Below are 72,089 nucleotides of genomic sequence, written 5' to 3'. Positions count from 1 at the left end.
TCTCATTCTCCACCAGAAAAGAGGTAGACGGCTGTAGACGAACATACCTATGACCACAACCAAAAGAGCAAAAACCTCTGCGCCGGAGAAGAGCATGAAGCTCCGCCACACAACCCCCAGAGCCAAATGCCAACAGAAAAAGAGCCTTAGCAGAACAATCCTGAACCGAAGGGGTCACAACAAACCAAGGAGAACGAGACTGCTTGCGAAACGGTGCAGAAGTAACATCAATACCGAAAGCAAGCTGCAGCGGCTCCGCCAGAGCCGCACGATATGAGGCGACAGTATTAGGCATAAGATGATGGTCCTGGAACAACCAAGAGAGAAAGGACAACACCACCCGAACTGAAAGCGAAGAGCAATGACGAAGGGACAAAAAGAACCGGAAGGACCACCAGGAAACTTCTTACTACCACTGAGAGGAAGCCCGCAGGTGGGAAACCAGCAAGGAAGCCACCTGATCACCATAGAGATGGTGATAAACACAAGTAAAAAATACCAAACACGAAGACTCGCGGAGAAGAGCGAATCAGTCTCATACAGGACCGGGCCGATCTCCTGAAAGAGGCGGAGCCACAAAAACCTCCAGGTTTGGACACCGGGCAAGCAACGCCTGAAACCACGGCTGGGCCGACCACCATGGGGCCAAGAGGACTACTCGCCCCTGGTAAATCTCCAAGTGAGCCAGGGCCTGGAGCAACAGCTGAACCGAGGGAAAGAGGTACTGGAACCCCCACCTCGACCAGTTCTGCCGAAAAGCATCGATCCCGACTGCAAGGTAGTCGGGGAAGAGCGCCACATATACTGAAAGACGCCTCGACCACACCGACGCGAAAAGGTCCACCTCCTGGCACCCGAACGTCTGGTAGAGCCAACTGAATGATTCAGCGTCGACCGTCCATTCCGCAGATAGGGGAACAAACCAGGGCAGGCCATCCGCCAGGACGTTGGACACCCCCGGACGTGAACCGCCAGGAGAGCCAAACCCTGAGAACTCCGCAGACAAGTTACCCGAAGCAACCAACCCCAAAGAGTCAAGGACCACATCGAATTTCCTCGGTTCAGGCAATGAACCACCGGGGAGCAGTTCGAATGGAGCCAGATCGTCGATCTGCGGGCAACCCAAACCTTCTAAAGCGCAAACCACGCCGCCACAAACTCCCGCACCGTGCTGTGGATCCAACGGAAGGACGAAACCCCCCTCCCCAACCGGCCTGGTGAGCACTGGTCACAAAGCCCCAGCTGAGAGACGACGTGTCAGTGAACACATCGAGCAAGGGCTCGGGAAGGCGCCAAGGCACAGAACCCCGAAAAACCCAAAGAGGAAGCCGGCGACGCAGCAGCCGACACAAGACCCCTGGGGGACGAACCCAGCGATCGCGAGAGAGGCAGAAGAGACATCCCCGAAGGAACCAGAACAGCCGACGAAACCAAACCCGACCCTGCGGGTAGACCAACATCGCACAGTTCAGGCTCCTGCACAGACCCTCGAGCAAATGCCTGGTGACCCGGGAGCCTCCCAGAAACAAGAACAGGCAGGACCGCATCTGAAGGAGAGACGACGGGGGAAGAGACAAGGAAGCGGTCCGATAGTCCCACACAGGACCCAGCCTGGGAGAGAACCTGATGGGACTTCCTCCAGTTCACCAGGAACCCAAACCCGGTGAGCTGGGAAAGCACCAAATCCCTGGCGAGCAGACACACGGACCGACTGGGAGCCCAAACCAGCCAGTCGTCGAGGTAAGCCAACACCCGAACACCTAACAGACGCAGACAGGCCACAACGACCCGGTATGGCGCGTGAACACGCGAGATGCCAGATTCAACCCGAATGGAAGACAACGAAAGCGGTAACTCTGACACCCCGCACCAAACCAAGCCAGTCCTGGAACACCAGATGAATAGGGACATGCCAATACGCGTCCTTGAGGTCCAGGGACACCATCCAAGCGCCCGGCTCCAACAGAAGCCGGACCTGGGACAGAGTGGTCATCCGAAACGAGAGGCAAGAAGCCCAAGGGTTCAGACGGGTCAAGTCCAGAATGAACTGCAGGTCCGCACAGTCCCGTTTCGGAACTGGGAACAGGCAGGAAACCCACCTGAAATACATCGTTGTTTCGACCACGCCCAAGCGCACCCACTCCAAGATGACCTGACCGAGCACAGGAGAGAAAGCCTGCCCCATCAGCCCCGAACTCCCCAAAGGAGGAGGAGCCACCCAATGCCACCGCAGGCCGAGAGAAACGACCCAAAAAGTCCACAAATCGTGAGACCAGGCGTGAGCGAACAGAGCAAGCCTCCCCCCCATCGCCCCATTAATGGGGCAAACCGCGAAAGGGTCGCTGCCCCTTACAAGAACCCGACCTGCGTGCAGAGCGAATACCACGCTGACCAGGCACAGGCGGGACCGCAGGCGGGACCGCAGGCGGCACCGGCACCGAACCCGACACCTGTGCTTGGGATCATAAAGGAAGATAACCCTGTTACCTTCAGTCTTGGTGGCCTGGTGTTTGGTTAATGTTCCTGGGTTTCATCATTACTTTGATGTCTTTACTCTCAGCCAGCTGTCTCGCCTCTGCCATAGTACCTGCCACTGCTACTCCTCCCTAGTGAATCCCTTGCTTCTTCTCCATGGTTAGCATCTGGGAGCCACACGAGACTCCTCCAGAAACTCGGTGTTGAATGTAATGAAATGCCTCCTTTTGGATCAGCCACAGTGGTTCTCTCTCTCCCTTCCAGGTCATCGGTTGGTGGTTGGGGCTTTTACATCTGTTCCAGAACTGACTGAGTGGGTTGGGCCTCTGGGCTTCACTGGTGGTAGTGGTTTGGTGCTAACAAATTCAAGCTACAGTAATTTCGAGTGACAATTGCTTGCTAACAACAAAGTGTACAGAGTTCATTTAAAAAATTTTGATTCGTCTGTTCTTTTGAAACCAGCAGTAGTCCGTATTGGTGCATTAATATTTTGGATGCTTTTCCGGTGGGGTGGCAGAGTGCCATGCACTCATTGCTTCTATGAAGGAAAGACAGGTTCTGGCTCTGGTCCTCAAAAGGCCAAACAGAACTCCGTGCCTGAGGTAACCTAGTACCATAGTTCGAGCAATCTCGGCAAAATAGCTTCAGGGAGCCAGAAGGGTTCATCCAGAAAGAGGCAATTCATTACATTCAAGTTTGTATTTTTTTTACCCAGATTTTTTAGTTTTACATTTGTATTTGTATGGTGTTCAATAACTTATTAATTAGTTTTATAACTTTTATGTCTTGATAACAAGGAAACTGCACATTTACTTGGTTTTCTTGAACTTACTTTAACAGCAACATGAAACTGAGACCGTTTGTTAAATTCTTCAATGTGGCTGATGTGGATCCTCTCGGTACATGCAAGAAGAATCTCCCCCAAACAGACACCCAAGCTATTGCGTAGAGTTGGGCAGCCGTTACACAACAGGGTCACTAATATGCAAGGAATAGAGATGTACTTGTATAGTATTTTTAGTTAATGGCTTCGATATTGAACTTAAAACTAAGGCATTGATTATAGATGAAATGCTCTTTTCTGAGCGTGTCAATCAGTTGCTCACCTTAGGCAATATCTCACTTCTCACAGGACACTAGACTCCAACTTAAGAGTGTGACTTTCCAATGCAATTAGAAAGTAAGGGAAATCCTGGGGAATTCTTAATCTAGCCCAGAATGACCATGAGCAGATACATCATGCATTTAAAAATCTAATCAAAGCAATACAGTGGAACCTTGGTTTTCGAATGCCCGATTTAAATTTATTTGGTTCTCGAGGTCAATTTCTTAGAAAAATTTGACTCGATACTCGAAGTTTGCTTCGGTGCTCGAGTTTGTCGATACACGTATGGGCTGACTGAGCACATGGAGGGCTTCAGTTTACCAGTGTCCCACCTAGTGACGAGCGCCCTTGAATTCTTTGTGAAGAATTTAATTGTTTTTGTGCTTTTTTTATTTTTTGAGGTCTCACTACAGACAAGTGTTAAAATGTAGGGAAACACAAGTGTCTATAGACAGATTCTTAGTAAGACAAGCAAGAAGTGAGCCACAACCAGGTCCAAGTGGTATGCCCGCAGAACGTAAGAGAGAGTACCCCAGAAATGTCATCACTGCTGTTATAATGGAAGGGGGACTTCCCTTCCAAACACTAACACCTTTCCTCCTCCCGCCTTCCTCACTGTCTGCCATACACCAACAGTAGTCTTCAATAAAGACAAGGTACCTATGAGTATTATTCTGTATAAAATTTATTTTTTAGTTAATATTTTTATGGGTGTGGTACGGATTAATTCAATTTACATTATTTCTTATGAGAAAATTTGTTTCGGTTTTCAAATCGTCTCTGGGAACCAATTACATTCGAAAACTGACGTACGATTGTGCTGTACACGTATTTTAAATCAAACAAACAACTACTACTACCAAACAGCCAATAACTTGCTGCTTGCCGATGTCACCCAACACCAGACAGCAGTACTTGTAGTGAAAACAGTATACCAGCTAACTTGTCTTACTTTTATCTCAATCACCCGAAAAAGTAAAGGTACTGTACAAAAAAGGCTGGAAGGCTCCCCAGTTTTATAGCTCAGGGAGATAATTCAATGGCCCTTCCAAAAAACCAGGGTTGAATGTAATGAAACGCCATTTTCTGGGCGAGTCCCGGAGGCTCCCCGGAGCTTACTACGCTGATATGCTAATGTCAGACTTTGGCATCAGTCATGTGTATGGAGTTCTTATGGGCCTACCGGGGACCACGAGCCAGAACCTGGCCCCCCCTCTAGAGAGAGGCAAGGGGAGCAATGTACTATAGAAACCCCCCTGTGTGACTGGAAGCATTCTATGACTGCCATCGACCGGGTTAGGCACCCAGAAAGGTAGGCGTTCCAAAACAAACCCCTATTCAGGTGAAAATTGCAACCAAAAGCCGAACGAGTAGATAAAACTCCCAAAACAAAAACGAGCAAACTAGTATGACGTCACCCGTCGTCGCACCGCTGTCTGCACAGCTCCCCCCTTCCCGGGAGGGGGAAGGGGTAGCCCCAGACCCACCGCGTCGACGATCCACACCCTAGTTCTGAGGTTGGATGTCAAAACACGCGAAAAAAACGCCGACTGGGAGGGAGGGATGTCGGGAAGCCTCCAGGACTCACCCAGAAAATGGCGTTTCATTACATTCAACGCTGGTTTTCTAGGTGGAGCCTCTATGGCTCCCTGAAGCTAACTACCCACAGAGGAAAAGAATAGGGACTTACCCGGGAGGTGGTTGCTGCTCACTCCTCAACCCGAAGTCGAGACAACTGGCTGCATCTGCCGAACCAAAGCAACACAGGCCCAACTGGGCCCAGGAACGTTTACAAGGTAAAGAGCAACCAGGACCCTGTTCGACCGCCAAAATCCCTGTGCCCGAATGTCGGCCCAGGAGATATTGCCAAAGACGGCGGCAAGAGCCGTGAACTTGCGGACGTCATGGGCACGGGGATAGACCGTAGGCTGGCTAGCCTTAATAACCCTGCGGGCAAACTGGGAGACCCCGCACCTTCGAACCGGGAAGAAGGGAAACCGGATCAACCCAAAGCGTATCCATGGACACAGAAGCCGTGGGGCGCAAATAACAGCGGAGAGCTGCAACCGGACACAAAACATGATGCACCCCCGGCCTAACCAACCAAGCATCAACAACCCAAGGACCCCTCCGGAAAGCAGCAGTCTCATTCTTTGCCAGAAAAGAAGGAGAAGGCTGCAGACGAACAAACCGATCACCCTGACAGAAGAAGAGCATGAAGCTTACCTACCCGACCCCCAGAGGCCAATGCCAACAGGAAAAGAGCCTTTGAAAAACAATTTGAAACCGAAGGGGCCACAACAAAACGAGAAGAAAGAAAAGAGAGCACTCTGTCTAATGACCAGGATGGCTCAGGCGGTGCATGAGCAGGCCGGAGGTGAAACAACGCCCGAGACAGCTTGCGAAACAGCACAGACGTGACATCAATACCGAAAGCAAGCTGAAGCGGCTCCGCCAGCTCGCACTCAGGTAAACCCAGGCAGGGTACTGCTAACCGGCGCCCATAACTACCAAACAAACTGTCTAAAGCTTAACCCCCAGGGATGTGTACACTCACTGGGAGCAAGTAGGGGGCACCACCAAGTATTAGGGTGAGGCCAAATACCAGTGGCAAAAAGGGCAGAACCCTCCACCAAGGCAAAAACAAAAACAAAACCCCACAAGGGGACAACGTACCCCAAGGAACAGAGGTGACAGGTGATGCTGTGATAGGTGACAACAAGCTGTGCAGCACCCTGCACCCCTTACCACTGCGAAAACTGCCTCTTACCCTAAGGTAAACTAGGGAGACAAAACACCCAAGTACCCAAAGGGTGGCTGAAAAACCGAGCAGTTAAATGGACACACGGAGACAGACCCCGAGGAACTTGTGGAAGGTAACCCCAAGCTCCAAGGGCAGTACTTACAAGGCACCTAGGGAAGGGAACCTTAGGCGCATGCAGCCTGAATACTAAGGAATAACTCCTGGCTCTCGCACCCCTGGAGTACAGTCACCACACACAAGGCACAGCGCCACAAAAAGACTGGAGCCAGAGCACACAACCGACCCAATAGCATCAGTCTCAAAAACTGGGGTGTGGATCACCGGCGCGGTGGGTCTGGGGCTACCCCTTCCCCCTCCCGGGGAGGGGGGAGCTGCGCAGACAGTGGTGCGACGACGGGTGATGTCATACTAGTTTGCTCGTTTTTATTTGTGGAGTTCTATCTACTCGTTCGGCTTTTGGTTGCAATTTTCACCAGAATAGGGGGTTTGTTTTGGGATGCCTACCTTTCTGGGTGCCTAACCCAGTCGATGGCAGACATAGATTGCTTCCAATCACACGGGGGTTTCTATAGGCCATTGCTTCCCTTGCCTCTCTAAAAGGGGGGCCAGGTTCTGGCTCGTGGTCCCCGGTAGGCCCATAAGAACTCCATACACATGACTGATGCCAAAGTCTGACATTAGCATATCAGCCTAGTACGCTCCTGGGAGCCGTAGGGGTTTCCCCCAGAAAATCATAAGGTATCCATATTGGGATTTGTTATTACCTAAGTTAATCTGGAAATTAATTTCTGCTTGTCAATAAGTTAAAATTATAAACTCTTTCTGAACAACAAAAACTGAAAACAACATTTTTAAGTTACCAGTTATTAAAGCTTTGGGTACATCTTCCAGCAATAAACTTCTGATCCTGGTGACCACTTCTGCTACCAACAATCTCTTGGCATCTGGCAACAGCGTCTCTATTTCCTGTAAAGTACTTTTTATTTGCTTTTATGAAGATATATTGCAACACATTAATTTAAGGTAACCAGACGGCATATTTCTCACTCTTATAGGGAGGGGAAGTACCAAGAAAAATAATGAGAAATACAGTAAAGAAAGTTAGATATTAAATAGTAATTTATTTTAAATTTTATTTGTGCATTTACAGTATTATATAACTCACAATCCTGCATATAGCATCACAATCACACAAGTACCACCACACTTCAGCACTCTTACACAGCAGCAACCCACCACTTCACACAACCAGGTGTTAAATGCTCCTTAAGGATTTGTATACATTACAGGTATATGAGTATATTTGTATACGTTACAGGTACAGATCGCCATGAGATGCGATCTCATGGCGATCTAACCATCTGTAGCTTAAGTTCTTCACCGATGCAGTGGGCTATGGCAGAGTTCATTGCCAACTTCCCCATGCTGGCTAGGGATTGTGGCCTTCTTGCCTGTGGCTTGTGTATATCAAGTGGGAGTTTATGGCAGTTAGGATGGTGCTTCAGCACCATCCTAACTGCATGGCTCTTCAATCCAGCTTCACTCGAATTGTACTTTATTGGGCCAATCTCTCCCTTGCCTCACAAGGCACGGGAGAGATAGAATAGCCATATTTCTGGCCTATTAGGGTTAAATTTTAAATGCAGTCCACATTCCTAGGGTGTCTTGTACACATTCTCTCCCATTACCATCTAATTTCAATGGAACTGAATTTGCAAGATGTTTGATCATCCTTAGGTGGATCTCTTCGTTCAGGTTTGGAATCATCAGTTGCCTCTATGCCGCACCCTTTCTCGATTGCATTGCACTTTTAGTAATTGCTTTTCACTTTGACTGGAATCAGTACCTCTCTTTATGCCAATTGTTGTGTTTTTGTACCAGTTGCAATGACTTTTCTATTGTGTTTCCTTGTGCAGCTTCGTCTCAAGTACTACTTTTAGCCTTTTTTCAACATTGATAACCTTGCATTAATTAGAAGCCTACTTGGCCTCTGGATTGGGTTTGTCGTCACTTCAGTTTCTTGTGGCCCTCTAGCCTGGGGATTCCTTTTTCAAGGCAACTTTCTTGTTGGGCCTGGCTTGTGGTTCCAGCCAGGTGTGCATCATGCCTTTTGTCCTCTTACAGAGGGCACTACTGTACTTGCATGCTACTCATACTTCCCAAGCTATGGCTGTTTTTCCCAATTGCATTTCTTCGGTGTCTTGTCCTACCTCAAGTTATCTAAAGGGTGGTTCAGTTCAACTAGCCCTTGTATACCCACATACACATGATATGCACAAGTATGCTTTTACAATGTTCATTGCCAATATTTCTAAAGCTAATAATTGTGCTCATGGATTCTGTCAGTCTAACCGGGTGTCGACAGTTCATTGCCCATTAGATGTTTCCTGTCCTCGCAGGAAATGTGTGGCTCTTGTGAGTACAGTATTTCTAATTGAAGAGTTCCTCTTTCCCTGAGCCCTAGGTTTCCAGTTTTCTCACCCCACATATTGGAAGTATGCACCAGGGAGCTACTGAGAACCAGCCCAGAAATCAAGTGCTGAATATAATGAGATGCCCTTTTCTAAGCAACCTCGTTCCTATTACTCTCCACACCCACCTTTCTTTGCTTTTCTTCCCCATGGTAATTGGATGCATCTTGGTGGTAGCATGTGAGTGAGAAGGCAATCAAGGTGAACCCCTGGGTGACTGACCTGGTAGTGTGCTTGGGTACTAGTGCATGGTTTGGCAATATAAGCAAACTACTGCCTTCCTCGTTTCTATCTCTGCTCTCTTTAATCAGAATAAAGTACATAGTTTTACTTTGCCTGTACATTCTGGGCAGTTATACTTAGTTTTGGGATGGTCTCAGAGTTCCATGCTCCCTTTCCCTCTATGAGCACACCAGATCCTAGTTCTCATGTTCAGAAGGCCTGAACAAGTTTACAGGACTAGTAGCTTTGTGGATATCTCTATGATACCGGAGCCAAATGTACCGGGGAGATACTGAGGCTGGTCAAATTTTTTTTACATTACTTTCAATGCTTTCCAATTGATTGTGATATGAAATACAATCCTTTTCTGGCCTGGTGACCCCAAGAGTCATCATCCTTATCTTCACCTGAGTCATCATCTGGGGTTTGGGAATAACTGATATATAAAGTTCTCCTGTCTGCTCCTTATTATGAGTAGAAAATTTCCATTATACCACCACTATTTTTGTTTTACATCTTGTATTGAGCCATTTTTAATTCCATTTACCAGTACATCTCTTAACTCTTAGAGCTTTCTTACCTTGCTGATGTTACGAACAATTTTCTCATCAAGTAGCCTTATGAACAAGTTACATAAGATTTTCTGGATTGTTTCTTCCATGATGTCAAGGACTTCACTTCATCATTTGATGTTGCACAATTCTGTTGAAATATAACATACTTAGCATTTTATGAAGCAATGCAATACAGCATCACAGAAATTATCATCATTAATATCTCATTTCCCACTTAAAATGGAGTTAAGAGGCATGAGCTCAACAACAAATCTGAAAAGGGGTAAAAGATACCTCACCCATTCTATGTATCATATGAAACAAGCACAATTGCACTACAATATTGAATATTGTATGTAACTGCTCCATACAACCTGGTATAGTGTACTTACTGTAAGCTGTTGTTTAAATATTGTCAAATATCCATTCCATTCTTTCCACTGCACTTAATAGTCTCCCGAGACTGATGGATGCCTACTACTATTGACTAAGAGGCATACAGTATGTACAAAATTCAAATAGGGACTGTTGCACATGATAACAGTGAACTAAATTGTTCAATTGAAAATGCTTCTCAAAAAACCAAGCAACAAAAATTTCAGTTTGAATGTGCATTGAAATGTTTCTTTCTGGAAGGTCACTCAGTAGCTTCCTGAAGCTTGAACTAGTAGTAGCAGCTTTAGTAGCTTTTGAAGTAGCTTTAGCTTCCTGAAGCTTGAACTTATAAGCAGTAAAGCTTTGGAGAACACATAAGCTCTGTAAAACCCACAGTCATCTAATGGTGACCAGGAACAGAAGGTGGCCCTTTAATGAAACAGAGAAGAGCATAGAGACCAGAAATCCCACCAGAGAGTTAAAAGCATTACAAGCAACTGCTTAAAAACCTTGTAATCCTGACAATAAAATGGCAAACAATTGTTACAAGGCAAAATAACCTCCCAAAATGCTTGCCTGTCACCAGATGGCAGCCCAGATAACATGGGGTTACAGTCAGAAAGCCTCCCTGTTATTATTAATGAAATATTTTTTCTAATAGGGCACTGTACCTCCCTGTTCCATCCCAAAGGAAAGGATGGAACAGGGAGGTACAGTGTCCTATTAGAAAAAATGTTTCATTTCATTACTTTGAATGTTGGACATTCAAGAGATCCTCCTTTAGAGTTCCACGAAGTTAGCTCACCACAGAGCCTCATTAGAGAAAGGTGGTAACTCCAAAAAAGAAATGGTCAAAAAGGGAAACAGATTTGTTATTAAACAAATAGTGAAACTCAAACCAAACAAATCCCCAGGGTTGGACGAAGTGTTTGCCAGGGTGCTTAAAGAATGCAAAGAAGAGCTTTGTGAGCCACTGTCTACCATATTTAATAAATCACTAGAGTTAGGCAGTGTCAGAGTCGTGGAAGGTTGCTATATGATACCAATTTTTAAGAAAGGAGATAGATCATTTGCATCAAACTATCGGCCAATTAGCCTAACATCCTGTGTGGGAAAGTTACTTGAATCGATAATTGCAAATACAATTCGTGTTCATCTTGAAAAAAAAATTAATAAATGATTCACAACATGGTTTTACAAATGGACAATTAAATGTTTAACAAATTTGCTATCATTTTATTCCAGCATAATTGGGGCAGTTGAAAGTGGTAAGGATTGTGATATTGTGTACCTTGACTTAGCGAAGCTTTTGATACAGTGCCACATGAAAGACTGACTAAAAAGATAGAGGCTCATGGTATTGGGGGTGCTATATTAAGCTGGATTTGGGCATGGCTATACCAAAGGAAACAGAGAGTTAGTATAAATGAGGTTAAGTCAGAATGGGAAGATGTTGTAAATGGAGTTCCTCAAGGATCTGTCTCGGGACCTCTGTTATTTATAACATACATACATGACCATGTAATAATTTTTTTGCGACACTACTCACAGGTTGAGTATGGGGTGCATAATAAATTGGTCTCCTTCTTCGACAAAAACCGATCAAGTGTTTTTGCACACTTGCAAAAACCGATTATTTACAAATTGTACACTCAATGGACAAATTCACAAGGGTTGTGATGGGGTTCAGTGAACCTTTTGGGTCCATTAATTAAGCTAAGCCATTTACGCTATTTAATGGCTTTAGATTCAGGATTAATGGATTTAATGGATTTAGATTCAGGTTTGAGCAGCAATATTTGCAAATTTGCCAAAGATATAAAAATCGGGAGGGAAATAAACACGAAAAAGACTCACTATTACTTCAAGACGATCTAAATAGGATCTCTGTTGTTAAAACAACAACAGATCTCTGTTGTTGTTGTTGTAAGATTAGGGGGCAGCGACAGCACAGTGCCATATGCGGTCCATAGAATTGGTCTACCACTGTTTCGGACACCGGCGGTTCAGTAAACAAAATCAAGTTCGTTCACTAACAAGAATGTATTTGTTCGAACCTTTTCGTATATACATATGCACTGGTTTGTGTTCGCTGCGGTTCTCGTCTTCCAAGACACTATTATTACCAAAATGAGACAATAGAAGTTGATAAGTTAAGAAGGTGAATAAATAGCGCACTGGAATAGCGTAAATAACATTATTAGCGTAATGCTAAGCCATTAAATAGCGTAAATGGCTTAGCTTAATTAATGGACCCAAAAGGTTCACTGAACCCCATCACAACCCTTGTGAATTTGTCCATTGAGTGTACAATTTGTAAATAATCGGTTTTTGCAAGTGTTGTGCAAAAACACTTGATCGGTTTTTGTCGAAGAACGAGACTAATTTATTATGCACCCCATACTCAACCTGTGAGTAGTGGCACAAAAAAATGATTACATGGTCATAAACAGTCTTAATCAGACATCAGTATATATTTTTACATTATCATTTAAAACTAACTTAAATAAAATAACAACCAGTAAACAGACTACTTGCACTGCAACTTTTATAGCATTTAAATTATATTATTTAACATTGGAGGTTGGATTTTTTAATACAAAATAAATGTCAATGTTATTTTATATTACGGGTTAATAGTAGTGTTTATGCTTATGTGTTGCGTCTACACAGTTAATTCATTCATCACCTAAAAGAGAAATGTTGAGAAAACATACTTCTTGTTGTTCAGGAACTTCCTGTGCTTAAACGCGAACACTCCTTGAGGAACTGTGAGAGTGTGAGGTGCTTATCTGTTTTTCCTCGTAACGGTCCCAAAGTTTCCACAATGTTCCTGTTTCTCTTTATTGCCCTTCCGGCGACTCGACTTAAGCTTTTGTTCTGCAACCAGTTGGTAACGCAAGGTTACCAGAGACGCCTCACGGTATAGTAGTGGAATTAAAATATATAAAGTCAAGTTGTCCCTCACTGCCCTTCGATTCAGACGCTGGTGCCATCCTTGTACGTCATTGTTGGTCATCACCAGTCGTCTGAATGGTGAGTCTGAATCAACAGCGAAAGGGCCGACGCCCCTTACGAGAAACTAGCCGACGAGCAGAGCGAACATTGTGACGACTAGACAACGCCGGCTCCGAAGGAAGCGCCGGCTCAGAAACTGGCCCCAGTGGCCCACCATGACCGGAGAAACCCCAAGCCCTGGCACAACCCTTCCGAGAAGACCGAGACCAGCCACCCTGGAGAACTAACAAGTCCGACATAGGAAGACAACTAGACGATGCAGCCTGCAGAAACTGAGCGACAGCAGCCTCTGCAAACAGCAACGGACAAAAAGGAGAAAACTGAATAACCAGGGCCCAAGCGGATTCCAAGGAAAGAGTGAACACGGCCTGCGAGGCGAAAAGTAAAGAACAGACACCGGTTCTATATAATATATGAGAGTAAAGAACAGTAAATAACTCTGCTATTCAACAAATCTCTAGAGATTTGCTGAATAGCAGAGCTATGGGTAGTGCAAGAGCAGGGGGCAGCACTCTTATATATCATATATGGTATTTCATTAATGTCCCCAGCTTTGGTTTTAAGCGATTGAATTATGGATGTAATGTCTGTCGGGCTGACTGGTAATAGGAGTAGAGAGTTAGGATGTGAGATATGTAGTAACATGTGTCTGGGTCTCTGGGATTTTTCTTGCAAGGTTAGGACCAATTGTTGAAAAGAAGCTATTGAATTCAGTTGCAATTTCTAAGTCTGTTGCAAGTGTGTAACCATTTTTGCAGAGTTTTATCTGTCTGTTATGTGATTGTTGTTTAGACCCTAAGATGTTAGAGATGGCTTTCCATGTAATTTTCATATTTCCTTTTGCTTCTTTAAATCTATTCTCATAAAAGGAAGCTTTCGCTCTTATTATATTGGTAAGCATTGATGAATGTCTCTTAACTACTTCCTTTTTAACTAGGCCAATTCTATTTTTTTCATATTCGTGTTTCATGTTAATTGCTTTAAGTATGCCACTTACGAGCCAGGGGTTGTTTAATCTTTTGGCAGTTACTTGCTTAGTGAGGAGAGGACATTGTGTATTGAACAGGCTTAGAGTTTTGGAGTCCATATGTGGTCCAGGGTTGTATCAGATGTTTGAGTAATTCGAGTGGGTTTGGTGATTGTGGGGATTAGGATACAGAAGTTCATGCTATTTAGGAAGTATGCGACTTGGGGTTATAATAGGTTATAATAGACAGGAACAAGTAAAAGAATGATCACAGTAATTAGACAAGAAGGATACAGATGTCAAGTAAAAAGTATAGATTCAGTAGACATTGACAAGAATAATATTCTGTATTGAGATAGACTAGATTAAGATTCTTTATATAATTATGGAATTAATACAGGACCAAAACTTGCTCGAAGTGGAATCACCGTTTCGGGCTATCGAGCGGCAACATGGAAAAGTGTATACTCTTTTCACTGTGCTGACCTTAATTTTCGATGTACATATTTCATTTTTGCACCAATGGATTAGCAATAGAATGTTCTAGAAGAACATATGTATAATATGTTACCAGACCGTGATTTAAACGACTACCAATAAAGAAACTACGTGGATCACTAGCCGTGAGCTCCAAACAGCGACGAGATGTTTCCATTCTTTTCAGAGTTGTCAACTCCACACTTATCCTACAGTGTTAAATTTTGTATCTTTGAGATTGCAATAAAATTATCTACACGGACATATGCATATAAATGTAGAATCATGATCGCGGCCCACCCGCAAGAGTGTGGGAAGTGGGCGAAGTGTTACCTGTTACCGCACATAGGCGATTTACAATAGTTTTACCACGAAGATACAAGACAATGCCGTTCTCCTAAATAGGCTATGTGGCTGTTAGAAAAAACGTAAATTTTATGCCAAACATGTTCATACTATCCCCAAGTCGATCGGATAAGAATTGAATTTTATAGAAATATTTGTTCGTCGGACATAAAAATATGTCTCCTGGACATTTTCAAGATAACCCCGGCGGACACGATCTTGTGTCCGCCGGGGAGTAAAGTATTAAATTAATGAAGACAAACAAAAATTACAAGGTTACTCTTAATTAATTAATACTGAAGAATCTTAAAATAATCTAATCGAATGATAGATAACTATAATTAGATTAATTATGATTCTATGATTAATATGAATTTAATAAAAATATGAAGTCAATTAATTCTAATAAATGACTAATCTTAGTCAAATGTTATTTCATGTTGTCGTATTTCGGATCTTTACGTCTGGGCTGTGATGGCATCGTTCTTCTTTGACGTTACAATATTGAGTGTTGAATGAAATAGAATTATCAGTAGAAAGCACCAAGCTTGGAATGGATCAGGATAAGGATTTTTTATATTTTTTTTAAATCCCATCCAAGCTTATGATGGGATTTATTATTTTGGTAACCAATCCGTGAATTGTTGGCGTTCATGACGGGAGAATCCGGGTTGGTGGAGTGCCAGCTGCTGCCTCCGGTGTTTACGTTGCGCAGCTGATCGGGGTCCTCGTCCTTGTGTGTGTGTCTGCCCAATAACTTCCTTTGTGCAATACAATTTGTGCTCTCGGTTTAGTGGCCGTGCAACAGGTATGGGCCTACCGGGCAGGGCTTAGCTTTGGGGTGTAGGGAAATGGTGTGAGGTTGTATTGAGGTCAGTAGCAACATTATGGAAAGTTATTTTGCAATCCTGTTGATAGTGATTATTTCTATGTAATTAATGGTATCGCTGTTGAGGTAATTTTTGTTGCTTGGATAATGGCTTTGAAAACAAACTGTTTATTGGCTGGAACTTTGTTTTAATGGTAGTTTTAAGTTGGCAGAAATGAATATAGTCTATATTAAGGTTATGCTAGAAAAGTATGAAATACATTGCTTCTTAGTGGTGTTAAATTAAGGACTTTCATTATGCACTTTTCATATTGTACATATATACATATCATATTTCAGGACATTTCATATTGTAATTAAGGACAGATTTCTTACCATGTTTTATACCAGTGTTTAGTGAGTGATTTACATATCTGAAAATGTAATCAATGTCAAATATCACCAATATTGGTTGATTATACAGATGTTAAAGTCATAATTCTTGAATTAACTGTTTTATCTGCAAGTGTGTTATTTTTATTTATACTATTGTTTTTCTGTTTACCCTTAAACTGCTCGTGTCACCCTCAAGAGATACATAGATGGTGCTCCTGACACCCTTGGTCGAAAAAGTTACAGCCCCGCTCCTGTGCCAGGTAAGTCCACAACGGGCTCACCATAGCCCGTGCTACTTGAAACTTTTTGTTCCAAGTAGCGAATCTTAAACAACAACAACAACACCCATGGTGGGGGGATTTAATGTGCCTCGTAATACTAAAAATTCCTAAAGATTCTTTGTGGACATCATTCAACACTGGAGAACTCTGGCAGTCTTTTGCCATATTGGGATAAAATCCTGAAAGCCTTAGCTGCCTTCCTGGACATTATTACACAAATTGGTACCATGTCAGGTGTATCATATTCCATTTACTGATACCTGTGATAGGTTTGTGATAATGAAAAATTTATTAAAAATAGTTTGTTAAAATTTGTTTTCAACATTTTTTCACCTCATTGTGGCTAAACTAAAATTATTAGAATTTGCTCAAGACATCAAAAATTGACATTTTATAATATTTAATGGATTTCTTTTTTATGAGCACATGGAAATTGACCTTAAATTGGGTGCTTAGTTTGAGGATTGAGAGAGAGAGATGATGGTGACCAGTCTGTGCTCTGATAAACTTAATCAAACCATATTAGATCCAACTTCACCTAATCTCTTTATTGGGTATGAACCTCAAACACATAACAAAGATGTGCAGTTTACCATTCAACATTAAGTTTAGGCTTACAGGTTCTGGAAGATGAGAGGAAATGTCAGCACTGTGGAGAAATGCCCGACAGACCACTGGAACATTATCTAACACAGTGCAGTTACAAATCCATTAAGATTTCAACTTAGATTCAACAGAGCAGAAGTTATTAAACACATATGGCAAAAACTTACTGAAGCGACCATACGAGTCATAAATACTCATACTCCGCCCAAGTAATACAGAAACAAGCAACACTTAGTGGGCCAGCCAGAGGCTTAGGGCTCGTGCAGGAATATCCCTGCAAAAAAAAAAAAAAAAAAAAAAGTGTTCCCTGCCACTCTCTTTTTCCCACAATTTGTTAAATGATATTTAATCTCGTAAAAGCATCACAATATGGTTTTATCATAAATTAATCCTGCCTAAAGAATTTGCTCATGTTTCTGGAAATGGCAACCAACTAATCAGACATAGTACTTCTTATAAATGAATTATACAGGGACCTCTGTAAAGTTTTTTATAAAGTAATACAAGCAGGACTGACAAACTATCAATAAAAACACTTTTTATTTTTTTGTTTAATCCGGACTCGGTTTCCCTTATTCTCTGTTCCAGGGCTTGGGTCTCCCAGGTCGTCCGTTTGTTTTTGCTCATCACAGAAAACCAGTGTTAAATTTAATGAAATGTTATTATCTGGGGGAGCCCTGGAGGCTCCCCGGCACCCTCCCTCCGGTCAACGTTTTTTTGCTCTCTTTTTGATGCTCAGAACTGAATGTTGTAGCAGCTGGCCCGGAAGGGGGGGTGGGGGGGTGGCTTCACAGATGATCGTTAATGGCAAAGTTAGTGAAGTTTAATTGTTTGGTTGTTTTAGTTTGGGAGTTATGCCTCCCTGTTTGGTTTTAGGTAGCAACTTTTTACCATGTGGGGTTTGTTTTGTTAAGCTTATCTTTCTGGGTGCCAAACCTCGGTCAGTGGCAGACATGAAATTCTTCCAAACAGATGGGGGTTTCCATAGGTCATTGCTTCTCGTGCCTCTCTGAGGGGGGCCAGGTTTTGGCTCATGGTCCTCAGTAGGCAAGAACTCCATCGACTGATGCCACGGTCTAATATATACATATCAGCCTGGTAAGCTCCGGGGAGCCTAGATCTAGGGCTTACCCAGAAAATGGCGTTTCATTACATTCGATGACATTCGCTGTTTTTTTATTACATGTACAGTATTTCAAAACTGATTCACTGCAATACAATTGAACCTATGCATACTTAATGTTACAAATACAGTATTCTTCTCTTTATTGCCAGATATATGATAAGACTGAGATATGGAGAGCAGCAGCGACTTCTTTTTGATGGGAGCCAACATCTAGTAGTGTCATTATGGGGCATTCGATGCTGTTCATAATATTGGCAGGTAAGGCATTTCTTTGCTAATATGCATTGTTGTAATGTTTTTTTGAAAAAGATGGCAACTAATTGGTATACAGCACATGTTAATATGTAATTCATGAATGTTATAATTAGTCCGAGCTTCCTTTTCAAGGGGCAGCCTAGGAGTCAGAAGTTTGTTTACAAGCCTATACCTCACATTTAGTTTCCTGCAGCCAAGCTGTCATTGTCATAGAGGCAAAGTGTTCGCATTTCTTTTATGAGGAGGAATTTGAGGCCTTGGTTTTAGCTACTTGCAATAACTCCAGGCCTTCCTCTGCAGTCTCCAATGATTTAGTTAGCAGTCTTCTGTTGCATAAAAGTACTGTATTGCTCATTTTACCTCCCAGCCACCACCATTGGAAAATGACCCCAGGACCCATTGTGAAGTTCACTTGAGCAGCATTTCTCACTCATTTCTCTGTTGTCCTTCCCTTGTTTGCGAGGGATTGTATATTCCTTGGGGGTATTCAGAAGCCTCTGTGGTTCAACAACACTCATTTATGCCAAATAACGTAAAACAAGCATTTAATGTAATGAAATGCCTCTTTCTGGTAGAGCTCAGGTGGTTCCCTGAAGCCACCTGAGAGTAATGTTCCATTCAAATGTTCAATGTTTCATTTTCACATTCTATTCAAAACTCCCGCGGCTACATGGGGTTCACATCGGCTTCCTCAGGGCTCTTGTAAAAAGATGCCATCTTTAAAAAAAATCATGGTCTACATTGCCGGGTGTGAGAGCCTCAGTAGTGAGTGTGCAACCAAGGCTGGCGCTCGAGCCAGCCTTGGTTGGGCACAGCCATGAGCGCACAGCTCTGCTGTTCAGCGTGTGACCACAGCATCGCCTAATAATGTCTAAATACATATATAACCTGTATATATAACCTGTATACCTGTATAGCCATGATAGTATTATAGAAGAGCCTGAGTGTGATAATAACTGGGTACAATGTTCAAATATCAGTGATTCAATGCTGTTCACGATGTTCACAGCGCTAGCCACAGCACCACAGCATTATTTCGTTCATCTAGGAATCTTCAAATGACTTCTTAGGTTCCTTTTCAAAATAAACTTGTGGTCAATTATTCATTTAAAGACATTAGTGACCAGGATTGTGGTTATAATTAGCATTGTGTGTAGTATTGTGAAAGGAGGAATTTTGGTGAGGGAGGGAGAGAATTGAGGTAGCCTCACTGTGTGGCAGCCACTCTTGTTTTGCTCACCATACTAGCTTCGTGGTTCGCTATGGGGAACACACATGTACATGGGTATATACAGTGCATGTGTATATAGTGTAATAACAGCAACAGGAGTATGTTGAGTGGAGCTATGTTGGTGAGGGAGGTGACGTCGTAATCGTAGCGTCGTCTGCTGTGTGATTTCTCATGCAGTGTATGGTGGCCACTGTACTGTTTGGACACAATACCGGTTTACTTGCATAGTTCTGGTAAATAAAACATGTAGATAAGTATATATAACATGTATAAATAGTGTAATAAAAACAATAACAGTATGGTGGGAGGAGCAATGTTGGCGAGTAAGATGTTGGAGTGAGGAAGGGCCTGTCTGGCCCTCCCTTACGTGGCTCGCCTCACACGGCTCTGCCTCTTTCTGCAGGTCGGACCAGTCTAGTAAGTGGCTGGTTCGGACTTCTCCTCAGCTCATCGTGTCTGGTCTTTTTTTACGTGGGTGTATCACCATCTCTAGGGCGATCATGTGGCTTCATTGATGGTGTCCCACCTGCGAGCTTTGTCTCGGCGACCATATGAAGTTTCTTGGTGTTTCTTTTCACCATTTTCTTGCTCTTCGTAGGTTATCTTCTCTTTTGGATCGGGTTGTCTTGTCCTTTCTTGGTTTTCAGGACCATCATTGATGCTTCTTACTGTCGCCTTGTGTTGTGCGGCACTGGCAGAGCCGCTCCAGCTTGCATTCAGGGTGGACGTCCCATCCGTCCTGTTCCGTACGCTTTCTCATGCCTTGTTTCACCTCAGGCCTGCTCTTGCGCCATCTGAGCCGTCCTGGTCCTTGGTCAGGGTGCTCTCTCCTCGGTTTGTGGTGGCCCCTTCGGTTCAAGATTGTTTTTCCAAGGCCCTGTTTTTGTTGGCATTTGCCTCTTGGGGGGGGGGGGGGGAGGGTCACGGAGCTTCCTGCTCTCCATTTTAACTTGTTGCAAGTTGCTACAAGGTGAGTTTCTGGGAGAGCCCTCTGTGGTTCCCTGATGCTATTTCACTAAGTTGGTTTCCAACAACTAGGTCACATCAACTATGGAGTTCTGCTTGGCCTACTGGGGACCATGAATCAGAACCTGACCCCTTACAGAGGCACACAGATCAGGCAACAGTCCACCACATCACTGGGAAAGCATCCAGACAGCACATACAGTGTTTTATTTTTGTTATGAGAAAACAAATATCTTATTGATTTCCTGTTATATTAAATAAAGCTTTTGTTGTGTTTTTAGTTTAATTTTTTTTTATTGTTATCTCCCATGCAGAGCTATTGACATTATCAAGAGTAGAGGGCAATGTTCATGGAGTGCTTGTGAACAAGATTGCATGTCGAGGAAGAGCAGCCCACTTCAACACAACTGCAGGAACCATTACTTCTCCTCTTTACCCTGGAGCTTCCCCTATTCACATTTCGTGTTCGTGGATTCTCCACAATCCTTACCAAGACACTGTCATTCTGAGGTGAAACCTTGGATATTGTAATTTTGTAAAAGTATGACATACACTGATTATAGCAAGAAGCTTTGGAATGAGGAGAATGTATTATATAATAAATGCCAACAGGCACTAAGAAAAATAAATAATATATCATTAATGTTTTTATATAAAAGTATCATTAGGTGTAGATAAAAGCTTAATGGACCCTTTGCAGTTTTCATTATTCTTGTATTCTTAATGGTGTTATGCTGCATTTTAAATGTGAATTCATATATTTTCTTTTAATACTACTGTACTTCCACAGATGACCTTTTGTTTTATTTTCTCTCAGTATTTTATGCTAAGCACTCATATTTCCTCTGGGTCATTTTTCCTGATTTCAGCCTGCCAACTCATGACTTACCTCTTCTTGTTTCCTAGACCCCTTATTTTGGGCACTAGCCTAGTTACATATAGCCTTTTGTGTTTGTCAAGGTGGGTGGGGGTGTTAATGTATATACTCGCCTTCATTTGCTAGCTTCAGCTCTTGGGTCTCGCCTTGAAGTCTCTGATTGTCCATTGCAATTAATTCCAACCATCTTTCATCTTATCATGGCAACTCTTGAAATTATGTATGGAAACAGACTTTACTACCTTATCTTATGTGTTATTACACAAACTCAGTACTCTTACAGTGAAGAACTGCTTTTCTGGGAGAGCCCTCTGTGGTTTCCTGATGCTTTCTCACTGAATAGGTTTCCAACAACTAGGTCACATCAACCATGAATCAGAACCTGACCTCTTACAGAGGCACACAGAGCAGACAACACTCCACCACCTCACTGGGAAAGCATCTAGAAAGTAAGCAAACCAATGCAGGCCACTGCTGGCTTTAAAAGAACTGAAGCCTCAAAATTGCCTGACAAACTGCCCAAACAACGTAAACAAATGACCGAATCTTTTGAAACTAGCATAAGTGTGTTAGCACTAATCATCATTAAGATTGGACACCACAAGCATAGCTCTTATCCTGTAACTACACTTGGGTAATTACTAATCCCCACTTGTAGGGGTGGAGGGTGGAGCTCCAGGTTTACCTCGGCCCTCCAAGTCAGTTCTGTCGCTAGTGTGTATTACTAAGGTCATCCACTGTAGGACTCCTGGGTCATTAACCAGTCACACAGGTCCCATTGCTTCTAAGCTAAGTGCTTAGGCCATCCTTGGACTTTGTCCTGTGGGGTAAATTGCTTGGTATTGTTCTACATTTGAGTTAGCTTTACGAGTGTGTTTTCTATCCTGTTTGTATTGTGTGGACTTTGTGCATAGGATGCTTGGAGCTGAATGTGCTCAGGTCTAGCCTTCCCTGTGTGCTTGCTCCTTAGTGCTGCCCCTGCACTGACAGAGTTATCTTATCTTGTGTGTTCAGGGGTTTGTTCATTAGAGGTTGGGTCACAAGAGTGTGGGCTTGTAATTGCCTATAGATAGAATGAAGTTCACGTTCCAGTTTGCATCTTTATCTCTTTCTCCTTAGTGGTATGTTACATGCACATATTTCTAGTGCTGCTGTGCCTATTTTCTCAAGGCACTGGTTTAAGTTTGCATGATCTAGCACCAATAGAGGTGCTGTCTTTCCCAGCACATTTCTGTGAGGGCTTTGTTTATTTGTTCCCAGTTAATCCTTTTGTTATTTAAATTGAATTTGCTGAATTCTCTTCGTGTTGGATTTGAAGCTGGCTGCATAGGTTTGTTGCCCATGCATGTCTGAACTTCAAATAAGTTGTAATATGAGTCATATGTACTTATAATCATTGTCTTATCAGTTCATCATTGTTTGTAAAAACAAGATCCAACGTGTTTTCTCTCCTTGTTGCTTCTGCTATTTGCTGGTTTAAGGCAAATCTTTCACACATCTGCAAGAGGTCATCACTGTGTGACTGTTCACTTCTACTGCTTCCTGGGATTTTCTCTGGTATAACTGCAGTTTTGCCACACTTTCCATTTTTGGTGCTATAAGTCACTAAGCAAAATGATGTTTGGGGCAGTATTCTATTTATGTAAGTTGGTCTTTAAACTGCTGAGAATTTGCATATGGTGTTGATATGAATCTGGGATTGCTAGACTCCTGTGGAATCTAGAACCAGGTATCAACCAGGTGATTTATATTCAAGGACAATCACCACATTTAGAATTTCTATTTTGAGTATCAAAATATAAATTTTAAATTTGTTCACACCTCTGCCACAGAGGCCTGGTGTGTGGAACTAAGACTTGGTAGTACAAGTGCACAAGTTTAGAGAGCTACTCGAGGCTCATCAGGAAAGGGCACTTCATTAATCATCATTTGATTTCCCACATTAAATTTTATTGTCACACAACCTTTTAATGGTCCAGAAAACACCGAAGTGCTGTCTTTTCTTCATCTTCTAATGTATGGTTTGAACATTTATCCTCTTGTCATTCACTTCCCCTCACTCAGCTTGTCCACATCATGCCTGAGGAAAATGCAATTTCTTGAATTCTTGATTCGCTTTAGGACTTGTGCCTCATCTCTGAACATATTCACGTAATTCTGTATTCCCTTTGAAAGGTCGTTGACATAAACATAATTTGTTAGAACCCATTCCTAGTGGCATCCCACTAGATACGTCTAGTCTGATTAACAGGGAAAATATATAGTGAATAGATGTCTTTCTTTTGCTTTTTCCTATTATCTTTATTTCTTCTGGGCTGATGCTTTCCAATCAAGTGAAATGGGAAATGATAATGATAATGGTGGATTGTTTTTCTTGTATCATAGATTATCTGTTTGGGTCATTTAAATTTTTGGTCATTAGCAAAAGCATCTTGTAAAATATATAATCTTAAGATTTTTTCAGCTTCAGCAAGTTTGACTTGGAACAAGATAAAAAATGTGGTAAAAAGCCACAAGATTGTTGTACACATCAATGGATAATGATAAAAACAGATGGGAGCAAGGCAGGACAAGATGAAAGTCAAGCCATCACTGGGGAGGTTAAGGAACAAAGCAGCAGAGAGAAGAGGAGTGCAGCTTCCCCAAGTAATAGAAGAAGACATGCAGGTGAAAATATTCCAGATGAGAGAAGATTAGTTGATAAGACACATGATGGTCACAATACATCAATTTTAGTAGGCAGAAAATCAGCTAGTCATCTGTGGAATGTTGTTGCATCTTTTGTTAAAGAATCGAGTAATTATTCACTAAAAATGCAAGTGAAGAGAAGTAGTGAAATTAATGTGAGTATGGATGCCCACCGAACTCTGGATGAAGCAGAAACCACAGGCCACATGTGCGGGGACTTGGCTCCATATCCTATCTCAACGAAAGCTACGAGAGTCATCATCAAGTTCTTCTCTCGTACTAAAGTTGCTTCAAATCACCTGGGATTCACACTGCAGTATCAAATAAGTAAGTAGAATAATAAAAGAGCAAATATTTGTTGGTTCTTTTAAATCTATCCCTTGTGTTTCTATCTTTAGCCGTTCATTATTATCCCATTTCTTACAAACATAGGATGGAGAGATATGAAAAACTATACAATAAATTACTAAGCTATACAGAAATAGCAATACATTAAAATAGAAATAGATATGCTGTACTGGTATTATTAACCATTGTTAGTTTGTCCTTGCAACATAAGTAGAAAATAGTTTTCTGTTTTTTAATGGTAGTTTGATGTTTTGTGTTTTATCTCTCTTCTAGGTAATACTATAACTGTGTGTGGACCAGATGAATTTGCATGTAAAGATCCACACCTCTGTGTTCCTGATTCTTGGAGATGCAATGGCCAGCTTGAGTGTCCCGACTCTTCAGATGAAGCAAACTGTGAAGGTGAGTTTGAAGTCATTTTTACAGACAAGCATTTGAATGTGGGTTTTCTTTCTTACAATGATTCAGTAAAGTCCTAATGAAAATAAGGTTATGCACATATATGATCAAGGGGAAATATAATCGTATATTGTATATAAATCTTTTTACAATGGTGTACCTGTCGAAAATCATGTGAAAATGGTTATAGTGTGTATATGGCATCTGTTGATTTGGAGAAAGATATGATAAAATAGAGGGAGAGTATTGGCTAGTACAGTTGGCTAGGGTCTCAACTCCCAGCCGGGGATCCCAGGTTTGATTCCCAAGCAGGACAGAAATGATTGAACACGTTTCCTTTTGCCTAATGCTTCAGTTCACATAGCAGAAAATAGGTATATAGGAGTTAGGTAACTGTAATGGAGTTTAATTCTGGAAAGGGTCAACAGTTCGATTTTGTGTGGGGGGGGACCTTAATACAAACCTAAAGTATTTATACACACATACTCAGGTTTCCTGTCCCCCAAAAATGAATTATTATTATTATTATTATTATTATTATTATTATTATTATTATTATTATGTAGGTAAATTTTCTTTGGGGGAGCCCCGTTGACTCCTTTGAGCTATCAGACTGATAAATGCTGTGCTGTATTAGTCTGGGGCTTCATTCACATGGAGGTCTTCCTACCGAGAAAAAAAGTCAGAACTTGGCTCCTTCAGAGAGGTGCAGGGAGCAATAGTCTATGAAAACTCCACTCTTGGAGAGTATATTCATGTCTGCCATTGACTGGGGGTTAGGTGCCCAGAAAGGTAGGCATCTCAAAACAAACCCCAACTGGTAGAAAATTGCAACCCAAGACCCAACAGAGCCCAAGAACTCTCCCGAAGAAAGAAGAATGTAACAAGTAAAATGTCATCAAACTGACACGCACAGGGAGGGGGGGATGGAAGGAGGGACTCACTCACCCAAGCTGTCCGCTTGCCCACCAGTTTGTCGACTGAAGCTGGCTGGGGCTGACGTCTCCTCTGGCCTCAATTTCCTGTCAGGATTTTGCCTTTGCAATTACGCCTGCTGAGTGTTGGGCAGTGGCCAGAAGTAAGCTGTACTTCAGGCTGCATGCTCTTAGGGCTCTATTCCTTAGGCTCCCTGTAAGTACTTCCCTTGGGTCTCAGGGAATGAACAAATATATGATAAAGGCACAAAATTTTTTATACCAAAACAGAGATGCAGAACTAGGAAACAGGATTGGTTCAACAGAAATTCCGAGAGGGCCAGAGACCAAAAGACACAAAAATGGAATCAATACAGGGAGAGGCCAAACCCCCAAACATAACAGCGATACAAAGATGCGAAAAACAACTACACGACAGTGAGGAGAGGGGCAGAAAGAAATTTTGAAAAAGGGATTGCAGACAAATGTAAAACAGAACCAGGTCTATTCTATAAATTCATAAACAACAAATTGCAGGTAAAGGATAATATTCAGAGGTTGAAAATGGGAAATAGATTCATGGAAAATAAAAAGGAAATGTGTGAAACATTAAACGAAAAGTTCCAAAGTGTGTTTGTACAAAATGAAATCTTCAGGGAACCAGATACAATAAGAATTCCAGAGAACAACATAGAGCACATAGAGGTGTCTAGAGACGAAGTGGAAAAAAATGCTCAAGGAGCTAAATAAGAACAAAGCAGTTGGTCCAGATGAAGTTTCACCATGGATTCTGAGAGAATGTGCACCTGAGCCCAGCATTCCACTTCAACTGATTTTTCAGGCATCCCTGTTTACAGGAGTTGTAGCTGATGTGTGGAAAAAGGCTAACATAGTTCCAATCTACAAAAGTGGAAGCAGGGAAGACCTCCTTAATTATAGACCGGTATCATTGACAAGTGTAATAGTCAAAATACTGGAAAAAATAATTAAAACTAAATGGGTAGAACACCTGGAGAGAAATGATATAATATCAGACAGACAGTATGGTTTTTGATCTGGAAGATCCTGTGTATCGAATTTACTCAGTTTTTATGATCAAGCAACAGAGATATTACAGGAAAGAGATGGTTGGGTTGACTACATCTATCTGGACCTAAAAAAGGCTTTCAACAGAGTTCCACATAAGAGGTTGTTCTGGAAAATATTGGAGGGGTGACAGGTAAGCTTCTAACATGGATGAAAAATTTTCTGACTGATAAAAAAATGAGGGCAGTGATCAGAGGCAATGTATCAGACTGGAGAAATGTCACAAGTGGAGTACCACAGGGTTCAGGGTTCAGACCTACCAGGGACCAGCACCAGGACCTGGCCGCTTCAGAAAGGTTTCAGGGAGCAATGGCCCTGGAAAACCGCCTTATGGTTGGGGTTTTCCTTATCTGCCATTGACCGGGGTTAGGCACCCAGAAAGGTAGGCATAATAAAACAAACCCCACACGGTAAAAAACTAAAACAGAAAACCGAACAGAGAGGTAGAAACTCCCTGCAATCCAAAGGAAACAAGCACACACAACCAAACATCACACTTTACTGCCGTGCCGATTGTCGAACGCAAACCGGAGCGGCTCCGCCAGCGCCGCACAAAACGAGGCGACAGTAAGAAACATCATATAACTGTAGTCCTGAAAACCCAAGAAAGGACAAGACAACCCAATGCGAAAGAGAAGACAACCTACATAGAGCAAGAAAAAGGTCCATAGAAACACCAAGAACGTCATACTGATGCCGAGACGAAGCTCGCAGGTTTGCACCATCAACAAAGCCACCTGATCACCATATGGTGATGGTGATACCCACATTAAAATACCAAACGCGAAGAGCCGAGGAGAAGGCCGAACCAGTCACGTACAGGACCAGTCGGACCTGCCGAAAGAGGCGGAGCCGCGGGAAAACGCCCTGGGTTTGGACACCTATCAAGCAGCGTCTGAAAATAAGGCTGGGCCGGCCAGCAAGACACCATGAGGACTACTCTCCTTAGGAATGGACCCCAACCGGGCCAGAACCTGAAGCAACAGCTGGACCAAGAGAAGAGGAACAGGTACCCCCTCCTCGACCAGTCCTGCCGAAAGGCATCCACTGTGAATGTTTTGCAGGCGGGTAAGGGCGCCACATAGAATGGGTGACGCCTAGACCACGCCGACGCGAAGATGTCCATGGCCAGGAATCCATACGTCCAGGAGAGCCAACGTAATGAGTCGGTGATGACTGGCCAATCCGCGAACAAAAGAATGAACTGAGACAGGCTGTCTGCCATCCAGCAAACGAGCTACTCGAAGGGACCAACTCCAAAGGTCAAACACGTAAGAGAAACCCTGTGGTTCCGGCAAAGAAGCACCAGAGAACAGTCTGAATGGAGCTGGATGGTAGAGCACCGAGTGACCTGAACCCTCCAAAGCGCAACCCAGACAACCACAAACTCCCGAACCGCACTGTGAGCCCAACGGACGGACAGACCCCACCATCCCCAGCCGACCTGGTGAGCACTGGTCACAAAGCCCCAGCCGAGAGATGACCTGTCTGTGAACACATCGAGCGAAGGCTCAGGGAGGTGCCAAGGCATGGAACCCCTAAAACCCCAAAGAGGAAGCTGGTGACGCAGCACCAACACAAGATCCCTGGAGGATGAACCCAACAAATGCAAGAGAGGCAGAAGGGGAGTCTCTGAAGGAACCAAACAGACGCCAAAGCCAAACCTGACCCTGGGGGCAGACAGCACGCTGAAGTTCAGACTCCCACACAACTGCTCAAGCAACCACCGAGCAACCCGGGAACCCCTCATAAACAGCCGAAACAGGACCACAGCCGCAGCAACAATTCTGGAGAGAAAGACAAGGAGTGGCCCAATAGCCCTAAACAAGTCCGAACCTGGGATGGAAACAGATGGAGCAGCCTGGATGGAGCGGCCTATCATTCTGGGTGCCTAACCCCTGTCGATGGCAGATAAGGAAAATCCCCCAACCACAATGTGGTTTTCGAGGGCTATTGCTCCCTGTACCTCTCAGAGCAGGCCAGGTTCTGGTTCGTGGTCCCTGGTAGGCTGAACTCCAATTGACAGATGCCTCAGACTAATATGACACACACATCAGCCTGGTAGCTCCAGAGAGCCTCTGGGGCTCACCCAGAAAATAGTGTTTCATTACATTCAACGCTGGTTTTGTATTAAATTTTGCAAAGAACCTTTATACAGGAATTAAGGTAGTATATGTAATGGTGCAATAAGTGAGGGGTTTAATGTTATTGAAGAAGTATACCACGGTAGTTTGATGTTCCAAATGGTTTCTTCAGCGTATACTTTATTCAGAAGAGTGTGACATTTGTGCGCGATAGGAATAAATGGATCTAATTAAATCTGGTATATGCAGATGAAGAACTTGTAACATAATAACAGTGATATGTGTAGAATATTTGAAAGTTTTGTTGATATGTGTGAAACATTATTATTGAAAGTGATTGTGGATAAAAGTAAAGTAATTGTGGTGGAAAGAGAATAAATAACACTTCCACTTTACAAAGTAAGACTTTCAGTCCCAGGTCTCTGAAGGCTTCAAAATTTGAAGTAATCAGCATGATTGTCTCGAGCAGTTTCAGTTTTCTGGGATGAGCGTTTTCATTATATGCCATTTTAGTACAAAACTGGTCTAATGCCGAATTGTGAATAAAAAACTCTTGAGACACTCTACAAGTAATTCTTTTGTTTGCAGCTGGCTGTGCTGGAGTCACAGACAGTCAGCACTGTGATGGACGATGGCACTGCAGAGGAGGAGAGGACGAGTTGGGCTGTTTTGGTACGAGTTGTTTCTTGTTGAATGTATTGAATATTTTAGAATAAATGGTGACCAACTGCTCATAATTCATTGCGTTGCACTTTGATGTGTGCTGTTGTTATCTTGTAGTGTAATAGTTTTGTATTTACTAATTTCACAGACACTTTATGATATAAAGTTCATATTCCAATGTAATTCACAAACGGTATATGTAATTTTATGCTTTACAGTTTATAATCGTAAATTTAGCAATTTCATTTGGCATCTTGTAATTATAGTTAGAGGGAGTACACACACACTTCATTTCTAGGAAGGCCCTCCTCAGTAGGTACCCTAGCTACCCACCAGGCTAGCTGACATACTTAATCACACCAGGCTCCATTGATCTATGAGTTAGTCCCAGATAGACAACATCTGGGACTAGGACCAGAATTTGCCCCTCCCCCCCATCACTTCTTAATAGATGTTTACCTGCATTATTTTAAGGTTATCTTGTGGTGAGTCTGAGGATCAATGTACCCATGACCCCGTCACTGACCAGACCTCCTGGTTGGTGGTCTTGTCATCCTGGGAGTCTGGTAATCTAGAATTAACCATAGTACCCAAGAGAAAACTGCTAGATATGTAGAGTGCACAAAAAGTCAACTGCATTGTAACCATTGGCAATGATGTCACTATGTAAAAAATCATAACTTGAGTTAAACCACTGGTCCATTGTGCCCTGCCAGGTGGCATCACTGGCCACCAACTGTTTCTGGATACCACATATTCGTTCTTGCACTTGGTGCCTTACTGGCAAGATCTTGGCTGCTCTACTAGGCCTAAGTTCTGCCTATTTAGATTAATGTTGGTCATCTATTGACTTTGACTGCATAGAGCCCTTGCTTGTGTTCCTGGTTTATACTTCAAGTGTATGTTTAGTGCCTTGTATTCTGTGTGCCTTGCTACAGCTGTACGTGATCAGGGGTTTCTTTTTTATGGTTTCCTTTAATCCTTCTTGGCCCTTCGTCCCTTGCCCAAAGGGTCTTCTGCTCTGCACATAAGAGTTTTCATGTCCTCCGTCACTGTTTGAGCTCAACTCAAACTATTTTTGTTTTTTAAACAGAATTTTTTTTTTCAACCGTTTTCCCTCATGGGCATTTCTGCATGCTAGTTGACCTGACAGATGCACCAGTTTTACACAGGTTTCCAGTGTCTTGTTTTGTTCTGACTACAGCATTGGATGACTTGCATCAGTTTCTGCACTGGGACTTTGCCTGAAGATAGACCCATTCTCTTCTGAGTTTGGTTCCAAAGTTCCAAATTCTTCTGAGTTTGCTTCCTCCACCACATAACTTCCTAGTGCATTCCATTTACTAACTACTCTGACACTGAAAAAGTTCTTTCTAATGTCTCTGTGGCTCATTTGGGTACTCAGCTTCCACCTGTGTCTGTACTAGTCAAGTGGCAAACCTCTGATTTTTTTCCAGTTTAGTTTTATGCTTGACTAGATATGGATTCCATGCTGGAGCCACATACTCCATGATTGGTCTGACATATGTGGTATATAATGTTCTGAAAGATTCCTTACACAAGTTTCTAAAGGCCGTTCTTATGTTAGCCAACCTGACATATGCCGCTGATGTTATCCTCTTGATATGAGCTTCAGGGGACAGGTCTGGCGGGATATCAACCCCCAGGTCTTTCTCTCTCTCTCTGACTCTTCAAGTATTTCATCTCCCAAATGATACCTTGTATCAGGTCTCCTGCTTCCTACCCCTATCTTCATTACATTACATTTGCTTGGGTTAAACTCTAACAACCATTTGTTCGACCATTGTACACACATAAGTGTGTACACTTATGTGTGTGTGCATGTAATTACCTAAATGTAGTTACAGGATGAGAGCTACGCTCGTGGTGTCCCGTCTTCCCAGCACTCTTTGTCATAGAACGCTTTGAAACTACTGACGGTCTTGGCCTCCACCACCTTCTCACCTAAGGTGAGAAGGTGGTGGAGGTCATAGTGTCTCACCTTTGTCTTTCAGGGGCTTACTCCTTGGCTTACCTCAACAACTGGCACCCAGTTGGTCTGCTTGTCTGTTAGTCAGGGAGCAGGTTCTTTCCCAGTTGGTGTATTTTGGGTTTCTCATCAACTGGAGAACCATTTGGTTCCATTGCAGATTTGTGCTGGCTGGGCCTTATTTAAGATGCAAGGATGATGTTTCTCCCAGGGGAAGTACACCTGTGCCAGACAACTTATGTCTTTTTGATGGTGCTGAACCTGTGGGTTTCCTGGCTGTTCCTTGAACTTCTGTTTGGCAGCCTGAACTTTGCCTACAGGGTTTACCTGCTGGACTGGGTTTGACTGAGGGCAATTTTCCAGTTTCTCTTAGGAAGCCCTTTTCACTGTTGTTGGGTGTGGACCCCAGGGAGCTTGTGGAATCTGATATTGGTTCTTAAAAACCAGTATAAGTCTCAAGGACCTAGTAAGATTGGGAAATTCCTTTGGTACTAGTGATTTAAGCTTTGGTAAGCTATTGAGGGTTCAATTGGAAATGAGCTGTTCATCACATTCAATACTTAATTTTTATTTAATTTGTTTATGTATTCACACGAGCAAAGCAACATCCAAAATATTTTGTTGAAAATGGTATTAAAAGGAGATTACTGTTTTACAGTATATCTGTATAGTTAATAATAGTGCTGTAACTAATGTACCAAGATACTGTACTGTATTTTGAGAATCATTATTTTACTTGAATATGATTAACTTGAAATGCTAAAAAATTAGGAGCTTGCAAGAGGAGTGCAGAAAACTTAAAAAATTTTAACAACTCTGTATTTCTTGGTACATGTGACATACTATACCTGTAATAAAAGATTTAAAATAGACTACTTTTGACTGATATACTATAGTATTGCAGTATGTATATGCATAGAACTTAATTGAAACATTGCAGGTTGTGATGCAGATGAGTGGTGGTGTGGGGAAGGAACAGACTGCTACAAAGTCACAAGACGCTGTGATAGCATACCAGATTGCCATAATGGGGCTGATGAACTGTACTGTAGTAAGTATTTTAAGTAATTATAGCATCATAACATTTGCAGTTATTAAAAACCCAGCATTGAATGTAATGAAATGTCTTTTTCTGGTAGAGTCCTGGGGGCTCACTGAAGCTATCTCGCTGAGATTGTTCCTGTCTGCTAGGGCCCATCAGTCTGGCTGAGATTGCTCATGTCTACTCGGGCCCATCAGTTGTAGAGTTCTGTTTGGCATACTGGGAGTTAAAGGTAGAAATTGGCCCTCCTCATAAAGGTGAAGAGTGAGTTACAATTCACAACCTCATCGGGAAGGCATCTAGAAAGTCAATGAAGCATTAGACTACTGCTTGGTTCATGAGAACTAAAGCCTAGAAAACTGTTAAACAACTCCCCTGAACAATATAAATAAATGATCAAATCTCTCAAAAGAACCTTGAACCCTTTAGTACTAACCCAGCACCACTAAGGGAGCCGGTGGCCGAGCGGACAGAACACTGGACGCGTGATCCTGTGGTCCCAGGTTCAATCCCGGGCGCTGGCGAGAAACAATGGGCAGAGTTTCTTTCACCCTGATTTGGCTGTTACCTAGCAGTAAATAGGTACCTGGAAGTTTGTCAGCTGTCATGGGCTGCTTCCTGGGGGTGGAAGCCTGGTCGAGGACCAGGCTGCGGGGACACTAAGCCCCGAAATCATCTCAAGATAACCTCAAGGGGGGGTTTGGAGTCCCAGTCCCCACCAACCTTCACATTTCAGTCCTGGAGCAGATGAAATACTCACCACCATCAACCAATGAGCCTGGAAGGGAGTGAGTGAGTTAGGGAGCCAGGGCTCAATCAGAAAGAGGCATTTCATTACATTCAACAGTGGATTTGTGGGGAGCCCCTTGTGGCTCTCTGAAGCCTAACTACACAGAAGAAACACTAAGGACTTACTAAGGAGGAAGTGAGGCAGCATGTATTATGGCAAAGGAGAGACAAGCGGTCGAGAAACATGGATCAAAGTAACACAGGCACAACTGGGCCAGGGACATTGACTAAATACCAGATCACCAAGACTGTTACACCTCCAAAACCCCCATGCCCAAATATTATCCCTGAACATGTTGAAAAAGACAGCTACAAGTGCAGCATATTTACAAACATCATGGGCATGAGAATAGACAAAAGGCTGGCTGAACGTAATGACACTACAGGCAGCCTGTAAAATACAAGCCTTGGATCAGAAGACCAAGGAAACAGGATCAACCCACATGGTATCCACCTAGACAGAATTGATGGCACAAAAGCAGCAGTGAAGAGCTGCCACCAGATGGAACAAATGATGAACCCCAACTGAACCAACTAATTGTCAGTAACCAAAGGACCCCTCCAGAAGACAGCTGACTCATTCTTCACCACAAAAGAAGAAGAGGGCTGGAAATCAACAAAATGTTCACAAGGAAAAAAAAGAGCAAAGCCCATTCCTCTGGAGAAGAGGTTGAAGCTTCCCCACCCTACAGCCAGAGGTGAGAGCCTACAGGAACTCTGCCTTAAGAAAGGAATTCCCGATCACAGGGAAAGCAGTAAACCCAGAAGAGGACAGAGTGGTGAGAGACATGATCGAGAGATTAGGATGGCTCAGGAGAAGCATGAGCAGGCTGGAGGTGAAAAAACACATGAGATAACTTATGGAATGGTGCCAAAGTAGTAAAAATGCCAAACCCGCGCAACAACAGCTGCACCAATGGTGAACGATAAGAGGTGACAGTATTTGGCATGAGATTTCACAGCAGCAACAACCACGATAAAAAGGAGAGCACAATATGGACAGAGACTGAAGAAAGATGATGGAGAAATAGAGAGGGGTGAAGCAATTGCCAACCAATTTCATACTGCTACCTACAATACACAAGCAGGTGAGACATCAACAACCCAACCACCTACTCTGAATACAAATAACGGTAGAGATGTATATAAAAGTCCGGACATGAAGAGTCAAGGAGAAGTTCGACAAAGTAAGAGTCCAGCAAAGTACATTGCTGGACTGATCTTATGAAAGAGGCAAAGCTGCAGAAAAATGCCCAGGTTCAGATGCCAAGAAAGAAGAGCCAGGGAGGCAAGGTTGAGATGGCCACCACGGATCCAAAAGGACCACCCGCCCTGAATATAAATCCAGTCTGGCAAGTACCCAGAGCAACAGCTGAACTGGGTAAAGAGGTAAATGACCTCCATCTTAACCAGTTTATCAGAAAAGCATCCACTGTGAGAGCCTCACGATCAGGGAAATGGAACTACATAGAAGGGAAGGTACTGGTTCCACACAAATGCAAAGATGTCCATCACAGGGTGCCATAGCTTCTCACAAGTCCAACGGAAAGACACATCCTTGATGGTCCACTCCATGGAGATAGGAAGGAAACAAGATAACCCATCCATGAGAAGACTGTACACTCTGAGTGTGAACTGCATGGAGAACCAAGCCCAGAGAATCCAGAATATGAGTTACATGTGACATCCAAGGAAAGGACCAAAGCCAGCTAGCTCTGTTCAGGAAATGAACCAATGGAGTGCTGGAGCACGGAGCTTGGAGGAAGCCGAATCCTCCTTAGAGCATGCTACACAGCCGCAAACTCGAGCTTTGTACTGTGCACCTGAAGGAGCGAACCCTACCAACAACCCTGGGTGGCCTGGTATTTGCTGGTCACAAAATGCCAAATTTTGCCATGATAACTATTGTTTACAATACAGTATTTTCTTTAAGATTGCAAGTTTTTACAATTATAGTAGTAGCTTGATTTTGGGTGCTTTGGATATATTGTGGGCTTTTATGCTACTATTTGCCTCTTTGAGTTGGCCAGATTCTGATTCTGGCCCTTTGTAGACACTAATGGGTCAGAGTTCTGGTGTGTTTCCCAAGGCTTGATTGCTTCAAGCCTCAGGGAAGCTACAAAAGCTCCTTATAGCATTAGGGAGCTACAGAGTTGCAAATCCAGAAAGATACATTTCAATATTCTTAATGTAACCTGTAATGATATTTTGCCTGTTTAATTTTTTGTAATGTTATTTACATTGTCATTGCAGGTTGCTTTAACCGAACTCAATGTGCACCAAATTCGGAGTTCTGTTATGATCCCAAAACTCAGCGATGTGATGGCATTCTCCATTGCCCCAGCGGACAGGATGAAATTGATTGTGGTAAGGAACAGTTTATTATTACTGGCATTTCGTTATTTAACTAGGGGATGTATTCATAGAAATTTGATACTTAATGATTCTCCGTCAATTTTCCTGTTCTTAATATTATGCCCATTCATAGGTCTTTCTAACCAGTCTTCACTAGCTCAAAAATCTGGAATGTTCATCTTTGAACATCAATCACATCATCCTGGATGGATTAGTGGCTGACTGGAGGGCAGGCTCAAACAGAGGGGCAGTTATTTGGGTGGATGGTGTGGGTGGGCAGGTGGTGTGGGTAGGCCGCTATTCGTGTGGGATGGGTGGATCTGGGCAGGCGGATGGGTGGATGGTGTGGGTGGGCAGCTATTCAGGCGGGGTGGGTGGATTTGGGCAGGTGGATGGGCGGCTATTTTTGGGTGGCTATTCAAGCAGGGTGGGTGGATTTGAGCAGTTGGTGGCTATTTAGGCGGGCAGTGTGGGTGGGCGGCTATTTGGGTGTGTGTGGCTATTTGGGCATGTGGCTATTTGGGCGAACGGTGTAGGTGGGCGGCTATTCGGGCGGAGTGGGTGGGTGGATTTGGGCAGGCAGATAAGCAGTGCGGATGGGTTTGGGCAGGCTTATGGGCAGCTATTCGGATGGGGTGGGTGGATTTGGGCAGAGGGATGGGGCAGCTACTTAGGCAGAGTGGGTGGATTTGGGCAGGCGGATGGGTGGCTATTTGGGCGCGCGGTGTAGATGGGTTTGGGCAGGCATATGGGCAGCAATTCAGGTGCAATGGGTGGATTTGGGCAGGCAGATGGGTGGCTATTTGGGCATTCATTGTGGGTGTGTTTGGGCAGCTTATGGGCAGTTATTTGGGTGGGGTGGGTGGGTGGGTTTGGGCAGGCATATGGGTGGCTATTAGGGTGGGGTGGGTAGGCAGATGGGCAGCTATTTGGGCGGGTAGTGTGGGTGGGTGGCTATTCAAGCAGGGTGAGTTGATTTGAACAGACGGATGGGTGACTATTTGGGCGGGCACTGTGGGTGGGTTTGGGCAGGCATATGGGCAGATATTCGGGTGGAGTGGGTGGATTTGGGCAGGCGGTGTGGGTGGGTGGCTATTGAGGCGGGCTGTGGGTGGATTTGGGCAGCAGGATGGGCGGCAATTTAGGCAGGCGGATAGGCAGTTATTTGGGCAGGCAGTGTGGGTGGGTTTGGGCAGGCATATGGGCAGCAATTCGGGTGGAGTAGGTGGATTTGGGCAGGCGGATGGGTGGCTATTTGGGCAGGTAGTGTGGGTGTGTTTGGGCAAGCTTATGGGTTGCTATTTGGGTGGGGTGGGTGGATTTGGGCAGGCATATGGGTAGCTATTCGGGTGGGGTGGGTGGATTTGGGCAGGCAGATGGGCAGCTATTTGGGCAGAGTGGGTGGATTTGGGCCAGCGGTGTGGGAGGTTTTGGGCAGACACATGGGCAGCTATTTAGGCAGGGTGGGTGGATTTGGGCAGGTGGATGGGTGGTTATTTGGGTGGGCAGTGTGGGTGGGTTTGGGCAGTCTTATGGGAGGCTATTTGGGTGGATTTGGGCAGGCGGATATCTGGCTATTTGGGCGGGCAGTGTGGGTGGGCGGCTATTCGGGCGGAGTAGATTTGGGCGGTGTGGATGGGCGACTATTCAGGCAGAGTGGGTGGATTTGGGAAGGTGGATGGGCAGGCGGTGTGGGTGGGCAGCTATTTGGGCAGAGTGGGTAGATTTGGGCAGTGTGGGTGGGTGGCTATTCGGGCAGAGTGGGTGGATTTGGGCAGGCAGATGGGTCGCTAACACCGAGGAACAAGGTTTATACACCCTACATTAGGCTGAAGTTTAAGCCAGATCTAGTAACAAATTTCTCTCAAATATTAGATTTATATCATATTAAATTTTCTGGGGGTAGCCCCTTCGGCTCCCTGGAGCTTATCCAGGCTGATATGCTAATGTCAGACTTTGGCATCAGTCATGTGTATGGAGTTCTTATGGGCCTACTGGTGACCACGGGCCAAAACCTGGCCCCCCTCTAGAGAGGCAAGGGGCAGCAATGGCCTATAGAAACCCCCGTGTGATTGGAAGCATTCTATGTCTGCCATCGACCGGGTTAGGCACCCAGAAAGGTAGGCATCCCAAAACAAACCCCTATTCTGGTGAAAATTGCTACCAAAAGCCAAACTAGTGGATAGAACTCCCCTAAAAGAAACGAGCAAACGAGCATGATGTCACACGTCACCGCGCTGCTGTCTGCGCAGCTCCCCTCCCCTGGGAAGGGGGAGTCCCAGACCCCTGCCCAGTTATCCACCCTTCAGTTCTGAGACTGATGCTATGGGCACCGGTCGTGTGCTCCGGCTCCAGTGATTGTTTCAGCACTGTACCTAGAGTGTGGTGTCTGTCTTCTAGGTGGTGCGTGAGCCGGGAGTGTGTCTTCAGTACTCGGGCTACATGCGACTAGGGTTACCTTCCCTAGTTGCCCTGTAAGTACTGCCCTTGGGGCTTGGGGTTACCTTCCACAAGTTCCTTGGGTCCTGCTTCTGCTAGGCCATTTACTGTTTGGTTTTCGGCCGCCCTTTGTGTGATAGGGGGTTCTGTCTCCTTTGTTCGCCTTAGGGTAAGGGGCAGTTTGCACTGGTAGGGGTGCAGGGTACTGTGCAGCTTGTTTTCACCAATCATAGCGGCCGGCTCTGTTCCGCCTGGGTATGCTGTCCTCTTGCGAGGTTTTCTTTTTCTTTTCGTTTGTCTACCTGTTGGGTGGGTTTGCCTTTGGTTCTTGCCCCCTTTGTACTGAGTTCTCTTCCTTCTTCCGGTGGTTCCCCTGCTAGGTCCCCGTGAGTGTATCCGTCCCGAGGGTTCAGTTCTTAGAAAGTTGAAATTGAAATTGAAATTGAAATAAGTTTATTGAGGTAAAATACACACAAAGGGATGAGGTAGCTCATAAGGGGAGCCTCGTAGCCTGGTGGATAGCGCGCAGGACTCGTAATTCTGTGGCGCGGGTTCAATTCCCGCACGAGGCAGAAACAAATGGGCAAAGTTTCTTTCACCCTGAATGCCCCTGTTACCTAGCAGTAAATAGGTACCTGGGTGTTAGTCAGCTGTCACGGGCTGCTTCCTGGGGGTGGAGGCCTGGTCGAGGACCGGGCCGCGGGGACACTAAAAGCCCCGAAATCATCTCAAGATAACCTCAAGATAGCTCAAGCTATTCTCACCCCGTTCAGTACATCGTGTTAATACATACATATACACACGATCACAAACAATAAACGTATTACCAAACATTCTGAGAGATAAACATATACATTTCCTCTTAGAAAGTGGTTTGGTAGATTTGGGCGCCGGTTAGTAGTACCCTGCCTGGGATTACCTGAGGGCGAGTCCTCTAATAGTAAACGCTCAGGACCCTGGTAAACTCCTAGGAGAAGCATGGGCCCGATGGATATGGCCCCGGAGTCCCCCTTAGCTTTGTGCGAGTTCGAGGGTTGCTCTGTTCCCCTTTACTCAGGGTGACTCCCTGTTTTGCCTGTCTGCTGCCTGTGGGGTCGGTGACACCTTCGGCCCAGAGTCCTGCAAATTTTGTTGCTTGTTTGTGACTCTGTTACCCAGTCTTATGCTGACTATGTGGGTGCAGGCAGTGTAGGCGTTGCACGTTGTGTTTCGGTGGCAATGCGCTAGGTTGTTTGCTCCCCAAAAGCCCAGAGGCTGCCCCGTTTTGGTTGGTGGTCTTGTCTGCCCTACCTCCCTTCCTCCCTGTGTCCGTGTCTGTGGGTTCGGGGTCGGGGCGGGGCTTCCATGGCTTTGAGACTCGGTTGGTCTCAGGGAATTCCCCTTCCGGGGTAGCGACGGGGGCATTTGAGCCTGTTCCTCCAGCCGTGCTGTATGGGTCTGCCAGTGGGCTCCCTTCCTTTGTGCTTTTCACAGCTGCCTCAGTTTTTTCTTGTGAGACTGGGGCTTGTGAGACTTGGGGCTTGTGAGACTTTTCTTGTGAGACTGGGGCAGGTCCCAAATCTACACAGTAAAATAACAACGTACTGGAGTGAACGATATGGAAGAAAATGCAAGATTGAACCAGTGAAGAGCAGAGGTGCCATAGGCACAATCAGAGAGCACTGTATAAACATCAGGGGTCCGCGGTTGTTCAACGTCCTCCCAGCGAGCATAAGAAATATTGCCGGAACAACCGTGGACATCTTCAAGAGAAAACTGGATGGTTTTCTAAGAGAAGTTCCGGATCAGCCGGGCTGTGGTGGGTACGTGGCCCTGCGGGCCGCTCCAAGCAACAGCCTGGTGGACCAAACTCTCACAAGTCGAGCCTGGCCTCGGGCCGGGCTTGGGGAGTAGAAGAACTCCCAGAACCCCATCAACCAGGTATCAACCAGGGCTTTGGGGGGGGGGATGGATCAGCCCCGGGGCCTGCTGTGTGGGTTCCTGGGGCTGGGGAGGGGCTGACTTGGGGGCCTCAGGCCCCATTGGACCCGGCCGGTGTTTTTCTGTACTCTGGGCGAGGCTTCCGATTACGCAGAGTGAGGTTTTTCCTTCTCCACTCTGCACGAGTTGTTGGGCGTCGGCCCCTCCTCGGGCTCGGTTTTTTGTCCCTTAAGCCCGCTGGGTCCGTCCTGTCGGTGGGTGCTCTTCTCCGTTCTTCACCCCTTTTTTTCTGGGGACAGTACTTCTCCGTCATGTTCCCCTCTTCTTGGGGTTCTGCATGACTTTGGGTCTCGGGTGCGACTGGGCCTTTCTGTGCCTTCGTCATTTGTACTTGTTTCTGTGTGTTCTCGAAGGTTCGGGACGGTTTTTGCTCCTTCCCGTATTATTGGAACGTCTGTCATCTTTTGATGAAGTTTCTCTCCAGTCCTTTCTAGGGCTTGTTGGTCCTCTTCCAGGCTGCTTCTTGGTTTTCGGCCCTGTCTCGTTCTTTGTTCATGTCTCTTCTCTCTGTGCTGTCTCAGCACTGCTTATTTTCCTTCCATTCTCCTGGTCTGGGATGTTGGATTGGGCTATTTGTAGCCCTATTGGGCTACTAGTAGTCCGTTTGGGTTCCACTTCGGTTCATTGATTTGCCTTACATGGGCCGGCTTTGTGTGTCGTTGCTTACTCCTCTTTGGCTTATGTTCCCATGAGTTGGGCTATTTCTTAAGCGAATCGCTCGGGATACAACCCGTTGGGATACATTTCTTTCGTGTCCTGTGCATGCGCCGTGGGAGTTTGTTTTGGTTCAGGGCGGTGTGCACTAATACTGGTGTTCTGCGTCCATTTTCTCTCGGGTGCTTCGCCTCTCATTCTTCTCATTCTCCAGTCCGTGCCCCGTTGCACTTTGGGGTGTTCTGGAGTACCGCTATGGGGAGGTCGCCGGGTTTTTTCCCTGCGTTTTGGGTGGGGGCCACCTCCTTTGCCTCTCCCCCCCTCCTCCCTCTTCTCCTGCAAGAGCTGCTCTGGCCTGCTTCCGCGGGCGGTGCTCCTGGTTTTCTCGCCTACGGGTGCACGATGCCCTAGCCGCCTCCATTCTCTTAGATTTGTGTCATGACCCATCCGTGTCTATGTTCTGCAGGTGAGTTTGTGTGGTCTGGCGTCTCCTTCGTCCAGGCGCTGTTTTGTTTTTGGGGGGTACGAATGGGAGTACATACGTACATGAGAACATCGAACGTACAAACAGGGGTGTCTGCAGAGGGGCTGTTGGCCCTTACGTGGCAGCTCTTGTTTCTAACCTCCCGATTCCATCGTCAGATCACACGTGACTGCAGGAGGCCTCTTGGCCCATATGAGGCGGCTCCTGATTATACTCATCCAGCCCCTCTCCTATGCATGTCCAACCATGCTTGAATTTCAGGGCCCCACCTCCACCTTGTTCCATGTTGCAAAGGTGATGGTGCCTGATGAGTGGTAAATGTTCCTGTGTTGAGGGTGTTATGTACTCACCTATTTGTACTCGCCTAATTGTGCTTGCAGGGGGTTGAGCTCTGGTTCTTTGGTCCTGCCTCTCAACTATCAGTCAACTGATGTACAGATTCCTGAGCCTGCTGGGCTTTATCATATCTACATTTGAAACTGTGAATGGAGTCAGCCTCCACCACATCACTGCCTAATGCATTCCATCTGTTGACTAGTCTCTGTACAAGTTCTTTTTGACGTCCCGGTGGCTCATTTGGGTACTCAGTTTCCACCTGTGTCCCCTTGTTTGCGTACCACCCATGTTAACCTGTTTATCTTTATCTACTTTGTCAATTACTTTGAAAATGTGGTGACATTTTGCTGTAGTTTTGATACTGTGGGTGCGTGTTGGAGTATAGTTGTGGCGTTTTGTTCGGCCCTTCTGTGCTTCTTCCTGGGGCCTTCCTTGTTTGGGTTCTTTGTTACCATGAATTTTCTGGGTCCCTCATTCCTTGCTGGTCTTGCTGAACCGGGCTTAGCTTTTCCATGTTCATTAGCTTCTCTATTCTCCCTCGTTGTCCTCGCCTCGTTGTGTTTGCTGGGGATGAGCTTTGGCTCTTCATCTCACCCCTTGCCTGTCATTTGATTTCTGTACAGGTTCCGGGGCCTACTGGGCTCTCTTATCTGCACTTGACACTGAGTGTGGGGTTGGCCTCCGCCACATCCCTTCCTCATGCATTCCTTTTGTCTCCTACACTGACACTGGTATGCTTCTTCTATCTTTTATACGGCTCATTTGGGCTTTCAGTTCCCCATGTTTACCCCGTTACATGTGCCCCATGTGTTCCTTGGCTTGTATTTCTCTACCTGTTGATTCCTCTGAGGATTTTGCTTGTGGTGGTCATGTCCCCTCTGGATCTTCGGTCTCCTGGTGGCGTGTGGGACATGTCCAGCAGCTTTTGGTGTTGGTCCTGTCCCTTCGTTCCCGTTTGCTGCCTGCCTTCTTCGTTCCTCAGCTTCCTTTTGTCCTCCATGGTGTGTGTTTTGTTTGTGCCTTTTGGCTCCTATTGCCAGGTTTAGATTCCGGTTCCTGGCTTTACCGGCCTGTTGGCATTTTCAGTGTCTCGCGGTGTCCCTTCTCTGGAGTCTGTCGGGGTCTTGGTCTCCACCCTCCTGGGGGCTCGCTGGCGTTGGTACGGCAGACGTTCCATCTCCTTCTTTGCCGGCTCGGGTTTCTGGCTCTGCCTGCTCAGTGGTCGCACCCGAGGTCATCCAGCGGCTCCGCCTCATCCTCGGCTCATTTGGCTCTGCCTCGAGTCTCGCCTTCTGTTTGGTGGTTGGGTGGCTTCGTTGTTGGTGTCCCACATGCGTGCTGCTTCTTGGCGGCAGTGTGGGGTATTTTGGCGGTCCTTCCTTTTTTCTTCTATCCCTTCTTAGGTGGCGGTGTTTTGTTGGCGTGGACTTGTCCTTCTCTTATGTGGGTTCGGGGCCGTCATTTTGCCGCATACTTTTGCCTCATTTCGTGCGGCACTAGAGGAGCCGCTTCCACTTGCGTTCGGTGTTGATGTTACTTCTGAGCCTTTCCACATGCAGTCTTGTGTGTTGGTTCACCTCCGGCCTGCTCATGCACCATCTGAGCCGTCCTGGTCGTGGGACTGGGTGCTCTCTCTTTTCTTCTCCTCGGTTCTCATGGCCCCTTCGGTTCCGGTTGGTTTCTCTGGGGCTCTTTTCCTGTTGGCGTTGGCCTCGGGTTGGGTTGGTGAGCTTCATGCTCTCCTCCGGCGCTGGGGTTTCTGCTTCTTTGGTCGGGGCGAATGGTTTTGTTTCTCTGCAGCCTTCTCCTTCTTTTCTGGCCTAGAATGTGACTGCTGCTTTCCGGATGCCTTGTTGGTTTGGCCGGGGGTGCATCATGTTTTGTGCCCGGTTGCGGCTCTCCACCATTTTTGGCGCGCCACGGCTTCTGTGTCCGTGGACGCGCTTAGGGTTGATTAGGGTTTCCCGTATTCCCTGTTCGCAGGTGCGGGTCTCCCTGGTCATCAGCAGGGTTCTTAAGACTGGCCAGCTTGGGGTATCTCCCCGGGCCTGTGACGTTCGCAAGTTTGCGGCTCTTGCTGCTGTTTTTTTGGTCTGTCTTGGGCAGACATTCGGGCGTGGGGATTTTGGCGGACAAACAGGGTCCTGGCTGCCTTGTTCACGTCTTTAGGCCTGGTCGGGCCTGTGTCGCTTTAAATTGGCAGTTGCAGCCTGTTTTCTCGCTTTGTGTTGAGGTGTGAGTGGTGGCCGCCTCCCGGATATGTCCCTTAGACCTTCCTCTGTAGATAGTTAGCTCCGGGGAGCCGACGGGGCTCCCCCAGAAAACCAGCGTTGAATGTAATGAAACGCCATTTTCTGGGTGAGACCCGGTGGCTCCCCGGCAACCCTCCCTCCCTCCGGTCGGCGGTTTTTCGCGTGTTTCGACATCCAGCCTAAGAACTGATGGGTGGATAGCCGGTGTGAGAGGTCTGGGGCTCCCCCTTCCCCCTCCTGGGGAGGGGGGGAGCTGCGCAGACAGCGGCGCGGTGACATGTGACATCATACTAGTTTGCTCGTTTTCTGTTGGGGAATTCTATCCACTAGTTCAGGTTTTGGTAGCAATTTTAACTGGAATAGGGGTTTGTTTTGGGACGCTAACCTTTCTGGATGATTGACCCAGTCGATAGCAGGCATAGAATGCTTCCAACCACACGGGGGTTTCTATAGGCCATTGCTCCCCTGGCCTCTCTGAGGGGGGCAGGTTCTGGCCGTGGTGCCCGGTAGGCCCTAAGAACTCCATACACATGACTGATGCCAAAGTCTGACATTAGCATATCAGCCTGGATAAGCTCCGGGGAGCCTCTGGGTCTCACCCAGAAAATGGCATTTCATTACATTCAACGCTGGTTTTTTGGGGTTATATATTTAGTTTAGCAACATTATTAGGATAATAAGAGCTATAAAAATACTTTAGAAATTATTTATTAATTTTATTATTTCGAAGCCTTAGGTCACTGAACTGTAGCGATGAATTCGAATGAAAAGCACATGGTGCTGTGTGTACAGGTATCTTTGCATACATCATCATTCCTCGCCTTTTTAAGAGTTAATGTAAAATACAGTACAGTACATGCATTCTTATACCATAGTGCAATGTAATGAAGTGTGGATCATGGTTTACACCTACAATTCCTATTGCCTTGAAAAATGTAACTTGTTACATTTCTCAAGGAAAAAAGTCTTAAGCGTATTTAAAAGAAGTCGTGAGAGTCCTCATCAGTACAATTTTGGTACAGTATATAAAATTCTGCACTTGACTTTAAAAACCATTAAAGATTTTCCCTTCATTATAGCTATACAAAATTAAGATTTTATCGTGTTTTATATTTTATAGGTGGACACTGTCATCACATGATACCATGCAGTCATGGAGGAGGGTGTTATACATTGGCCCAGCGTTGTGACGGTGCCTCACAGTGTGGCGATGGTTCTGATGAAGCTAACTGTACACCGCAATTATGCCATCCTCAAGTAATTTCCTATGTACATTTGCCTATTTATACATTCTCATAAAACTAAAACTAATTCTGTGTGTGTGTGTAATTACCTAAGTGTAGTTACAGGATGAGAGCTACGCTTGTGGTGTCCCATCTACCCAGCACTCTTTGTCATGTAACGCTTTGAAACTACTGACAGTTTTGGCCTCCACCACCTTCTCACTTAACTTGTTCCAACTGTCTACCATTCTGTTTGTGAAAGGAATTTTCTTATTTCTTCGGCATCTTTGTTTAGTTAGTTTAAATCTATGACCTCTTATTCTTGAAGTTCCAGGTCTCGGGAGATCTTCCCTGTCGATTTTATCAATTCTTGTTACTATTTTGTACGTAGTGATTATATCACCTCTTTTTCTTCTGTCTTCTAGTTTTGGCATATTTAATGTCTAACCTCTCCTCGTAGCTCTTGCCCTTCAGTTCTGGGAGCCACTTAGTAGGATGTCTTTGCACCTTTTCCAGTTTGTTGATGTGCTTCTTAAAAAATGGGTACCACACAACTGCTGCATATTCTAGCTTTGGCCTAACAAAAGGCGTGAACAATTTTATTAGTATTTTGCCATCCATGTATTTAAAAGCAATTCTGAAGTTAGAAAGCGTGGCATAGGCTCCTCGCACAACGTTCTTTATGTAGTCCTCAGGACATAGTTTTCTATCTAGAACCACCCCTAGATCTCGTATCAGAATTCATTAAGGATTTTTCTAATAATTTATAGGTTGTGTGGGGTCTATGTTCACCTATTCCACATTCCATAACATGGCATTTATTCACATTAATTCCATTTGCCAAGTGGTGTTCCATATACTTATTTTGTCCAGGTCATCTTGAAGGGCATGACAATCATCTAAGTTTCTTATCCTTCCTATTATCTTAGCATCATCAGTAAATATGTTCATATAATTCTGTATTCCAACTGGTAGATCATTTATGTCGACAGTGAACATCACCGGTGCATGAACTGAATCCTGTGGTATTCCACTTGTGACATTTCTCCAGTCCGATACATTGCTTCTGATTACTGCCCTCATTTTTCTATCAGTCAGAAAATTTTTCATCCATGTTTGTTTACCTGTCACCCCTCCAATATTTTCCAGTTTCCAGAACAACCTCTTATTGAACCTCTTCCAGAACTCTGCCGAAAGCCTTTTTAGGTCCAGATAGATGCAGTGAACCCAACCATCTCTTTCCTGTAAAATCTCTGTGGCTCTATCATAGAAACTGAGTAAATTCTAAACACAGGATCTTCCAGATTGAAAACCATACTGTCTGTCTGATATTATATCATTTCTCTCCTGGTGTTCTACCCATTTAGTTTTATTATTTTTTCCAATATTTTGACTATTACACTTGTCAATGATACAGGTCTATAATTGAAGGGGTCTTCCCTGCTGCCACTTTTGTAGATTGGAACTATGTTAACCTTTTCCACACGTCTGCTATGACTCCTGTACACAGGGATGCCTGAAAGATCAGGTGAAGTGGAATGCTGAGCTCAGATGCACATTCTCTCAGAACCCATGGTGAAACTCCATCTGGGCCAACTGCTTTGCTCTTACTTAACTCCTTTAGCATATTTTCCACTTCATCTCTAGACACCCCTATATGCTCTATGTTGTTCTCTGGAATTCTTATTGTGTCTGGTTCTCTGAAGATTTCATTTTGTACAAACACACTTTGTAACTTTTTGTTTAATGTTTCACACATTTTCTTTTCATTTTCCGTGAATCTGTTTCCCATTTTCAACCTCTTTCTGGATATTATCCTTTACCTGCAATTTGTTGTTTATGAATTTGTAGAATAGGCCTGGTTCTGTTTTACATTTATCCGCTATCCCTTTCTCAAAATTTCTTTCTGCCTCTCTCCTTATTACCGTATAGTTGTTTCTCGCATCTTTGTATCGCTGGGATGTTTGGGGGTTCGGCCTCTTCCTATATTGATTCCATTTGTGTGTCTTTTGGTCTCTGGCCCTCTTGCAATTTCTGTTGAACCAGTCCTGTTTTCTGGCTCTGCATCTCTATTTTGGTATGAATGTTTGTGTGCCTTCATCGTATATTTTGCAAAATTTGGCATACATTTCATTTACTTCCCTGCCTAGCAACAAGTCTGTCCAATTACACTCATTAAAATTTTTTTCGAAGTTCTCCATAGTGACCTCTCCTTAAATAGAGTTTATCAACTGTTTCAATGTCTCCATTTTCTTCTAGATGATATCTTAAAGCATATTTAATGTCTAACAGGACATTATCACTCTTTCCCAAGGGAGGAAGGTACTGGATGTCAAATATCTCTTCTTCTTTCCTGGTGAATACTAGATCCTACATCTCCTTCCCTCATTCTTGTGGCCTGCTTTATGTGTTGATACAAGAATGTCTCCAGAATGAGGTTCACAAATCTGCATGTCCAAAAGTCCTCCATTCTTGCTTCATGGGCCTCCCAGTCTATTGTTTTAAACTTGAAGTCCCCCCAGTATCAACAGTTGTGATTTATCTTTATCTGCTTGTACAATAATATCTCTCATGACCAATATGAGGCTCCCTCGTTTGTCATCAGTTCTTCCTTTGTGTTGCTTGCTGGTGGGCTGTAGCCATTTAAATTTATCAGCTTACCATCCTGATTCCAGACGTGATATATAATAATCAGTTTTATGTTCAAAAAGCAAAAAATCACCACAAAAACAGAATTTCTTACGATCCGTCTCTGGGAACGGATTACCATCGTAAGTTGAGGCCCCATTTTATATACAGAGCACCACTTGGTTTCCGAACTTTACTTATCTAAAACTTCCAGTTTCCCAATTGGGATTGGGGAGTTCAGGTAGGAAGGGGTCCGCCAAGCGTCGCGCCGGCCTGTGGTGATGGGTGGGAGATGGTCCAGTTTGCCCACTGTGACTTCACAGATTCACAGCCTATTATTCATATTATTTTGAATTGTCTTGAGGCTGGAATGTTGATGACCAGACCACACACTTAACCTATACCTATAATAGGTTAAGTAATAATTGTAATTACGAAGCAATAAGATGCTTATCTTAACATACTAAGAAGGTTAGGTAAGGTCGGTGTTTTCTATGAAGCTTTTCAAGGTAAACTAAAATATTCACAATAAATTAGTATGTCACATATGCACTTATTTAATAAGTCAATATTGACTTAAAGAAAGTGCGAGAACGGGTTGTGCAGTTACCTTTGTTCTTAACCCCTTAACTGCGTTGCCTCCAAATGTGACACCCCCGCAGTGCGCAGGAAATAAATTCTCTGGAAAAAATTATTTTTTCTTTTTAAAGTGTCAAAAACCCTTCCCTTAGTATGGGTATGTAAAAAAAAAGTCGAAATTGTACTTACTTTGGCTGCTATGGGGTCCGGAAGTTGGGGCGTGACGTCATCATTCCCCGTGCGCCCGTGCCGTGAGCTCTCGGGGGCGGTGGGGCGCTCGGGGCGGGGCGCGCGAGTTGCCGCGAATATATTTTCTTTCATTTTTTGCGCACCTTTCCAAATACATTTTCATTGTTTTTATGTGCCAATCCAATGTATAATGAACACATACACTATAATATCGCAGTACAACATCCGTACTGTCCGTAGACACTGTGTTACGTGCATGAAACTTGTGTACACATATGCAGCACATATTTACTATGTATCATGCTAATTTGTGTATATATACAATCTATTTACACACTATACACTGTCACACACTATATACATTCACCATCAACACATTCAGAACACCGCGTAGCAGCTGCTTCGTATGGGCCAATAGCAGCTGCCTCGTATGGGCCAATAGCAGCTGCCTCGTATGGGCCAACAGCAGCTGCCGCGTATGGGTCAATAGCAGCTGCCGCGTATGGGCCAATAGCAGCTGCCTCGTATGGGCCAATAGCAGCTGCCCTGTATGAGCCAATAGCAGCTGCCCTGTATGGGCCAATAGCAGCTGCCGCGTATGGGCCAATAGCAGCTGCCGCATATGGGCCAATAGCAGCTGCCGCGTATGGGCCAATAGCAGCTGTCTCGTATGGGCCAACAGCAGCTGCCTCGTATGGGCAAATAGCAGCTGCCTCGTATGGGCCAATAACAGCTGCCTCGTATGGGCCAATAGCAGCTGCCTCGTATTGGCCATGAACACATTCAGAACACCTCGAGTGAGAGCAGCCACACCCAGCCTGTCTCCCTCACTCCAACATCTTACTCGCCAACATTGCTCCTCCCACCATATTGTTATAGTTCTTATTACACATGTTCTATATACCTATCTACATGTTTTATTTACCAGAACTATGCAAGTAAGCCGGTATTGTGTCCAAACAGTACAGTGGCCACCATACACTGCATGAAAAATCACACAGCAGATGACGCTACGATTACGTCACCTCCCTCACCAAAATAGCTCCTCTCAACATTCTCCTGTTGCTGTTCTTACACTATATACACACACTATATATACCCATGTACATATGTGTTGCCCATAGCGAACCACTAACCTAGTATGGTGAGCAAAACAAGAGTGGCAGCCACACACACAATGAGGCTACCTCAATTCTCGCCCTCCCTCCCTCATCAAAATTCCTCCTTCCACAATACTACGCACAACGCTAATTATAACCACATTCCTGCTATTATCACAATCCTGGTCACTAATTCCTGTAAATGAATAATTGACCACACGTTTATTTTGAAAAGGAACCTAAGAAATCATTTGAAGATTCCTAGATGAACGAAATAATGCTGTGGTGCTGTGGCTAGCGCTGTGAACATCGTGAACAGCATTGAATCACTGATATTTGAACATTGTACCCAATCATTATCACACACAGGCTCTAATATAACACTATCATAGCTAAATAATACAAGTTATATATATATATTGACATTATTAGGCGATGCTGTGGTCACATGCTGAACAGCAGTGCTGTGCGCTCATGCTGCAAGCGCCAGCCTTGGTTGCTCATACATTACTGAGGCTCCCACACCCGGGAATGTGGACCACGATTTTTTTTAAAGATGGCGTCTGTTTACAAGAGCCCTGAGGAAGCTGATGTGAACCCCCATGTAGCCGCGGGAGTTTTGAATGGAACGTGAAAAATACAAATACCCGGAGGCGCGTTGCGCAAACCAGACGTGAGCCTGCAGGCGCGTTGCGCAGTTTAAGGGTTAATGTTCTTATTCCTATTACTATCCCTTTTATTACCTTGCGTACTTGTTGCCTTGCTTTTTCTTTCTCTAATATTCTCTTCTCCTCACCTCTCTCTTGCCTATTTATTGTCTCAACTCCTTTCCTCATCACAATTGACTTGAAAATGGTATAGGACAGACTAAAACGTCGTCATCCCTTCACTTTCTAGTGTGTGGTTTGGTCAACATATTTTTGCCACGTATTGTGATTCCTCGTCTGCATAGTTTAAAATACTTTGTTTTACAGCATGGAGCTTTCCTTTGCGCAAATCGACGATGCATTCGTGATGCTTGGAGATGTGACCAGTTTGATGACTGTGGAGATGCCAGTGATGAGGAGGACTGCTTAAGGGTAAGAGCCACCCATAATTTTGTGTTATGATGCTTTAATATTCTATATATTACTAGTACAAGTACTAATGCTTCATCTGGTGGTGTGGTTTAGCTGTGTGAGGTTGGAAAAGTATACATACACTAACATGGATGTAACATACAGTACTTGTGAATCTTCAATGACAAATGCATTATACTCAGGCTATCAGTATATTCATGAATCTGAATGCATTTCTTGTGTTTTTGAGCCATTTGCAACTGGACACACATTTTCCATTTGTATGGGGACTATGTGGAGGCTCCTTTAGCATCACACTGTTTCCTTTTTGCTCTTCTGGCTTTTTTTTTCTCTTTATTGATTGTCCTTTGTTTCTGTGCCAGTAATCATGTCTACTCTGTCATGGGTCTTTGTGAAGCACTGTCTCATGCCCAATGCTGTCACTGCTATTCAACCTTTACGAAGCCTCTTTTTTTTTTTTTTTTTTTTTCTAAGTTTTTCAGTAGATGTTTCTTCTGTCTTGCACCTCATGTCCCTTTACTAAGATGGCTTATATGGAGGCTTCCTGTTAACAATCTGGATAACTCCACCCAATTTGATTCACTCCAGGTCATTTGAATCATTGTAAGTGTACTTGGGACTAGAGACCAAAACCTGGCTTCCTCTATAGTGACACAGTTAACCATGGATGTGAGATCACCGAGACTAAGAAAATGCTATCAAAAAGGTTGCATTGTGTTGATTCCAAAGATCAACATCCCCGAGGCCCGGTTTTTGGCCAGGCCTCCAGGCCGTCTGGTCAACCAGGCTGTTAGATGCAGCTGCTCACAGCCTGGTAGAGCGAGACAAAACACACAACTGCAAGGTAAACAAAACAGAAAATGATACTCCAAAACTGTACAGTCAATAGGTGGTTCGTTCACTCACTCATAGCAGTTGTGTGCTTCCAGGTGGCCAGATACCTAGCTGCTGTATGCGCCCCATTGACACGTCAGTCATTTAGCCTGGTGTGACATATCAACGTGTCGTCGCTTTTACACTTTCATTCATGCTAATGCTCTTTGGGTCCAGTTTCACATAAGTGACAGTCATCAGTGGAGTTTGTTCTGTGGGGGGCCCATTTGCATGTGAACTCATTCTAAATTTTGAGTAGTTGCTTCACATGTTTGTGTTTCATTCATCACTTTTTGTGTGTACTTTGATTTACTGTTCATCATGAGTTGCACACATCTAGAGTTGTCTTCTCTTGGTGCTCATAGATGTTGTCTCTGCTCAGCCAGCATTCTCTTTCCTGAGGAGTTTGGGTGGCTGTTCCTGAGAGTGCCAGCCTCCTCCTCGTGAGGAAGCCTCGCCTTTGGCAGTGCATGTGTCTTTGGCTCCTCTGTGTAGCTTCATGTATGGGGGCAATTGGGTTTTCTTCCTGTAGGGGTCACAACCTGTGCAACCCTCTGTGGTGGATGTCACAGTTGTCTGTGATCCCCAAGCAGGACTTGGCAGGCCTATGGAACATTCTCGACCTCCCAGGATTAAACGGCTTCATTCCTTGTCTGATCTTTCACGTAACCACTTTAGCTCAGGTTCACCTGGTTTTGCAGGTGAGTTCCTGGATAGTGTCCCTGGACCTAAGTCCTTGAGGTCTAACACAGCAGAAATGGTGGTGGAGCAAGGAGGATAAGCTTAATTATAAAGTGTGGTAGGTACTGTATTTAAAAAAAAAAAATAAGATATACTGTACTAAATATGACCCACACATCACTGTGATTAATTTCAAATAGTTTTAAATTTAATATTTTAGACAATACTTGCTCATATTTGTAGTTAGGTATATTTTGTCACCACTAATCTCAGTTTTGATCCAAAAACAGAACTGAATTTTACAACAGAAGAAAAAGTTTCCAACCTGCAATCTTAAAGAATGAGATAAATTTGTTATGAGTACACAGTATTTACTCTTGAGTGCTAGTTCAATAATGCTTTCTGAAGTAGCTCGTATTCATTGGTCTACTGTACAGGAGTAAGTTTGTTATATTTTATTGATCAATTTTTGCCATTATACTATTCCAGCACATCCTCCTATTATGGTAGTACTGTACTAATAGTAACGATGAGAATCATAGTATAAATACCGATGTACAACGAAATTAGAATGTAGAAATCTGAACTATTGAGTTAGACAAACCGGAAAACTATTTTTTTTTATCTTGACAAACTTAACTAACCTATCCAAACCTCACTAGGCCTAAAACACGATATCTGAGGCCTAATATAGTACATATGTGTATTATACTAGGCCTAGGAATATTTAAGTTTGTGTTTTAACTTCATTTATTTAAAAGGAATTCCATACTAGTCTGCTATCTCAAAGCTAAGAATGTACAAATTCTGACTATTGACAATCATCAATAGTTACTATCTAAACAGGAGGATGGGTTGACTGTTCAATGAACTCGAAAGAAAATCATAGTACAGTACTGTATATGTGTTTGTGATTTAAAACAAAAAAAGATATACTGTACTAAATATGACCCACACATCACTGTGATTAATTTCAAATAGTTTTAAATGTAATATTTAGAATAATATTTAGTAACAAGTCCAAGCTCAGTGAAAAGCTCTGTACCTCAAGGTACAGTCTTTGCACCACTGCTGTTCCTTATTCTCATATCAGATATAAATAAAAATACAAGTCACAGCTTCATGTCATCCTTTGCAGATGACACAAAAAGCAGCATGAAAATTACCTCTGCTGAAGACATGGAAAAATTACAAGCAGATATCAACAAAGTTTTCGATTGGGCAGCAGAAAATAACATGATGTTTAACAGCGATAAATTACAGGTACTCAGGTACGGCAAAAATGAGGACCTGAAACATCATACAGGGTACAAAACACAGTCGAATCTGCCCATAATAGGTAAACAGCATGTCAAGGATTTGGGAATAATGATGTCCAACGACCTAACATTTAGGGAGCATAACCAAGCAAATATTGCGTCAGCCAGAAAAATGATAGGATGAGAACTTATGAGAACTTTCAAATCCAGGGATCCAATCATGATGGTTGTACTCTTCAAGTCACTGGTGTTGTCCCGTCTCGAGTACTGCTCAGTACTCACTTTCCCCTTCAGAGCAGGAGAGATTGCTGAAATTGAGGAAATACAGAGAACATATACGGCACGCATAGACATGATAAAGCACCTAAATTATTGGGCTCGTCTCAAAGCTCTCCAAATGTACTCACTAGAAAGGAGACGAGAGAGATACCAAATAATATACACATGGAAAATACTGGAAGGCCAGGTCCCTAGTATACACAGTAAAATAACAATGTACTGGAGTGAACGATATGGAAGAAAATGTAGAATAGAACCAGTGAAGAGCATAGGTGCCATAGGCACAATCAGAGAATACTGTATAAACATAAGAGGTCCGTGGCTGTTCAACGTCTTCCCAGCGAGCATCAGAAATATTGCTGGAACAACCGTGGACATCTTCATGAGAAAACTAGACTGTTTTCTAAAAGACGTTCCGGACCAACCAGGCTGTGGGGGGTATGTGGGCCTGCGGCCCGCTCCAAGCAACAGTCTGGTGGACCAAATTCTCACAAGTCAAGCCTGGCCTCTGGCCGGGCTTGGGGAGTAGAAGAACTCCCAGAACCCCGTCAACCAGGTATCAACCATGTATATCTTTTTCAGAATTCTGTAATTGTGGCAGCAGCAATGGGCGGGTTGGTATGCTCATTGCTTCTTGTTATTGCTATTGGATGTACATGTCGATTGTATGCACTACGTGTGGGGATGGGAAGAGCCCAACATAATGGTCATCGAGTTGGTCGACGTTCCACCCCACTGGCACCACTCTCCCGTCTGGAGCAGCACTTATTGCAGCGGGAGCCACCACCTTCCTATTCTGTTGCTGTTAATGACCCTTCTGCCTTGTGAGTATTGTACCTGCCATACTGTCTCGTGTGTGATTTACTATTAATTTACATTAATCGTTACAAATTTAAGGAGTTGAAAACTACTATAATTTTAGTATAGTAGTTTTATATACCAAAACTACTATATAGTTTTAGTAGTATAAAACTACTACTAATATCAACATATATTTATTTTAATATCAACTTGGTTCATAAGAACAATTGTACAGTGAACAATTTTAGGATAAAAATTCTCTGAAGTCCCCAGCAGGCTGTATCTGTTATATTTAGCCCTATGCAAGGATTCTAAATACATTTATATTGGTCAGACTGGAAAAATTCTTTCTAGGCATCTTTGACGGCACAAATATTCCGCTAGAAAAGGACAATAATCAAATGCCGTATTTGACTAAATGTGCTATCTACAACAACAGTTTTATTGGAAGAAATTTGATTTGAGTCTGCTCTCATTAGCCACAGTAATATCCAGGACTCACTCAGATCACCAAGGAAGTACTAAAGCTTATGCAAAAAATTATAGACCAATAGCTCTATCGTCGCACATCATAAAAATCTATGAGAGAGGGAGTAAGAAGTAAGATCACAAAACACATGGCATCACAGTATCTACATAACCCTGAGCAACATGGGTTCAGACGAGGGGCGCTCCTGCCTCTCACAATTGCTAGACCACTATGACATGGCCTTAGATGCCATGAAAGACAGACAAAACACAGATATAATATATGCAGATTTTCTAAAAACCTTTGACAAATGTGACCATGCTGTTATTACACACAATGTGCACACAAAAGGAATTACTGGCAAAGTAGGGAGGTGGATCTTTAACTTCCTAACACTTCCAAACAAACAAAACCCAGAGCGTAATAGTCGACAAAGTAAAATTTGAATCATCCATCATAAAAAGTTCCCCAAGGTACTGTGCTTGCTCCGGGACTTTTCCTCATCCTCATCTCAGACATAGACAAGGATATAAACTATAATGCTGTATCAACTGACAGCTGAAGCATACAAGGTCTGCCTGAAGCACGTGCCTGTGAGGAGGGTCAGAAAGAGGATCACTCTAGAAAGAGAATGCAGACGACTGTGCAGGATAAGGAAAAAAATAATGGAAATGCTTAGGCAGACACGACTATCACAAGCAAGGAAAATAAACCTAAACAGGGAGATCGAAGAAATAGAACAAACGTTGAAGCGATCATACGAGGCAGAGGAAATGGAATTGGAACAGAAAGCTATACAAGAGATAAAGAAAAATCCAAAATATTTTTTCACATACACAAAATCAAAATCATCCACCAGTATTGGACCTTTAATTACAATTGAAGGTGCGTACAAAGAGGACAACAAAGAAATTAGTGAAATTCTAAGAAGCCAGTATGAGGCTATGTTTAGCACACCAATAAACAACATGAAAGTTGATGATCCAGGCAGCTTCTTTATGAATGACATTCAAGCTGCAGATAATATAACGGATATTAACACGAACTCGGAAGACTTTGAAAGAGAAATTGACAATATGCCCATGCACTCAGCTCCTGGGTCTGACTCATGGAATTCAATACAGGTATTCATAAAGAAATGTAAAGTACCAGTAGCGCGAGCACCCAGCGTAATATGGAGAAAGAGCCTCGATACAGGGGAGATACCAGCAGCACTTAAATCTCCAGATATAGCTCCTTTGCACAAGGGGGAGAGTAAAGCCTTGGCAAAAAATCATAGGCCAGTTGCACTAACATCACACATAATAAAAGTATTTGAAAGAGTGATTAGGATTCAAATTTCTAGTTTTATGAAAAATAATGAGTTACACAACCCAGGACAACATGGATTTAGAGCGGGAAGATCCTGTCTGTCACAGTTACTCAACCACTATGACAAAATCACAGAAGCTCTAGAAAAAAAGCAAAATGCAAATGTAGTATACACAGACTTTGCAAAGGCATTCGACAAATGTGATCATGGAGTGATTGCACACAAAATGGGGTCAATGGGAATAACTGGTAAAGTTGGTCACTGGATACTCAATTTCCTGTCAAACAGAACACAAAGAGTAACAGTCAATCAAATAAAATAAAGTCCAAGCGCAGTTAAAAGCTCTGTACCTCAAGGTACAAGCCTTGCGCCACTGCTGTTCCTTATTCTCATATCAGATATAGACAAAAATACAAGTCACAGCTTTGTATCATCCTTTGCAGATGATATAAAAATCAGCATTAAAATTACCTCTGCTGAAGACATTGAAAAACTACAAACAGATATTAACAAAGTTTTCAATTAGGCAGCAGAAAATAACATGATGTTTAACGGTGATAAATTCCAGGTTCTCAGATACGGCAAAAATGAGGATCTGAAACATAATACAGGGTACAAAACACAATCGAATCTGCCCATAATAGGTAAACAGCATGTCAAGGATTTGGGAATAATGATGTCCAATGACCTAACGTTTAGCGAGCATAACCAAGCAAGTATTGCGTCTGCCAGAAAAATGATAGGATGGATTACGAGAACCTTCAAGTCCAGAGATCCCATCACAATGATTGTACTCTTCAAATCACTTGTGTTGTCCCGTCTTGAGTACTGCTCAGTACTCACTTCCCCCTTTCAGAGCAGGAGAGATTGCTGAAATATAGGGAATACAGAAAACATATACGGCACGCATAGACAAGATAAAGCACCTAAATTATTGGGATCGTCTCAAAGCTCTCCAAATGTACTCACTAGAAAGGAGACAGGAGAGATACCAAATAATATACACATGGAAAATACTGGAGGGACAGATCCCAAATCTGCACAGTAAAATAACAACGTACTGGAGTGAACGATATAGAAGAAAATGCAGAATAGAACCAGTGAAGAGCAGAGGAGCCATAGGCACAATCAGAGAACACTGTATAAACATCAGAGGTCTGTGGTTGTTCAACGTCCTACCAGCGAGCATCAGAAATATTGCTGGAACAACTGTGGACATCTTCAAGAGAAAACTAGATTGTTTTCTTCAAGGAGTGCCGGACCAACCGATCTGTGATGGGTATGTGGGCCTGCGGGCCACTCCAAGCAACAGCCTGGTGGACCAAACTCTCACAAGTCAAGCCTGGCCTTGGGCTGGACTTGGGGGAGTAGAAGAACTCCCAGAACCCCATCAAGCAGGTATCAAGCAAGCAGGTATAATCTACACTTGGAAAATATTAGAAGATCAGGTTCTAAATCTGCACACAGAAATAAAACCACATGAGACCAGAAGGCATGGCAGGATGTGCAAACTAGACCCACTGAAGAGCAGAGGTGCAATAGGCATGCTGAGAGGGAACTCCATCAGCATCAAAGGCCCAACACACTTCCTATACATACGGGCATAACTGACCAACCTCTCACAGTGTTCATAGAGAATTCGAATAAGATCTCTGTGACTGATGGCATCTAATAGTATGGCACTGAATCCATGTAATATTTTCATGGAGCCTCCAGGGCTCATCCAGAAATGGGTAGTTTCATTACATTTAACACTTGTTTGTTGTACCAATAATGTTCATTGACTACATAAAGGATCTACTAGAAGGAATACAGAATTATATGAACATTTTGCTGATGATGCTATTCTACTAGGACAATTGTCATGATCTTCAAGAAAACTTCGACAAAATAAGTGTATGGATCAACACGGCAAATGGAATTTAATGTGAATAAATGCCACTTTATGGAATGTGAGAATAGGTGAAAATAGGTCATACACAACCTACAGATTATGTGGAAACGTTTAAAAAATTCTGATAAAGAAAGAGAACCAATGGTGGTTTTCGATTAAAGCAAGAATAAAACAACCATTGCATAAGAATATGCAATGGTTGTATGGTGCCTATCTCTCAAGAAGTTTATCATTAGACTAGAGAAGATGCAAAGATATGCAACAAACATATGTAATTTGACTTCCTAAACTGAAAAACAAGAGCTACAAGGAGAGGTTAGATTCATTAAATATACCAAAACAGCTGGAAGGTAGAAGAAAGAGGTGATATGATCACTATGTACAAAATAGTAACAGGAATAAAAAAAATTGATAAAGAAGAATTTGTAAAACTGCAACTTCAAAAACAAGAGGCCATAGGTTTAAACTAAGGAAACAAAGCTGCCAAAAAAATTATTAGAAAGTTCACTTTTGCAAACAGAGTGATAGATGTTTGGAACAAGGTAAGTGAGAAGGTGGTAGAAGCCAAAGCCATCAATAGTTTTAAAGCATTATATGTCAGAGTACTGGGAAGATGGGACATGAGTGTAGCTCTTGTCCTGTAACTACACTTAGATAATTTCTTTATGTACACATCCCAACCATATGCCCACCCCTCACTAAAAATGTACCTACCCCATCACCAGCTAAATACCCACCAATATCTGCCCACAACCCCATCCACACCCACCCAGTCCTCTCACTACAATCACCCACATGCATTCTTTCCTTCCTAAATATCTTTATTTCAATATGTATATGCAGAGTATGTATTTTGGTTTGGAAGAATATTCATAACACATTCTTTTATTGTGAGCTGTGCCTGACATATGGACTGGAGGGATGCCTCCCTCGATTATTTACATTCAAAACGTATCTAGTCATGTTGATGTTGCAATGTGTGTTTTTGTTCTTGTCTATCTCAGATCCTACTTTTATTTGAAATATATTGGCTTGCAAGTAACACTATAAGTTGTAAGTATCAAATTTTCTTTTCAGATTGTTTGGTGGTAGTTTAAGCAGACACTGGAGGCGTCAGCGTCGACGACCTCCAGTACCTCCAGAGGGAATGCTACCCCACTTACCTGCTCCACTGCGAGGTCAAGGAGCTCATCACTCCACACATACATATGATGCTGAATCAGGGCATGCATCTCGAAGAGCAAGTTTTACAGGTATGCAACTTTCCCACTGTGCTTGAAAGTGATGCACTGTTTTTGTATAGATAATAAGCTATTGTGTTCCTTCTTCCTCATACCATGGATAAAATTGAATTATATTGCATTGTATAAAGTTAAGAAATAATACAAGTTAAAGTATTAGAAATATAATTACTGTATCCGTAATGTTTAGTCAGTTCATGTGTTCATAGTTATTATTAGTTGAAATTCTGAAAGTTAATACAACTGCACTGTTTACTTTATTTAACCAGTAGGGAGTTGTGGAGCAAGAGGAAGGCGCAGTAGTGAGGAAAAGGAAAATGAGGAGAGATCCAAGGTTGGAAGCTTTCTCCCGGTGTCAGTTCCTGGTTTACAGGTACTGTATTGTATGTCCAGTGTCATCACCAGTCACAGGTGTTTGTCAGTACTCTACTGTATGTCTATAGAAGGTGTTCTTCATTCTGTAATAATAATAATAAATTTGATAATCGTTTTATTTGGCCAATGTGCAAAACAACACAGGCAGTAGGAATACAAAACTAAATATATGGCTTTGATACCCAATGGCCATATCTGATACTCCAGGCTAATTAAATCTTGTGATGTTTTAAATTCTGTTATTTCTGTTCCTGAAGCTGTGGATGGAAGTGGCTTCAACAATTTTCAATTGATTTTCTTCTCTCCACTTAAGCTGTGAGCTAAAGTGCCCTAAAGCTGTCCTCATAGCTGAATCCTCTTAATTCAGAAACTAGTCTAGTTACAAAATTTTGTACTTTTCCAAGTTTCTTTTTTGTGCTTCATGAGGTGCAGTTTCCATGCCCGTGCTTCATACTCTTATAGTTCTCTCACATAGTCAATATATATAGACCTCATAGCACTTGTTTAGATTTTTAAAGTTGTTCTTAAGTTTGCCAATTTTGTATATGCTACTGATGTTACAAATCTACAAGGGCCACGATGTGGGTTTGAACCTACATCCAAGAGGATCCCAGACGCGCCTTAATTGACTGTGCCACGACGTGGTTATGTTATCCCTAACATTAGCAACATGGTTATGGTGCTGATGTTATCTTGTTATTATGAGCTTCTCCAGTCGGTTTCCATTTTTATTTCCATTCCCAGGTCTTTTTGTCTAATTCTTGTGGTTGTCTTCCTCTTATAGTGTAGTTACCTATAGTCCTATTTATATACAGGTGTATACCTAAACTCATTCATATATGGGCCTATTGGCCCATACAAAGCAACCCTTATTTTTAATATATTTTGGGGCAAATATTTAGGCTCAGGTTTTGGCAGTCCAATAGAGTGCTGGCTGCTTGTTACTTATTGAAACTTCTTGGTCTGTGGTGGGCTTAGGTGGCTTTGAGGCTAATAAATCAGCCCTATCTCTCCCCTTTCCTGGGGTTATTTTCTACAGTTGTCGTCTGCCAAGGGTGAGTACTCCCTTTTTTATTTTCTCTGGTGATATAGCACCAAGGAGCCACCAATAGAAGTCTAACCAGAAAAATCTCTCTGGTGGATCTTTGGGACCCTCCTTTTCTTGTTTTGAGGCTTCAGCTTTTCCATCTTCCTGATTAAGTGGCTGAGGTTCAAGGCTAGGAGATTGATGAGGAAGATGCATAGTTCCCTGGTGGTGTGCAGGTGAACTAATGAATGAACTGCTGAACTGCTCCATGATTGGGTGGTTCATCTATTTTAGGAGTTCGTAGTCCCTCTTTCTTTGCTTTGTTTACCTTGCTGATTGCATGTTTTGGTTTGCCCATCCTTCTGATGGCCTTTTGTTGGTTAGGGGGATCTAGGATCCCTTGCTTCTTGCATGTCTTTTACTTAGGGCCAGGTTTTGGCCTTTGATCCCTAGTAGGCTTAAAATGAGTGACTCACAAGGACCTGGCATGGATTGAATTGGGTAGAGCTTCCCAGATAGCAAGCACTAAGGAGCCATAAAGAATCCACCAGAAAGAGGCATTTCATTACATTCAGTGCCAGTTCTTTATGCCTTAGTTTTAGAAATTATATTAATGTTTAATTATATTCATGATGCTTTGGCCCAATGACCTCCTGTATGGCAGTTGCCATAAAAACCAACCAGTCAATTGGTAATAATAATGGTATTATGATAAATCTTTGATAGGCTTACTTAATGTTTACCAGCATTGACTTTTTCACTGAATAGGAATATTTTTAATATTTATGGTTTTTCATAGGATCCTGCACCACCACCACCAGATGCTGATGATGTGCCATTATTATCTGCAATAACTGACTCGAGTGAAGAGGACAGCATGGAGGAGAGAGAAGATGCTCCAATGCTAGACTTAACTTCAGCCCTTCAAGAGACAGGTATCATATACAGTTTTATTAAATTGGGCTTGTGTGGCTGTCATTACAGTATGATTTTAAATTTATAATTGATAGCCATATTATGGTCCTGGCCTCCGGTAGGCTAGCATAAAACATTTAAGGCCTAGTGTGATTGCTTGAGCTTGGCTATACCAGCACATAAACATGGCATTAGCTTTATATTTGTATAAAAAGGATTATTTGAGCTATGGGGTAAAGCATATCATTATGATGCCTGCATCCATGTACATTTACTTAAAATGTGATCACTTCTACCTTACCTTACGTAGATTTTGGGGATCAATGTTCCCGTGGCCCGGTCTCCAACCAGGCCTCCTTGCTTTCACAAGGTAATAACTCTCGCACGTCGTATAATGCTATGTAGACAGTGACTCCCTTTGGGCACCATCTTTATCCACTTAAAGAATACTGTACCCACTTTTGAACCTCTATATCTTTAAATGGAAATGTGTGTGTGTGTGTGTATGAGGTTGGAGGTCAGACACTTGGGGCTATATTCACCGAATCTCTCCCAGTAATTGCTGTTGAGTAAATGCTCAACATGGACACGTTGGGATTAGCATCAAAGAAAATAGTGCCACATGACAACCCACAAAAAATCTTACTCTGAATTATTATTATTATTATTATTATTATTATTATTATTATTATTATTATTATTATTATTTTTGTTATTTTTTTTTGGGGGGGGGGGGGGGCTATATCAAAACCTTATGCACTGATCATTCCAAAATTAAACAAAAATGTAATCATAATGCTTGAGCACAGTTGCATACCCCCTTATAGTTAGCAATAAAAATATCTTCTTATAAGAGCTTGCCCTATTGAAAGCAAATATTTGCTACCTGTTACTTACTGTGAAAATGGCTTGCGCAGGTATAGTGGGTAATATCACAAAGGGACATCTCCTTCATTCACTTCCTAACTGTATTCATTGATAAGCAGACATAAAAAGCTCTGCTTACATTTATTATGTGTCCATTTCATGTTAACTTTCACCATTTACAGGCACTATATTACACATGCAATTGAAATTAACCTCACAGGGAGGATGATGCAGTCATGTGTTTAGCCAATACATAATACACAGTATTTCCAGAAAATATCCAAAAAGCAAATGCTCAGTAATGGGTATTCCCATGGATTTCTGGCAACCCAATGAAACCTGGGAAGCCTGAAAATAATTGAAAATACAATTATTATATAATTTTCTTAATTCTTGATGGCTACTCAATTGTAATCCTTCAACTACACATCACATCCAGGTATGTACTGTATTAATATACCACGTAAGATTTAAAACTCCCATGGGTGCAAAAGGCTCACATCTGCTTCCTCAGGCCTCCAGTAAACAGACATAATCTTGGAAAAATATCCTGGGCATGCCTCCTGGGTGTGAGGGGCCTCAATACTGTGAGAGCATCCATGAGTAATGCATGCAGCAGCAGCAGCAGCTCACACACCACCGCTATGCATCTCGTGTCCACCACATCATATAATGATGATGAAATAAATAAGTACCCTAACTATAATTATTGAGGATAGTGGCATAGAAGACCCTGATTATGATAGACTATGTACAAGGTTCAGATATCAGTTCATATTCCATACACTAATCTTCTTGAAACACAAAATTTTTATCTAGATAAGCAATAATCCTGGTAATTATTTTCAGACTATGATGACTCTGCCTCTGTAATTGTCAGCTCTGAGACAGATGATACTGAAGGAAGCACCCACGCAGCATATGCACCTTATCATGCATACTCAGATGCACCACGTGCCAGCACTTCCATAGATGTTGAGTGCCACACACCTCTGGCCGTAGGAGGGCATACACAAATTCAAGAAAATGTCTGTGATAATGAACCCACCTTCCTCAGGGAGAACCTGTCTATTACCTGTCAGGAAAACAGTGATGCCGACAATGATGATGATGAACTTCTGTGCTTAGTTGATGGCCCTGGTACAAACCCAAGTCGGGAAGATAAGGAGGATAATGCAAGTTTAAGCGGAGATGTTATGACAGATACGAAAGCAGCTGTTCTAGCTCTCAGTGCAGTCCAGCGGCACACAGATGGCATCTGTCAGGTTAACACTGAGCTAATATCTCATTAAAGAAGGCATTCTCATATAGGTTTCCCACCATGTGCCATTTGTGTTAAATACGTTATACAGTTTTGTGACAAATGCATTGAAGGAAAATTTAGAGAGCATGTAATGGTATAAATTTCCGAGAATAAGTGGCATCAAAACAAAGGATTACTTGCCAAGTTCACTAACTATACAAGTAGAACCAGTAGTAGTACAGTTGAGCTCACAAAATCTGAACACACACTATGACAGTCCAAAATTATTTTTTAAATACCACATATGGCCCCTCCATTTACGAATTTAATCCGTGCCATTTCCTTTCTCTTCGTAGGCTGTCTTCTATTTCCATTTGGGTTGTCTTGTCCTTTCTTTCTTGGCTCTTTCAGGACCATCATCTTATGCCTAATACTGTCACCTCTTATCGTGCAGCACTGGTAGAGCTGCTCCAGCTTGCGTTCGGGGTGGGTGTCACTTCCGTCCCGTTCCGTAAACTTTCTCGTGCTTTGTTTGCGCAGTCTGAGCCATCCTGATCCTTGGCCCGCATACTCTCTTTCCTTTCTTCTCCTCAGTTTGTGGTGGCCCCTTTGGTTCACAATTACTTTCTGAAGACTTTGTTTCTGTTGGCATTGGTCTCTGGGGATTGGGTTGGTGAGCTTCATGCTCGGAGTAGAGGTTTCTGCTCTTTCGGTCCTGGTGGACGTTTTGTTTCATTGCAGCCGTCTCCTTCTTTTCTGGTGAAGAACGAGACGGCAGGCTTCCGGAGGGGGGGCCCTTGGGTTATTGGTACTTGGTTGATCAGGCCAGGGGGGTTCATCATGTATTGTATCCAGTAGCGGCTCTGCGCCATTACCTGGGCGCCTCGGTTTCTTTGGCAGTGGATGCACTTTGGGTTGATTCAATTTCCCTCGTTTCCTTTTCCAGGGCTTGGGTCTCTCAGGTCATCCGCAGGGTTATTTAGTCTAGCCAGCCTGCGGTCTACCCTTGTGCCCATGATGTTCATAAGTATGCTGCTTTGGTCGCTGTGTTTGAGAATATGTCTTGGGCTGACATTCGGGCACGGGGTTTTTGGAGGTCGAACAAGGTCCTGGCCGCCCGTTATTTGGTGAATGTTCCTGGTCCCAGTCGTTCATGCGTTGCCTTGGGTCGCAGGTTGTAGCCAGTTGTCTCGTCTTCGAGTTGAAGCACACGGTGCGGCCGCCCCCTGGGGGAAGTACCTCTTTCTACAGAGGAGCCTCAGTTAATGAATTTGATCCATTCCGGCACTGCGCTCATCGTGTGAAATGCTCATCTTGCGAAATGAATTTTCCCCATTTAAAATAATGGAAATAAAATTAATCCATTCCACCCCGTAAAACATCAATATGAAATTTGATAATGTAATTATAATGCACACTAGAAGGTGAAGGGACGACGATGTTTTGGTCCGTCCTGGACCATTCTCAAGTCGACTGAGAATGGTCCAGGACTGGAACGAAACATCGTCGTCCATTCACCTTCTAGTGTGTCGTCTGGTCAACATACTTCATACGTTATTGTGACTCATTGCCTGCATAATTATAATGCATGTAATTATTATAAATGTTTTGTTTTACTGTTTTCAATTGCACTTTACCTTCTGAAGAGTTGTTGGTGGCTTGAGGGAGACGATGGGGAGGTGGGGAGGAAGAGAGGGGTTATGGTGTGGCAGGAGACTCCACCTCTTGAGTCAGGTGATTTCCTTCTTCAAATCAAGAGTAATTGTGTCTTTCTTACTCTTGACAACACTATTCAAAGAAGCAAGCAGGTTTTTTTGGTGACATCGTAGGTTACAAATTGTAGTCACAAAACCACGAAAAACCCAAAGAAAAGCACAAATAAATGCAGAGGGATGCATGTCCTGCGCGATAAAACAACAACACTGTCATCGGAGGCGTCCGAGAATTTGCGAGAACCAACAGGAACGTTAGGGAGCACTACTTTGCTTTCTTGTTAATCGAGCGGAAGCTTATCAATCAAGACAAATTTTCTGCGAGTGGCTCACTCGATACCTGAAATGCTTGTAGATGGGGCTGCTCGTCACATGAGGTTCCTCTGTACTTTGGTTATGTAGCTCAAGGGAGCCGAAGGGGCTCCCCCACAGAAAACTAGCATTGAATGTAATGAAACGCCATTTCCTGGGTGAGCCCTGGAGGCTCCCTGGCACCCTCCCTCCCTCTGGTCGGCATTTTCTTTTTTTAATGCTCAGCCTCCGAACTGAGGGTGTGAGGTAGCTGGCGCGAAGGTCCAAGGTAACCCCCTCCCGGGGATGGGAGGGCTGTGACAACAGGCTGCACGGACAATCAGCGGGGTGGTGGTGAATGACTTTTGCTTGTTTGCTTGTTTTCTTTGCTCTCTGTTTGGGGAGTCCTGTTTCTCTGTTCGGTCTTGGGTTTTTTGCACTTTCCTACCATGTGGCTTGTTTTGAAATACCTACCTTTCTGAGTGCCTAACCCCGGTTGATGGCAGATGGAATACCCTCAAATACAAGGGGGGTTTTCCTATGGTCATTGCTCCCTGTGCCCCTCTGAAAGAGCCATGTTTTGGCTAGTGGTCCTCGGTAGGCAAAACACCATTGACTGAAGCCCCAGACTAATATAGCATATATCAGTCTGATAGCTCCAGGAAGCCTCTGCAGCTCACCCAGAAAATGGCGTTTCATTACATTCATCACTAGTTTTATGTTCAGAAAACAAAAAAAGCAGGAAAACAATTAAATTCTTCACAAAGAATTCAAGCGTGGTCGTCACTAAGCGGGATACACTGGTAAACTGATAGCGCCTCACCCCGTGCCCAGCAGGGACCACGGGATCGTCGACCAGTACATGTACAGTATCAACAAACTCAACAACCGAGGCAAACCTCGAATATCGAGTCAAATTTTACGAGGAAATTGACCTCGTATACCGAATTATTCATAAAGAGGGTCATTTGTCAACTGAGGTTCCACTGTACTTTAAAAATACCAAAAATATTAACAATAGGGTTTTCATGGATTTTTTCTTGTAATCGCTTCTCAAAAGATATCGCTGTCCAGTAATGACGTGTGGTGAAAGTGTACTTTTCCTGCCTTGCTAAGTAAACAATGTTTCTTTATTTCTTATTTACAGTAAATTTGTATAATTTTAATAATCATGCTTAGCCAGCAATGCTGATAACATATATAAAAAATATTCAGCACATATTATGGCATCACAGGTGATAATGTGCATTCATAATCTACACCATGTGATTGCCTGAAAGTGAGGGATAAAATGTATATAAAATTCGCATCATATTTTAGGCAGAGTTTGGAAGAGGGTCAACATTCGTTTAAAATTTGAAATGATCATTAATCCATAATGGGCTGCTGCTCCCCAGCAATGTTGGATTTTGGTTGCTCAACTGTATTACAAAAGTTTATTTAACCTTTGGAGGACCAGTTGGTTAGTTCAGAATGCTTTCTCATTCATCATCTTTCTATCATTGAGGCATTCAATTGTTTTTGACTTACTACAACTATTTTGTTGTACAATATTTTTTCTTCATGATCAGTACTTGCACTAATAAAATATATGATGTGTGTAATAATATTATTTTGTGTTTATTTTCTGGAAAGTCTCACTAGTATACAGTATGAAGTAATGGGATAAGAATGAAAATTGTAGAATTTAGTATACAGTTTATTGTTACAGATAAACGAGAATTTATACAGATTAACGAGACAATAACCAATATGGCACATAGTATCATTATATTGACTTGTATCCATAACTAGCAAAGCCATCTTTATATCAGCCTTAATTATCCTATTCCAAACTACAGTACTGTAAATGGCAAGGAATAGGTTCTTCAGTTCTCTGGAGGAAAAAATATATAAACTTGTTCATTTATAGCTTTTGCTGAATGCATCTAGGAGTCATTCCCAGATATGATTGCTTCATAAATAATCAGTTTTCTTTACCCTTACACTGCTCCAAGTGCTATTTATGGCTACCTCATGTGTGTGCAAATTGCTTTATGCAATTTTCCTCATTTGATTTGTTAACTATTTGTTGTCAGGAGCACCATAATGAAGTACATACTCCTAAATGGCTTAGCAGTCCAAGGGTTAAGGAAGCTGATTTGTAAGTGAGACTTTAATCTCCATTTACTCTCAGACTTGCATAAACAATTTCTCTGCATGGTGTGCAGGCTCCTTGCCATCCTTCTTGTTGATTTATGCAGTAGTTTAGAATAAGTAATTGTATTCATATGTACTATAATTTTTTTTCTTTAATATGGTGGGGGAAGGGGTGGCACTTTGAAAAGCATTTTTCACATAGATTCTAAAGGAACTGAGATATGTAAGAATTTGCTAAAGCTTTGATGTTAATCGTTAGACAAAAAAAAAAAAAAGCTAGATAATTCTTCACATGCTTGAAATCTATTGATCTTGAATCCCACTTAACTCAAGTTATTTGACATCTTGGTACAAAAATCTTCTCATGCAACTCCTTCAAATAGTAGTGGGCTTATTGCTCATGACATTCATCTATAAATTAATCATTCAGTTTACTCTATACTTTATACTATATTCTTTACTCTATAGTTTCCTCTATACTCTATACTATACTCTATACTTTACTCTATACTCTATACTGTACTCTATATTATACTGTACCTCACTAAATAGATTAAGTGTGAAAACATTCATGATTGAAGCTATTGACTCTCCTTCGAGGAATTCTCTCTTGTTATGGTTGTTAAAGAGGTTTTATTTTCATTTTGAGCACTTTAATTATGCGTGGAAAATCTTCTGACATCTAGAAGTAGGGAGGAGTTGCTACTTGACAATGTTAAGCTTGTAGATGACAAGGAATTTTTTTTTGAACAAGCAGTTTGAAACTTGGGAATTGGAATACGAATCATTATTTCCAGGTGAGAGATCCTAGGTGCAAGTGTAATTTATCTTGAAGATGCCATTGAAAAAGGATGGTTTTCTGAACAAGCACTGATTACAATAAGGGTGCCTTGAATGTGCCTTTACACAAAAATATTGGTATAATATCTGAATGCAATCAATGTCAAGGAAATTATTAATTTTGTAACAAAATCAGTGCATAAAACTAAGGTTAGCAATAAAAAGGTTTTCTGAAAATTACAGGCAAGGATGGCAATTACAAGGGCAGTAAAAGTCAATTATGCAATAATGATTACTCATTTGATATGATAACACATTTTATATTGAGTATGTGGTTTTGTGTTTTCCTGTAGGGGCCAAATGGTGGATCTCTGAAGATACTGAGATAGCTCTACACAATAAGTCACATGAGCCCTAAGAGTTTTGAATAGCCTACCTGAGATCAGAACCAGAGCCTAGTTTTCCCCATCACAGAGGCACAGGGAACTGGGGATTCTTTACAATCACCCCGGGAGGGAGCCAGTCGGCCGAGCGGACAGCACGCTGGACTTGTGATCCTGTGGTCCCGGGTTCGATCCCGGGCGCCGGCGAGAAACAATGGGCAGAGTTTCTTTCACCCTATGCCCCCGTTACCTAGTAGTAAAATAGGTACCTGGGTGTTAGTCAGCTGTCACGGGCTGCTTCCTGGGGGTTGAGGCCTGGTCGAGGACCGGGCCGCGGGGACACTAAAGCCCCGAAATCATCTCAAGATCATCTCAAGATAACCCCCACGAAGGAAACATCCAGTGAAGCAAAATGGACGACTGCAAGGTTCACAGAGAACAAGAATTGAAGCAGCAAATGACTTCAGAAATGATCTATCCAATAGTTAGATAAGATCTCTCTAATTACACCTGTCTCCTGCTAAGTAGCAGCACCACTGGAAGCTGCCAGCTTTCATGTCAGTACACCTCAGTCCTTTCACTGATGATCCACCTACATGGATAGATACTAGAGATGCCAGCCTAAGTGGGTCCAAGCTGGTTTTATATGACTGTTGGCCCTCTTTTAGACTCTGTCCTGTGGGAGCCATTTGCTTATCATTTCCAAGTTTACTGTTGCTTCACATGCATGTGTTTACAAGCCTTTCTTGTTGTGTGTGTTTTCAATATTGTTCACTTCAAGCTACATGTGCTTAGGGCAGCCCTTCCCTAAGTTTTCATGTGGATTTAGGAGTTTGTATAATAGATGTTGGCTTTCTGTATATAGTACCACACCCTGAGTAGTGCAAGGGTCATTGACTCCTTTGCAGAGGTCTGAGATTGAGAATGTTCTGAGGTTTGTTGATTGAGGGCTGCACTAGTGTTCATATGCATTGTACATATGGCATGCTGTTGACACCATTCATAGTCATGTTTATCCAGAAGGCTGCATTTGGTGTCTTTGGGAGGCAGTGACTGTGTTTTTGCCTCCCAGCTCATGTATTGGCAGGCAGTACTGTCCTCTCTAGCTTTGCCTTTTCCCCCTGGTTCTTCTTTCTGCCTCTCCTTTTTCTCCGTTGTAATTTCTAGAGAAGGTTGTGGTACAGGGTCTTCCTCATGTTCATGGTGGTTTGGTGGGTCTTGTGCGTCACCTGCTTTTGGTCGGGGTGGTTCAGTTTTGGAGCCAATGGCAGGGCTACTTGTACTTCCTTCAGCAGGTTCTTTGTGTGATCAGCGCCATGCTCTCCTTCGGATGTCTGGTTCGAGGGGTTCATGCTGGTCCTTTTCACAGTTTGCCCCTTGATGGGGTGGTGAATGGTGAAGTTTATGCGATTTTCTGGCGCCTAGTCCCATGGTAGAGGGCCAGTCTCAACCCAAGCGAGAGGAAGGCGGGAGATAGAGTGAACAAGCTTGCTCTAGTTTATAACTTTTCAATTATTTGTTTACATTGTTGGGGGAGTTCTTTTGGCAAGTTTGAGGCATCAATATTTCCTTAGAACCAGAAGTAGTCTGTTTTGTCTCACTGACTTTCTGGGTACTTCTCCGGTGGTGGCGAACATCATTAAAATTCACTGACAATTTGATCATAGTGCACTGCTCTCTGTGCTTCTTTAGAGGGGGGCCAGGTTGTAGCTTGTGGTCCCCAGTGGGCCTAAAAGAACTCCACAACTGATGGCACTCAGTAGTTTGACACTGTACCAGCAATGTAGTTTCAAGGAACCACCAGAGCTCACCCAGGAATTGGTGCTTCATTACATTCAACGCTGTTTTTTTTTTTTTTTTTTGAGGGTGGGGGAGGAGCCCATCACTTTGGGTTGTTGAGGAGCTTCATACTCTTCTCTGGTAGTGCTGGGTTTTTTCCTTTTCCTTGGCCCTGGTGGGCAGTTTCTTCGTAGCCTTCTCCCTTTGTTCTGGCAAATAATGAGACGACTTCCGGAGGGGTCTTTTAGTTATTGATTCATAGTTTGTTCGGTCATAGGTGCAGCACTTTTTGTGTCTAGTTGCAGCTGTTCATCACTACCTGTGTGTTCTTCAGACTGCTTTGGGGGATGTATTGATTGTTGATTTTGTTTCCTTAGTTCCCTGTTCTAAGACTTGTCTTTTTCTGGTTCTCTGCAGTGTCATTAATTCTAGCTAGGCTGCTGTCTGCCCACAGGCCCCACTGTTTTTGTAAACCCAATCTGGGCTCTCTTCTTCTTTGAGTTTATTCATTGTTCTCCTCCCCCTCCCTGGTATGTCCTGGTTTCCATATTCTCTATGGTTTGCTAGCATCAGGGAGCCACTGTTTGACACCTGCATAAAACTAGCATCAAATGTAATGAAACTTCTCTGTTTGATTTGGCCTTTGTGGCTCCCTGGTCCTTCCCCACACCCTACCAGGTACTTCAGTTTGTGGTCTTCAGCTCAAGGCTTAGGTGTGTGTTGCTTCTCTGTTAGCCTTGCAGTTTTGCCTCACTTTTGAATGTTTCTTTGATGTGGGTGATAGTAAAGACCCCAGCTGCCTGTGCCTCTGTGATGGGAGGCCAGGTTCTGGCTCTGGTCTCCAGTAGGCTATTCATGACTACTAGGGCTGATTTGACTTGTATTTATTGAGTTATTTCAATGCTAACTGAATTCAGGGAGCCACCGAGGCCCAACCAGAAAGAGGCATTTCATTACATTCAACATGTTTTTGTTTAATCACTCGTTGACATATATTCACAACCTTGCAATTCTTATCATGTCCTTTTGCAATTTACATTAATTCTTTGGGCTCATTTACTATTTCATATATTTCTATTGTAAAAAAAAGGAAATTATCCATTGCCTGGCCTTAGGCCGGACTCAGGGAGTAGAAGAACTCCCGAGACC

At 43.3% G+C, this 72,089-nt stretch overlaps 2 protein-coding genes across 6 annotated transcripts in view; one reads left to right on the top strand and one right to left on the bottom strand.

Moving 5' to 3' along the window:
• The window catches only part of LOC123745659 (tRNA (32-2'-O)-methyltransferase regulator THADA), a 49,832-nt gene extending 37,855 nt beyond the window's left edge, over nt 1-11,977 (bottom strand). The window contains exons 1-4 of one of the 3 annotated variants that reach the window (XM_045726440.2): nt 11,824-11,977; nt 9,618-9,739; nt 7,205-7,310; nt 3,308-3,453 (exon numbers count right to left, since the gene is read on the bottom strand). In XM_045726440.2, coding sequence (XP_045582396.2) covers nt 3,308-3,453; nt 7,205-7,310; nt 9,618-9,698 — 333 coding nt within the window. In that variant the 5' untranslated portion in view covers nt 9,699-9,739; nt 11,824-11,977. Of the gene's footprint in view, nt 1-3,307; nt 3,454-7,204; nt 7,311-9,617; nt 9,740-11,515; nt 11,645-11,823 lie in introns of those variants that run through there. The other 2 variants (XM_069321844.1, XM_069321845.1) reach the window with 2 other exon arrangements.
• A 3,468-nt stretch (nt 11,978-15,445) lies between these two features.
• Nucleotides 15,446-64,053, top strand: LOC123747390 (uncharacterized). 3 transcript variants are annotated; one of them, XM_069321841.1, is made up of 16 exons: nt 15,448-15,581; nt 16,174-16,237; nt 18,140-18,248; nt 20,757-20,952; nt 23,784-24,334; nt 24,629-24,757; nt 29,427-29,510; nt 32,432-32,542; nt 35,576-35,689; nt 44,943-45,079; nt 50,516-50,620; nt 54,295-54,536; nt 59,266-59,441; nt 59,699-59,802; nt 61,631-61,766; nt 63,463-64,053. In XM_069321841.1, the coding sequence occupies exons 3-16, from the start codon at nt 18,215-18,217 to the stop codon at nt 63,903-63,905; spliced, it is 2,562 nt and encodes an 853-aa protein (XP_069177942.1). In that variant the 5' UTR covers nt 15,448-15,581; nt 16,174-16,237; nt 18,140-18,214; the 3' UTR covers nt 63,906-64,053. The 3 variants fall into 3 exon arrangements, with proteins under 3 accessions (XP_069177943.1, XP_069177941.1, XP_069177942.1); XM_069321842.1 differs by lacking the exon at nt 16,174-16,237 and having other exon boundaries at nt 15,446-15,581; nt 59,702-59,802; XM_069321840.1 differs by lacking the exon at nt 16,174-16,237 and having other exon boundaries at nt 15,446-15,581.
• Nucleotides 64,054-72,089: the final 8,036 nt, after the last annotated feature.

This window comes from Procambarus clarkii, chromosome 10 (assembly GCF_040958095.1).
Source record: "Procambarus clarkii isolate CNS0578487 chromosome 10, FALCON_Pclarkii_2.0, whole genome shotgun sequence".
In the NCBI taxonomy this organism is placed as follows: domain Eukaryota; kingdom Metazoa; phylum Arthropoda; class Malacostraca; order Decapoda; family Cambaridae; genus Procambarus; species Procambarus clarkii.
The sequence above is the reverse complement of the archived record's forward strand: the minus strand, read 5'-3'. Positions and strand labels throughout refer to the sequence as shown.

What these genes read in the sequence shown, in the direction of transcription:
- LOC123747390 (XM_069321840.1), top strand. Translation starts at nt 18,215, where the DNA reads ATGGGGCATTCGATGCTGTTCATAATATTGGCAG. An exon ending in ATGAGGAGGACTGCTTAAGG is followed by an intron (nt 50,621 to 54,294) that starts GTAAGAGCCACC and finishes TATCTTTTTCAG; the next exon opens with AATTCTGTAATTGTGGCAGC. An exon ending in GTTAATGACCCTTCTGCCTT is followed by an intron (nt 54,537 to 59,265) that starts GTGAGTATTGTA and finishes TTTTCTTTTCAG; the next exon opens with ATTGTTTGGTGGTAGTTTAA.